Source organism: Carassius auratus, chromosome 7 (genome assembly GCF_003368295.1).
Source record: "Carassius auratus strain Wakin chromosome 7, ASM336829v1, whole genome shotgun sequence".
NCBI classification, from domain to species: Eukaryota; Metazoa; Chordata; class Actinopteri; order Cypriniformes; family Cyprinidae; genus Carassius; species Carassius auratus.
Window position 1 is genome coordinate 30,914,856 of NC_039249.1, and position 66,955 is coordinate 30,981,810.

General features: G+C 35.9%; 3 protein-coding genes across 6 annotated transcripts; 2 read left to right on the forward strand and 1 right to left on the reverse strand.

The window, feature by feature from the left end:
* Window positions 1-4,800: 4,800 nt before the first annotated feature.
* Window positions 4,801-6,090, forward strand: pth1b (parathyroid hormone 1b). Its single transcript, XM_026266371.1, has 3 exons — window positions 4,801-5,123; window positions 5,224-5,323; window positions 5,442-6,090. Exons 2-3 carry the CDS (start codon window positions 5,232-5,234, stop codon window positions 5,647-5,649), a joined length of 300 nt encoding a protein of 99 aa, XP_026122156.1. The 5' UTR covers window positions 4,801-5,123; window positions 5,224-5,231; the 3' UTR covers window positions 5,650-6,090.
* A 177-nt stretch (window positions 6,091-6,267) lies between these two features.
* Window positions 6,268-14,721, forward strand: btbd10b (BTB (POZ) domain containing 10b). Of its 2 annotated transcripts, none has more exons than XM_026268422.1 (8): window positions 6,268-6,431; window positions 9,302-9,486; window positions 9,583-9,913; window positions 10,214-10,316; window positions 11,202-11,322; window positions 11,833-12,030; window positions 13,147-13,257; window positions 13,873-14,721. In XM_026268422.1, exons 2-8 carry the CDS (start codon window positions 9,333-9,335, stop codon window positions 14,202-14,204), a joined length of 1,350 nt encoding a protein of 449 aa, XP_026124207.1. In that variant the 5' UTR covers window positions 6,268-6,431; window positions 9,302-9,332; the 3' UTR covers window positions 14,205-14,721. The 2 variants fall into 2 exon arrangements, with proteins under 2 accessions (XP_026124207.1, XP_026124208.1); XM_026268423.1 differs by having other exon boundaries at window positions 9,583-9,865.
* A 762-nt stretch (window positions 14,722-15,483) lies between these two features.
* bmal1b (basic helix-loop-helix ARNT like 1b) lies at window positions 15,484-38,635 on the reverse strand. Of its 3 annotated transcripts, XM_026268421.1 has the most exons (21): window positions 38,522-38,635; window positions 35,375-35,439; window positions 33,118-33,182; window positions 32,440-32,587; window positions 31,129-31,149; window positions 30,767-30,835; window positions 29,354-29,392; window positions 28,255-28,281; window positions 27,989-28,146; window positions 27,147-27,226; window positions 26,967-27,059; window positions 26,748-26,865; window positions 25,519-25,668; window positions 25,181-25,427; window positions 22,187-22,293; window positions 21,947-22,097; window positions 21,784-21,872; window positions 17,172-17,268; window positions 16,971-17,067; window positions 16,795-16,888; window positions 15,484-16,711 (listed from the first exon to the last, which is right to left on the reverse strand). In XM_026268421.1, exons 4-21 carry the CDS (start codon window positions 32,577-32,579, stop codon window positions 16,560-16,562), a joined length of 1,929 nt encoding a protein of 642 aa, XP_026124206.1. In that variant the 5' UTR covers window positions 32,580-32,587; window positions 33,118-33,182; window positions 35,375-35,439; window positions 38,522-38,635; the 3' UTR covers window positions 15,484-16,559. The 3 variants fall into 3 exon arrangements, with proteins under 3 accessions (XP_026124206.1, XP_026124204.1, XP_026124205.1); XM_026268419.1 differs by lacking the exon at window positions 35,375-35,439 and having other exon boundaries at window positions 38,522-38,619; XM_026268420.1 differs by lacking the exons at window positions 30,767-30,835; window positions 35,375-35,439 and having other exon boundaries at window positions 38,522-38,619.
* Between the last annotated feature and the right edge of the window lie 28,320 nt (window positions 38,636-66,955).

Consider the following 66,955-nt stretch of genomic DNA (forward strand, 5'->3'; position numbering starts at 1 on the left):
GCGAACAGCTGTAATGAATAGACGGGAGCTCTGTCTAATTGGTAATGTATATGTATGACCTGTGTCTAATATACAAGGGACATGAGTTTTTTTCTCTCCCTTCATTATAGCTGCTCTGTCTTGATATGAGTGGCAGCGTTGAATATAATCCAATTACAGTGGCCACGAATCACATTTTTTAAGTAAAAAGGCATGCGTCAGTTGCTCATTGTGAAATCCAGGCATTAAGTTGCAGGCTTTGATAGAGTGTAGACTGGATTAGCAGATTTGGTGTCAGAGTGCTTCTCTACTGCCTCAGGAATCCGTTTAATACCCTATGCATGGACACAGCCCAGCTCTGTGGAGCAGAACAGGTCATGCTCACTCGCCGGAAAAATGCAACTGGAAGACTTTGTGATACAGAGTCTGACAGAATTCTGGGATGAAAGTGGACTTAAATTTTTGACTTGACCCTTTGTCTGTCACTCTATTCAACACAGGCATACGTTCAAATAATGCTAAAATAAAATAAAACCATAGCTAAATTGTATCCTTGTGAAAAAGTACAAGTTATTATATTTCAGCATACCAAATAATAATATATTACATACATTAAAACAGATTAAGTGTGAACTGAATGTAAATAGTTTCAGACACTTAATTGCATGTTAATAGCAATTAAATGGAAATGTATCAATGTATAATGAATTAATTAACTGCATCAAATATAAATGTAAATATTTTGTATAAACAAAATATATATGTACTGTATGAGTGTGTATTTATATATGCATAATAGATATACATAGTAAACATATATAATGTAAATAAAAACTTAATTTAGATTAATCACTAATATTAAATACAATTATCTGGACTTACTTGAGTACATCCCTACATTAAGTAACACATTTCATAATGACTTTGACTACCTTTGAGATATAGTTAAAGTGCATCATGAATGTCCTGACAAGCATTTGTGTTAACTAAAATATGACTTTAATAGTTATAAAATGATGATTCAATAGTTTATGTTTGCTGTAGTTAATCAAGACATAATTGTTTAAAGCAAAACAAAAGATTATCAGCATACAATGACTTAAAGTTCACTTTAAAGTTGAACTTGTAATTAAATTATAAAGCACAATTTTTTAAAGTGTACTTAAGTATGTTAACATATACATTAAAATGTACTTTTATAGTAAATTATCTGCAAGTACAGTTTTTAAAAATATACCTTTTAGATTTGAAGTACGCTAATGCACATTCAATACAATTAAGCACACTTCTGTTCCACATAGACATCACTAGAACACTAGAAAAAAAAGATTATCACTTCATTGCTTACATCAGCACTGCATTCATTGGAATACATATGACTAATTGTTAACAGCTTGACTTGTTTCTCTAATCCATTAATTAATATGTGGCATTCTTTTGAGGATTAGTATTTTAACATATAATCATATACTGACACCTTGTGGACATTTTGAATGTCATTTATTTTTAGGCATCTTAATAAATTCTGAAATAGTGTGGCATAAAAGTAAAAACAAAAGGTTTCACTTATATTTGCAGTATAGATGCAGTTATACATGACCAATCCGTGAAAAAAAAAATAAATAAAATGTAAACCTTAACCATTATGCCAATATAAATGCTTACCATAATAGTAAGTGTGGTAAGTGATGCAGAACAGTGAATTGATATCAAAATGCATTTTATGATCATTGTAACATTTGCCATTCAAGGTAGGGTTATAGTTTTTGTAGGAGGTTGGAACAAGCGTTATATACCAGTAGCTTGTGTTAAAGTAGTTTTTGAGTAAAATTTCATTTGAATACATACACACATTCGTTATCTACGATTTATTTATTCTGTGTTTACAGTCCAAGGATATTTTGGTCATATGCAATTCTATTCAGTTAATAATTACAATTGCCTTTGTGGAGTTGTACTTTTTTATGTTTTTTTTTTCTTTTTCTTTTTCTTTTTAGTTTTTTTTTTTTTTTTTTAGTTTAGTTTAGTTTTGTAATTGTTTTCTTTTTGATTGTTAGTTTTTTTTCCCTTTTTTGTTTGTTTGTTTGTTTTTAAGTTCCACCTTTTTACTGTAAAAAAAAAAGAACAGAAAAACGTTCTTGTTTAAGAATTCCAAATACAGATTTACTGGAAGTCAGGTTTCGTCTTCTTCTTCTTTTCTTTAAATAGTATTTCCACATAATAATAATAATAATAATAATAATAATAATAATAATAATAATAATAATACAAATCTTTGTTTATTTTCCCCAAACTGGTGTCCAAAGACAGGCTTCCATTATGACAACATATCCTTAAGTATGCATCAACATGCCCTGCTATTGAGACATGCACAACAAATTAAAATATCCTCATTGCACTGCACATTTATTTACTTTGACTTAAGTGTGATACATTCTGTACAGTACATACATACTGAACAGCAAGCCCTCAAAAAAAAAAAAAAAAAACATTATATATATACATATATTGAAAAAAAAGGCACAAGAAGGGGGCAAATTTATCACACCAATTTAATCAACAACAACATATCTAAACATCCTCAGTCTTCTAAAAATGTCTTACAAAGAAATACATGCAGGGTTGCACATTCATAATTTCAATTTCTCACAAATGCCCAGCTAAAAATAACTTGTCAGTTATTGACAGGCTCCTACAAAGGACTGGCTTCAGCCAAAGGTTAAAAAGCTCTATGTCTAAAGCCCATTTTAAAGAAGACCTGCGTGATTTTCATGTGGCATTTCTGACATTGTTACATGGGGGTGACCCCTGTAAATGGTTTGTAAGCAATTCTTCACCTTAATCCTAAGCGGTTCCCCCGCACACTACTGCTGCTAAATGCCATTAGTGAGATGACAAACATTGTGACCGCATGAGGTAATGAGAACAGCTTGCTTGGGTTGACTCAACATGTGCAGCGCTGTACTCTATACCAAACCCTTCTCAGGTGCACAAACACATATAAGTTATTAATGTATGTCATGAGGTAAGTTGTCTATGCTTGTTGCAACTTTAATTGGAGCATATGCATTTACATATGCATTATGCCTAATTAGCATTAAGGAAGTAGAAATAGTATGCTTGTTAATATATGTGCTGCTGATATTTCTCATTGATTTATTTATTATTATAATTTTATTTTTTATTTAATTTTTTATTATTGTTTTTTATGTAAAATCTGGCAACAACATATATTTGTGTTTATTTTTGTAACTCAACATGGCTTACATATATTTTATTTGTTGGACTGCACATCCAAAAAATATCATGGGAGTCTGTGTGTGATATATTGCACTCAACCTCCTCGGCTCATCTGACACTGCAATAACTACAATACTTCATGACACTCATCACACCCTTTAAAAGAGATCCTGGACCTTGTCTGAGCAGTGCCTGGCTTCAACAACAACATGTGGTTTTGTGGGAAACGTCATGACTTATCCCAAATCTGTAATTTTGTATGCAATAAAAGACTCATTATTAATTATTGAATATTCAACAAATATTGAAGAGTAAGTGCAAAATAATAGATATTTATAAAAATCACAGTGGTATTAACCGAAGAGATATGTACTGTATCTGTACTGTGAACTGTTTCACCAGTCACTTGTGGTGTTTCTCAAGGCTCTGTGTTAGGATCAGTATTGTTTTCTATACAACCACTACGTGATTCAGCACCATGATGTAAATTTTCATCACTATGATTATTACTTACATTTGTATCTGTTTTTTTTTTTCTTTAAAAAATAAAGTCTTGCATTTATTTTAGTAGTTGTTGGGGGGGGGATCAGTTTGCATTGTTTTATTATAGAATTTACCATGATTTTATAATATATCTATATAACTTTCTACATTTCTGTACATCTTTATGTTTAGTGAAGCAGTTTATGCTGTAAGTTATGTTAAATATTATTTACTATTCTAAAGAATTGATTAACATTGGCATCTTAATGATCAATTTAAAATCAGATTCTGAGTAGTGCTGACAAGTGTCAATTTTGATATAATAGACATTTGTTTTGGTTCTTTCAGTTTGGTTGTTTGCTAGGACTTACTGCATGTGTCATGACACAGTCATTCCTCTTCCACATTTAGAAAACTTCTCTCATGGTTACCTAATGTGTCCCATGAGAGTATTACAAGGTTATACACCTCCCATATATCACTTAAACTTCAGGTGGACCTCACTTGCACAATGATGTCTGACACAAAACTGTTGTTTTATTTTATTAAGTCTGACCTAGTAAACCGCAAGAAAAAAATAAAAATAAAACAATAATCATATGCTCCAATCCAAAATGTGTTATGAACAACACAAAAAATTAGTTACAGAATTTACTCTGCATTCTAAATAAAACAGGGAATCATGCTGAAAAATAAGTATCTGGGTAAACATTTTTACTATATAAACAAAAATATCATCCTTGCCAAAGGAATTTTTTATTTGTATATTTTTATTTGTCGTTTCTCAATAGTGCCACTTATACATTTGTTTCAATGTGTGAATTTGTAATAGTAACGTTTGCAGTCACCATTAATAATAATACAGAAAACAATTAAATCAGATTCAATCCTTTATTGTCAATGCAGCATTCTATTCAAAAATAAAAACTAACAAATAAAATAATTATATAAAACATGTATTTGGCCTGATAATTAAGAATACTCAATTCAAATAAGTTAAAATTATCCCTTTTTATTTTTTAAGAGTGTTTGAGACTGTTTTTTGAGTCTCTCAACATAATATAATAAAATATGTACTTACTTGTGGAAGGTGGCACCCTGCCTGACCATCATAGCCGTACATGGCACTAGTTCTCCAGCACTGTGGTCACGGGGGTCTTGACCAAGGTGTTGAAAACAGAATTAGTGGGGGTGTTGGTAGCCATGTGTCGTCATGTGCATGCCAGTCTCCATCAAAGCATGGATGACATCACCATCAATAATGGAGATAGCTCATCAATGACCAACAGGAGGGGGCTTGTATGTATAAAAAGAGGAAGAGTAGCCCCAACGCACAAATACGACAGCGAACAACAGATGGACCCTCTCAACACAGTAGCTACAAAATACAGAAGCAGTCGAATAAAAGAAAACAAGACTTGGTAAGTTTAGAGGCCAATGTCTCTTTATCATGGACACTTTATCTCGTAAGTCAAAAAACGTATCCCTAACTTTTTTTTTTCTTTTTTTTTTTTTTTACAGGTATCATTATGCTACCCAAACATTCTTTGGAGAAAATCATGCTTTTTATTGTGCTGTGGAGTCTTCGCGGTTTGCCATATCTGGAGGGATTACCACTCAGGTAAGAGAGAATAGCATACAACATATTGGTCCAAAATGTTGGTGTTTTTTTTTTTTTCTTTTTTTTTTTTTGTGATTTCAATTCAAATCTGATCAATCCGTATTTCCATATGCAACAGCAAGAGGTCAATCAGTGAAGTTCAACTCATGCACAATGTTCGGGAGCACAAGGAAATGATAGAAAGGCAGGACTGGCTTCAGTTGAAGCTCAACAATATCATCATCCCCTCAATAAATGACTCGCAAAAGGAGCAGAAAGGGAAAACCAACGGACCATCTATCAGACGTTTAAGAAAGGGAGAAGGTGCAGCGTGGATCTTGAACTGACATTGTCAAAACTGATGTTTCTGAAAAGCTAATGAACTCTAAATAATGAAAAGTGTTTTCTCAGTAACGTCAGTGCAGGAGGAGAACAGAGTAAGAGTCAATTAAAATATACTATTGTACTCGGAGAAAGAATGTGCACTGCTTTACTTATGTCTTTTTAAATTTATTTTCAGATATTTGTATTTATTTATTTGTAAACAAATGTTGTTGTTTAGATTTTTAGGCATATTTTTCAGAAACTGTGTAGGACATACAAAGGACAATGTCTTAACCTTGTAGTAGGCCTCTGTGTTTTCACTAGTGTGTTTTCATAGTACCATTCTGACTTTTTAAATGTACTTTCAACAAATATTTGTACTATTTTTTAGACATCCAACAATTGCACTAAAATGTGGACCAACTGGATGTGTTTAATTATACATTACATTACATAAAACAAACTAAGCAAGACTTATTTTGTGTTTCTTTCTTTCTTTCTTTCTTTCTTTCTTTCTTTCTTTCTTTCTTTCTTTCTTTCTTTCTTTCTTTCTTTCGTGTTTAACTTCTTGTAATCTGATACATTTTATAAATACATTTTATAAAGCCCATTGACTTTATGACGCAATTCTCGCGATACTTCAGCGAAGTCGCGTTTCCTGTCAGCCGTTGTTGGAGATCAAATTCGCTTTTTCAGAAAAAGCTGATGGTCCTCTCCAAATTTTGGTTATTCTTTTCTGTTTGCCTCACGGAAGAACAACAGTAATTAGCTGCTTTTCAAACTATGCTCACGACACCGTAAAAAGGTAAGAATTTATTTAATTCATAATCCAAACGTATGTTGTTTTGTAGATTAGCTTCCGTGGCTAACGTTAGCTAATAGATCTGTATCGTCCGCTGAGGTTTGTGTGAAGATGAGTCCGCTGCTTAACAATGCATCAGACATATAATCACACATTTAATTACAAATCCCTGTTTAATGAACGAGTGTAGCTTGTCGAATAGCGTTTGTTTTTTATGTTCTTTCTTTATTGTCCTATATCGACTCTGGCAGGATGACACACCAACAGTCATTGATCAGTAGGACGGATGTCAGTCCTGTTGCTTTTGACTCCGCTCGGATCACAAGAGCTTTAAAAATATTTGAGATGAAATGGTGAATGTTATGAAATCTCAGTATTTACATATGTTCTCATCTGGCTTTAAAATTGTATGTACAATTTCCCATCTGATGCATGAACTAAGTTTAACGTTACATAGAACAACATCGTTTCTTTTTACTTCAAAACAACTATGTATAAACTTTTTTTTTTAATACCTCCGAAACATTATATATTACATTTACATTTCATGTTATGTGGTAAGGCACATTTTATTTAATAAGGTTATCATGTTTTTAACTGTATATATATTCATGTCAAAATTACTAAACCTCTACAGTAAATAATATTAAAATTTTCCATTCTCTTTGCACTAAATGGTGTGTTTGTAATATAATATATTATTCTATATATTACTTGGGGAACTTTCATCAGAAATGCTGAATTTGTAGTTATTTAAAGGTCATAAAGAGTACAGCTATGTGAAAATTTTGGGAATGGGTCAAAAGGAAGTCATGTCATATCGGTTTGGTTGTAACATCAGATGCTGAATGGATAAAAAGTTGCCTTTTCTTGAATGAGTTTGACCACATGTATCGAGGATTAAGCCACACTTTAAAATTCTGAAAATATTTAAATATTAAACTTGATGTATTACATTTATAAATGTTAAATTGTGACTTAATTTGAATGCCCAAACATTTCAGTAAGCAAATGAACAAAGCGATTGCTCTGATAAAAGCAGCACATTGGTTGTTAATTAGTGACATTATCTTGAATGAATGGTCTGCTTGTACTTTTGAGGCTCAGCCATTATCTCGTGAATCACGTAAAAGTGTGTAAACACTGAAGATTACTCACTACATGATGATAAATGTAGCAGTTCACTTCCTTGTAAGTGGTAACCAAAACTACTGGTTTATCTACTTGTGAGTCACTTAACCTACTGACTTCAAAGGTTAACAGTTTGTGGTTATAGAGACTTTATAAGACCTTTGATTTATAATTTTGTGCAGCAACAATGTTTTTTTATTTACTTAAGTGACTCTTTTGTTATATAGAGTGGATTATATGGTATTTGGCACTGTATGTAGTAGTAGGAGTGAGAAACTAGCCAAGGGTTTATCAGAAGCCTCAGCTATGTTTTTGCTCACTGCATGGGTGAGGATTGGACGAAAGGGGTGGTCTCTGCCTCTCTCTATTCGTTGTTTTATTTTAAGGGACTGGCTTAAATGGACAACTATCTTTGGAATTTCCTGAACTTTCAAAAAAAAAAAAAAAAAACAGAAGCTCTGTGCACAGAGGGAGTGGTGCTGTACACAAATGTCTGATTCATATCCCATCTTAATGGTTATTTTTCCAATAAGTTTTAGGATTAGATATGTTTGGATTTTCAAAGTGTCCTTACCATGGTACAGTGATGTATCAGATGGTAATACAATGTCACTTTGATATTTACCATGGTACTGTATGATTACTTGGACAACCAAAATGGACAACCAAAAGCCGTGGTAGGACAATAGTGCTGTTTTGTTCATTTATATGGTACAGGTGTGAATGCACACGTTGATTCAATAGTGTGACTAACACCCGGGCCCAGGCCCCATTTCTCCTGTGTGTTACACTCATGACATCCAGTTCACCCCAGGCACTTCCTGATCAACTGGAACAGAAGCCATTCAAACACACCCTTTCTCAATCCTGTGTGACTGCTCTCATCTGTTGCCTTATTCACTCTGTTTATTTGCATATTAGTAGTCACTGTAAATATGCTACATTTCTATCTGAGCATCTGGCATAAACAAGTATCATAAGTGGTGTTGTGAATTACATTAAAAGTGTCGTTTTTTTTCCTCCTCTTCAGTGAATATGTTCTTGTTGTACAGCACGCTTGGATAGGCCTAGTTGTTGTATATGGCAAAGGGTGGTATTTATGGTTACAATGCTTCCAGTTCTGAACTGTCTTATGTGAAAGGTTACGGCAGTACTGTTTTAATCTTTCTGGATTCTGTGTTGTATGATTTATTACACATTTATAAACTAAAACCATGATAATGAAAACCAATGCAGCAGCATTTTACTGAAATGAAAAATATTTTGATGGTGACTAGATTAATAGATTATCATATTTTGTCATTGTGAAATATTTTGACTGGACATTCTCAAATGAAATGGTGAAATGAGAAGCTCTGGAGATGGAGTTTTATGTTTTTGTTCAAATGCAAGATGATTTTGCCCCTACACTACAATGTCACAATCTTAGTAAGATTTTTAATGTTTTTAAAAAAGTATCTTCTGCTCACCAAGCAAAAAAAAAAAAAAAATATATATATATATATATATATAATAAATGCGTGGTCTTAGTTTACTATTATAAATCTGTTCTCAGTTTTACTATGCAGAGATGTGATGTGAGATGTGAACAATCCTGGCATTAGCTCTGTGGTGTTGTGGGAGCCATTTCACCTTAAATTACTCTGGGAGCTTGTTCCTCTTGAGAGTCGCTGAATTATGTCTCTGGATCTTGTCTTCAGAGGTGTTTTCTAAGGTCTCTCGCTCTTTTTCCCTTCCCGCAGTGTCCAGATGTGTTAGACTATCCAGGTGAAAATGAACATGCATGGTGCCAGTGGAGGCTGTGACCGATCCAGAGATCGACGTCGCTCCAGCGATCGCTCTCGGGACTCCTCACACGAGCGTGGCGAAGGCCAGCTCACACCCTGTATTCGCAACGTGACCTCACCCACACGCCAACACAACAGCGGTGAGAAAAGGCTATTTGTTGTTTGGATCCGATGTGGCTCTTCATTTAGGTTCCATGGTTTGTCATCATGTCATGTCATATGTGTCACGTGAGCAGATCGAGAGGGCGGCTCCTCGCGGCCCAGCAGCCCCAGGCCTCAGAGGATCTCTCCCAGCAGCAGCAGCAGTGGGGTGGCCAGCAGCCGCAACAGCAGCTTGTCCAGCTCGGAGGGCACATACAAGAGCATGGTTCCCAGTGAGATGGTCTTCGTCTACGAGAATGTCAAAGATGGAGCCCGCAGCGTCCGCACATCAGAGAAGGTCACGCTTATTGTGGACAACACTCGCTTCGTGGTGGACCCCTCGATCTTCACAGCACAGCCCAACACCATGCTGGGCAGGTTAGGAGCAGACCGATCGTCTGTCTTGACCTTCACATCAATTAAAAAGTGTGACCACATTTACACCTAATATGAAGATTAATTTTATCTGATCTGAGTGACGTTTCAAAGATGGCTGCTGAATTAAATGGCTCGCCTCAAAGTATCTTTAGAATAACTGTTTGAATAAGGATTCTAGGCAAGATAATATTTGGGGCAGTTACATACACGGTGGCACCAAATAAAAAAATATCTTGACTTGTGTTTTGAATATTAAGTCTAAGAACATGATGGTGAAAAATTGTTAGAATTTTCCTTTATGGCTGTACTATCCCTTTCTCAATATGATACTTTTTTTTTTTTTGGTAGAATGTTTGGCTCTGGACGGGAACACAATTTCACCCGGCCCAATGAGAAAGGAGAATATGATGTGGCAGAGGGCATCAGCTCCACTGTGTTTAGAGCCATTCTGGTAGGTCACTCGACGTCTCACCTTTACTTTCTCACTGCACACATGAAAGCTTGTCAATGCTGCAGGCAGACAGAATACATTTACAGAATGATTCATTTTATGTATGATACCTGTTCTTTGTCCTATCTGTGGTGGGGCACAGCATGGTGGTTCCTGTCTGATAAGCGACCTACTTAAGCTCCAGTCTGTCACAAATCCTTAGCTTTGGTTTCAGAAAGAAATATTTTGTTAAGGTAATCCCTAATAGACTCTTGTGTTTAGGTAGCAGAACAAATGACAACATTTTAAATGTATTAATTTGGAGACCGTGCACTGATAAAGTCTAGTTGTTGATTTGAATGGGTAAGTTAGTGTTTGAGACAGATCTGTGGTTTAGTCACAGGCTTTTACTGTGGGCTGTTTCGGCTCTGGGAACATCTCCTAATGAGCTTCCTGCAACAGCTTTTAAATAATGACTTTAAGCGCTGCATAAGCCTGTCCTCAGCTTTGCTGTGTATCCTGCTGTACTGATCTTTCACTGCATTGTCTGTTACGTGTGTCAGGACACCATGTTGGATATTCATCATGATATTTGCTAAATATTATATTTAATTTTTAAATTATTGGCGTTTTTAAATATACATTTTAAGGGAGTTTATTGCTTGAAGTGAGTGATTAAGAAAATATAAGTGTAAAAATGAGCATGAACGATTACAATACATTTTCTGTCAAATTAAAACATCTGTGAAGCCAACCAATAACTGATAGAGTATTGACATATTGTGCACCCGTAGTGTTTGGTTAAAAATTATTAGCTCCAGTTAGCAGCAGTCCATGTTTGTCTTTAAGCGGTGCAGCTTCTGTAATGGCATCTTTCGTATTGTCTGTCCTTTCTGTAACTTGCAGGATTTCTATAAATCTGGGATAATCCGTTGTCCTGATGGAATCTCCATTCCCGAGCTGAGGGAAGCGTGCGACTATCTGTGCATCTCTTTTGACTACAGTACTATCAAGTGCCGAGACCTGAGTGAGTTATTCTTGAAATACTCCTCCTGATAATGCGAGACTCACATTGAGGGAATAGTTCCCCCAAAAATAAAAACGAGCTGAAAATGTACACATCCTTAGGCCATCCAAGATGTAGCATTTGGTTCTTCATCGGAACAGATTTGAAGAAAAATAGCATTACATCACTTGCTCACCAATGGATCCTCTGCAGTGAATGGGTGCCGTCGGAATAAGACTCCAAACGGCTGATTAAAAAAACATTGCAGTTTCATAAGTAATCCATGTGATTCTAGTCTATCAATTAATGTATTGTGCAAACTTTGTGTTTGTCCATCATTAAGGAATTTTAGAGAATCGAGGACTATTTTTCAGTTTCAGATGAACTATTCCTTTAATCTTCTTTAAGCTCTGTGATCTGACAGCTGTGGTATTTTAACAATGTTTTCTTCCTCATATTTCACAAGATGCCAGATTTGATTGCTTTGGTTTTCCTCAGGTTTTTGTTTATTGACCATGTTTGTCTGTTCAGGTGCCCTGATGCATGAACTGTCCAATGACGGCGCTCGGCGGCAGTTTGAGTTTTATCTGGAGGAGATGGTGCTTCCTCTGATGGTGGCAAGCGCTCAGAGCGGAGAGAGGGAGTGTCACATAGTTGTGCTCACAGACGATGACGTGGTGGACTGGGACGAGGAGTACCCACCTCAGATGGGAGAGGAGTATTCACAAAGTAATCACACACACTTCTTTGTGTTATCTTGAAAACATTTCAGAAGTGCCCAGTGATGCATCAAAAGGAATTTTTTTTTTTTTTTTACCGAAACTGAAAGGTTTTTTTTTTAATTAGCCAAAAACTGTAAATTTAGTTTATTTAGTAATCAAATAAGTAATAAAATGTATTTCAATTTCAGGACTCCAATAAAAACCAAACAATTTAAGTCATACCTAAGGAAGTTTTATACCAATATTTTAATGATATAGTTATGTACTCCAATTCATGGTTGAAATCTACAATTATAAATAAAAAATATATATTAAAAGATTTATTTGAACATACATTAATGAAGACAACATGTTAAGTAAAACATGATGAATATAAAGTATAGTACCGTATTTTTCGGACTATAAGCTGCACCTGAGTATAAGTCGCATCAGTCCAAAAAATGCGTAATGAGGAAAAAAACATATGTCGCACTGGACTATAAGTCGCATTTATTTAGACCCAAGAACCAAGAGAAAACGTTACCATCTACAGCCGCGAGAGGGGACTCTATGCTGCTTAGTGTAGACTACAGGAGAACTGAGGCGGCATAGAGCGCCCTCTCGCGGCTGGAGACGGTAATGTTTTCTCTTGGTTCATGTCAAATTAATTTAGATAAATAAGTCGCACCTGACTATAAGTCGCGGGACCAGCCAAACTATGAAAAAAGTGCGACTTATACTCCGTAAAATACGGTACATCTCTTTAGCAAAATACTCCTTTTTAGAGTAATTTTTTAGTCAATTAATAAACTGGAAATTGAATGGCATTCCTTTATTTAAATGTAACATTACATGACATTGTTTTCCAACTGTTTTAGTGACATCTCGTGGTTGAAAACTTATTGTGGTTATAGACCTCAGCCAGGTTGGCAGCTTATTTAATTTTTTATATGAATAAAACCAAGGTTGTGAGGGACAGAAGTACAGTGTTCAATAAACTGTACTGCCGTTTAACAGCAGACTGAAATATCTTTACGAAAAATACTTTGTTGACAAAAACAGTTTAGTAAAGTGTGAGTTGGCAAAAAGAATGTGATCTATTTTTGGTTGCCAAAATTGTATTATTTCTTTTCTCTCTTTTTAGTTATCTACAGTACAAAACTGTATCGTTTCTTCAAGTACATTGAAAACCGTGATGTAGCCAAATCAGTTTTAAAAGATAGAGGACTGAAGAAAATCCGACTTGGTATCGAAGGTAAGAATCCTTTATTATTTTTACAACGTTAAATATTCGAATGAATAGCTACAATCTAATTTTAACGATTTAAAGGGATGGTTTACCCCCAAAAAATATTCTCTGAAGTAGCAATGAATCAAATATGGCAACAGTTATCAGGTTTGACATTTGGTCATGACAAATCTGAGAACCAAGATTTTTGTTATAGCATTCAAATCTAATATTATATTGACATATATTTAAAAACATATTATTTGTATATCTACAAAGCAGGATAGCTGATGGCCGAAATTTACTAATAGCCAATATAAGATGCACACAAATTTGATAAAAAGAAATGATCACTATTTACACAATATTTATTTTAAATGCCCTACAAATTTGAAGTCAGAAAGGCTCTGCTATACATTAACAAAGCAGAGTCAGTATAACTGGGTCTAGATGTTATGGCCAAGTATTTGCAGATCAGTCTTCCTCTAGACAAAAGCTGCCATATTGAATTAAAAGCTACAAGTAAGGGCGAGGTTTAGCATGAGGGTAAATATAATGACAGAATTTGAATCAACTTTTATGTGATGGTTATGACCCACATCAGAGGATCACAACTTTTGAATATCAAATCTCCATCTGTAGGTTATCCAACATACAAAGAGAAAGTGAAAAAGCGCCCCGGCGGCCGACCTGAAGTCATTTACAACTACGTGCAGAGACCCTTCATCCGCATGTCCTGGGAGAAGGAGGAAGGCAAGAGTAGACACGTGGACTTCCAGTGCGTGAAGAGCAAGTCCATCACGAACCTGGCAGCGGCCGCGGCAGACATTCCCCAGGACCAGCTTGTGGTGATGAACCCTGGACCACAAGTAGATGAACTGGACATTCTTCCCAACCGACCTCCTCCCGGCCACCACTACAGCAACAACTTCAACAACGAGCCTGACCCCGACGCCCCCTCGCCTGCCGTCTGAGAGCAGACGCCCCTTCACAGCATGCTGGAGCATGAACCAGAGTGACACTATAACCAGATTGCCTTCTGCACCTCCTCCACAGCCTTAGAGCCTCAACTGTCTAGTTACTGTTTTTAAAAAGAAAAAAAAAACATCATCATGGACTTGGGATACTGGCGTGGGCAGTGCTCTCCTGTTCCATCTTCGCTGTTTTTTTTTTTGTTTTTTTTTGTTTTTTTGTTTTTTTTTACTTGACCAAAGGAAATTTATTTTTGTTTGTTTGAAGTTAGCAACCCTGCTTATTTTGTAATTGGGCCTGTGATTATAATTATAACTATTGTTCTTTTCCATTTTACTGTATTATTACTACAGTGGGTTTAATTATTGTAATTTTGATGCATTTGGGTTTGGTGCCACTTCTTTTAAAAAAAAGCTCTCCCCTTGATCTCAAACTCCTGTCTCCTCAGGAGGTCCATTTGCCTGGTGAATGAATGCGGTTTTTCTTTGAAAAACATTAATTCATCTGCTCAAGATCTGTCTGTTCAAGCGCTTGAAAATCATTGTATTAATAAAGATATATATAATGTAATGTACAGTGTTTAGATTATAATAGAAACTCTTTATGATTGTGTAACACATGGGGCAAAAAAATGTTACAGAATAGATGCAGAGGATTTGATAACTAAAATACAGAGCCTGTACACTTTTGCACAACACTTCAAAATTAAGTTTGGGAATACTTGGTATTCAGCTTAAACCGATTTTAGATGTTTGTAGAGAACAATGTGAAAACCAGTTCATTGGTGGTTGGTGCCAGACCGCCTGGTCTGAGTATTACAGAAACTCCTGATCTACTGGGATTTTCATGCACAGCCATCTTTAAGGTTTACAGAGTATAATCCAAAAAAAGTGAACACATCCAATAACCTGCAGTTCTGTGCCTTGTTGATGCCAGACATCATATCAAACTGGCTTCTTGAACACGACAATGAGTTAATTGTTCTCAAATGGCTTCACCAGTCACCAGATCTCAATCCAGTAGAGCACCCGAATGGGAGATTCACATGATCGATGTGCAGGCAACACATCTGCATCAACTGTGTGATGATATCATGTCAATAGAAATCTAAAATCTTAGTGGAACGTTTGTGGCACCTTAAATCTATGCCAGGACGAATGGAGGCATAGGTATAGGTGTACCTTATAAAGTAGCCAGTGAGTGTAATTTCATGCTTTACCAATGGAGACAATGGGGGAATCAGTACCTGTATGGCCAAAGACAAAAAAAACAATAGCATACACAAGGTGAAATGTTTTATGTTGGAGAAAATCCTTAGTAATCATCCCCAAAGTGTTTCTGTTTTGGTTGGACAGGTAAAGGAATTAATTATTGTGCAGATATAACTCTCTGAAAGTCATTGAAACACAAAAACATAAATAAATGGTAAAATACCTGTTACATAAAACTCGAGACAATTAGGCTGAGCCAAGTTACTGTAATGTGCCAGTGCAGTGTAGCACCTGACACCATGGTGCACTTAGTACACAACAAACAGTGATCGAGCACTATAGTTAAAATACTTGCTAAACCTTAAATGTAGCATTTACTATATACTGTACTGAAGTTCATTTAATAATCAACTGCTAGATCAGCATTTTTTTAAAGTTATGAAAATATGATAAGCTGGGCCTCAACTTCAAACCTTTTCAGTTGGAAAGACTAAAAAAACTTCAATTTCTACGCGAATCATGGGTACGAAGAAAAAAACAACGTAAAGTGAAAGAAATGTGTATATATATATATATATATATACTTTTTTTTTTTTTTTAAGTATATTGTCTCCTTTTCGGTTCAGTCCAATCATTCAGATAAAATACTTTTACATGTTAGAATACACATATCTATGATACACATTTGATTTTTATTAAGCAAACATGCAGAAACACAATAAAGATTAGAAATGCTGAGGTGGATATATCTAAAAATAAAAATAAGCCCCACAGGGTTTGTGGTATTTAGTTGACATTCCGTGAACTGAAACAATGCCCTTATACACCATACCAGTACTAATAATGACTGTTGTAATGTTGAGGGATCTAATATTGTGTCCCGACCAGGTGCTATAAAATCTTTTGTCCTCAATGAAACTGAAACTGGACACGGTTGTAGAATGAGGCTGTGGACCAATGAGATTATGCTGTGGGTGGAGCTACCTGAGGCACCGGGTCAAAAACAAATGTAACGTCACCAACAAATAATAATAAAAAAAAATGTCCGCATGCGTTGACTGTCAGGGTCATGGCTGGTTTGAACAGGAGTGAGATGGACTGATGTTGTACTCTGATAGGACTGGGTGAAGGTTTCCTTCAAGGCCCTCACAGCGGCCAGGGCAGGTCACTGAAGTCCACGGGACCTCCCAGACCTGCGTCCGCCTCCAGCAGACTCATGACGATGGCCATGGCAGCCTCATCGCTGCTGGAGCCCGGCTCGTCCATGATGTCACCAATGCAGATGTGTGATTGATCACCTGCAGATCAGAGAAGAAAAGTGTTGTGAACTGCTCAAAAGCAACACTGACCAATCGGTGATCAGACCACCTTTAAAACTTACTTAAAATCGAGCTGTTAGAGTAAGGATATCCTATGCTGTCCTGACCCGACACCATCCCTGCTGAAGGAATGTCTAGACTTCCACCATTTGAAATCTGAGCAGTTCGGGGGGAAAATCAGATGCTGTGAGATTAATATATTATCACATTAATGTAACGTTATATGAACAAACGTTACCTTCCTGCCCGCCGGTGAGGATGTGTCAGGAGGGGGTGTGCTGTTGGAGATGCTGAGGGGACTTGAGCCAAAACTAGAGGGAGATGAGCCTCTCATCCTGTCAATCATATCAATAACAGATAAAACCAACTGCAATGTCACCAAGATCATGACTTGATTTCAGATTATTGCGACTTGAACTGTGTAAACCGATCAGCTCACCTTTGTATCTCCATCACTTCCTCAGCGATCATGCGGCCGATCTTTCCTGCCCCGGGTCTTGTGCCTCCAGGGATTCCAGGGACAGTTTTCCCTGAGCCTGTATAAGAACATTTAAAAAGGACACCAAAATAGTATTAAAGGATTGTTAATGTTATTGAAAGCGGTCTCTTATGCTCTACAAGGCTGCATTCATTCGATCAAGAATACAGTAAATACTGCCAAACAGTATTGTTTTTGGTAACACTTGCCTATTATTAACATATTGGCTGTTTATTAATATTATAAAGCACATATTCTGCATGACCATATTGCACATGCCTAATCCTACTCAACACCTAAACTTAACAACTACCTTACTAACTATTAATAAGCAGCAAATTAAAGCATAGTTCACCCAAAAATGAAAATGTTATGTTAATCTGAATACCCCCCAGGGCATGCAATATGAAGGTGACTTTGTTCCTTCAGTAGAAAACAAACAGAGATTTTTAAATCAAAACGTAGCAGTCTGTCAGTCATATAATGTAAGTGGATTGGAAACACGGGTTTGAGAGTCATAAAACATATACAAACAAAACCAAATGAAACCCTGTGGCTCGTGACTATACACTGATGTGTAAAGACACAAAACAGTCGGTTTGTGCAAGAAACTGAACAGTATTTGTATCGTTTTTTACCTCTGATTCACCTCAATGTCCGAACTGTCCTGTGTGCATTCTCAACAGCCAGCGCATCACAACTCTTCTACTTCTTCTTGCTTTATGGCAGATTGTAGACTTATAAGTGCATTAGGGATGCAACAATAATTATTCTGATAATCGATTAATCTAAAGATTATTAGAACGATTAATCGACTAATTGATTATTTTGCTGATTAATAAGTAGAGATTCATTGAAAATTAAATTATTTGCGGGACTCCTGCAAAGTGGAAATATCTAACAAAATAAATTAACTAGAAACAAATAAACCTTTATTTATAATAAAATAAAATAGACTTTGCGGAATGGGAGGATGCTGATGATACCATAGACAGCGATGTATAATTCGATTCCGAAATAGTGAGATATTTAAAGGTCAAGTTGGATGGATTAGAAGCACAAAAGCACACACGCCATGTACTTTGCATTCCAGCTAGCACACCATCGGAGAGGGCTTTCAGTATTTGCGGTCACATACTGGAGCAGAGACGGATTAAACTGAAGCTCTCAACAGTGAATGACATGCTATTCCTGCATGGGCACATTAAAGGGTTTGTTCACCCAATATCAAAATTATGTCATTAATAACTCACCCTCATGTCGTTCCAAACCTTTGAGACCTCTGTTTATCTTCGGAACACAGTTTAAGATATTTTAGATTTAGTCTGAGAGCTCTCAGTCCCTCCATTGTAACTGTGTGCATGGTATACTGTACGGTCCAGAAAGGTAAGAAAAACATCATCAAAGTAGTCCATGTGACATCAGAGGGTCAGATAGAATTTTTTTAAGCATCGAAAATACATTTTGGTCCAAAAATAGCAAAAACTACGACTTTATACAAGTAAATTGTCTTCTCTTCCATGTCTGTTGTGAGTTCAAAACACAGCAGTTTGTGATATCCGGTTCGTGAATGAATAACTCGATGTAACTGGATCTTTTTAACCAGTTCACCAAATCGAACTGAATCGTTTTAAACGGTTTGTGTCTCCAATACGCATTAATCTACAAATGACTGAGGGGCCGTTCACATATTGCGTCTTTTGCGTGCACAAGTACGTTATTTCCAATCTAGGCACGCGGTATGCGCCCTCATAATGGAAGCAACGCAGTGCGACGCGGTCGTTTTTTTCCAAGCGTCCGCGCCGCATCGAGTTAAAAAGATCTCAACTTTTCAGAGAGCCTCAAGCGTACCGCAGGTCATGTGATGAGGACTAACCAATCAGTTTCATCCTTTCCCGTAACAACGTTGAAAGCTCAGCCAAGATGAAGGAACAGCTGATCATAGCTGTATATGGATTGTAATTTTGAAATAAATTTACTGCAACTGATTCTTAAAAATCTGCCAAAAAAAAAATACTTATACGTTTACCCGCGGGATTTTGCAGGTGGGAGCAGGACGATACTTGATTGTTTGCGGGTGGGAGTGGGAGAAAATCTTTTGGGAGCGGGTGGGAGCGGGACGGAAAAATCCCTCCCACGCAGGTCTCTAGATCAAACTTTGATCTCTGCAAACCAAACTATAACTATAAAGAAATATTTTTTTCCCCCACTAATATAAATATTTTATTTCCACACTTGAGAGCTGCTTTATAACAGAAAATCAAGTTATAGTTCTAACTGAAAGTGACACTGACTCTGGTTTTTCAAGTTTAATAATACTGTAAAGCTGCTTGATTTAAAGCTTTCTATTGCATAAAGTACTAAATAAATAAACATGGTGTGATTGAACTCCACTAGAGTACTGAACTTATGTTACAGAGCTTGTGCAAACATCCACATCTCTTTAATCAGATGCGTTTCAAACTGCTGCCTTCTCACCGCTGTCAGTTTTTGATGTGTTTATTTTGTTATTAAGAGGAAAGCATGCAGTATACTTTTACATATTCATCCAAACGCCGCTCAGCAGCCTCAGATTTGGCTGCCTTTGCTCTGAAGGGCTGCCACTGCGTCTTCTTCTCTTGAATTGCATTAGGAGAGCTGAATTACAGTCTTGCGATACAATGCCACACTGGTCAAACCGCGTTATTGCAAGCTCTTACATTAGGTTATATGACATAAAACGATTACTCGACAGCAAAAATATTTGTTGACACTTATTTATTGAAGCATTGTCGATAATGTTGACTAATCGTTTCAGCCCTAAAGTGCATTACCACCACCTATCTCTCAAATGGACCATCCATTTAAGAGATAGCTAGCGGTTTCTTGCACAGACCTATCGTTTCGTGTCTTTACAAATCAATGTATCATCATGAGCCTAATGAGTTTAATTTGGTTTGTTTGTGTTTTTTGTTTGTGGGTTTTTTGACTCTCAAAGCCGTGATTCCCATCCACTTCCATTATATGACTGACAGACTGCAACAGTTTGAGTTAAAAATCTTTGTGTTCTACTGAAGAAACAAAGTCACCTACATCTTACTGCGCTTTTCCACTGCATAGTAGAACTCGGCTCAGTACGGCACAGTTTGCGTTTCCACTGAAGTTTAGTACTGCTTTAGAGTGGGGGCAGGATTATTCACATGTCGTTATTGTTGTGCCGCCTCTAGTGCCGCGACTTTTTCAATCTGTGTCGCCCCATCAAGCTCTCGCTGGATCTGCTCCTCTGCTATACGAGAGGAATGTCTGTACTTCCGCAACAGACAAAAAAACTTTTGGGTTGTTAAAAAAAGACTGTTGCATTCGATTCTTCGCTGGCTGTGCTGATTTAAATGTAGTGGTTCTGTTGTGTTTGTGTCACAAGTTCAGTGACGCAGGTAGTGACGATTCCCTCCAGCCAATCAGTAGAGTTTACACGTCACATTTTGGTAATGGTACGGTTCACTTGGAACTTCAACCAAAAAAGTACCAGGTACTAGGTACTGTACCCTGTGGAAAAACCCCCAAAAGTGAACCGTCCCATGCCGTACCATGCAGAGGAAAAGCGCCATTGGATGCCCTCGGGGTAAGCAGGTAAACATCAAATTTTCAACTATCCCTTTAAAAGTTTATTGAGGCAAAAGTTTTAGTAAATGTTTTTTTAATATAAGGGATAGTTTAAGAAATGTTCATTTTAATAATGAGAGAATTAGACCATAAAATAAAGTGTGACCTTGTTTTATATTTTAATATATTATAAAATATAATTTATTTCTGTTATGACAAAGCTGAATTTTCAGCTTCATTCTCTCGTCTTCAGTGTCACATGATCCTTCAGAAATCATTATAATATTCTGATTTGATGAGAATCGTTTTCAAGGATCGTTTATTTTTATTAATGTTGTGATACATTTTTCATTCAAATGTTTGGGGTGAGAAAGAAGTTAATATTTAAATTTGAATTTAAAGCAATAATATTACGATTATAATTTTATTTTGTGCTTAATTGTGCCCCGTAGTTCCATATGGTGCTTTATTTTGTACTTAATAGTGCCCCACATTTCCAAAGGCTCTTTTTGCAATTTTCCTTCAATTCATGTAAACATACATGAAGGTAGTATTTGTTGAACCAGTGAATCAAAGACTGAAATATATGATGAAAACATTAATTTCTTCAATATATATTTTTTAAGAATTAAGAATTTAGAGGAAATATGTGGTTTAAATGTGATAAACATAATGACACCCCATTTAGGCAATTTCTTTCTGTTTAATATCATTTTTAATAATGCCAAAAAAAAAAGGGTGGGGTTTTAGGGAAGAAATGTCATTCTTTATATTGTTTTGTCCTGTATTATCTGGGTAAACCCAAACAGTGAAATCCTATTGGTTCAAAATCCCAAAATTCTACAATTAAATAGGTCTTCTGATTGGCTGTGATGTTGAACTGAAAAATGACTTGTCACAGGTAATTTCTTGTGTCTGGTTAGGACATGCTTTAACAGTCACTAGTTTATCTGTTGTTTTAGGATGTGAAGAGTAAATGAGATCTGCCTACCGTCACCAGCTGTAAGGACACTGTCCATGCTATGAGGGGAGGCAGTGAGCTGAGGATAACCAGGCTCTGCTCCATCAAGAGAACTGCCTCTGATAACACAGCCATTCAAGTTACTAAACCAAACCAACAACGCATTGTATCACTAGAGATTTTGTGCACTTACGAGACAACTGTATTAGTTGAAACAATGTATTCTACTTCTTTGGTCCAAGGGTTCATGAAACTGAACCAGCGACTTCTTAAAGTTATAACAGAGCCATCTTTAATCTTGAACTTGTAACAGTTGGTGTTGATCTTCTCTCTCATCTGCAGCACTGTAAACGGAGAAATACAGATTGTGAGGTCAGCCACAGAAATCTGGCCATGCATGCTACACTTTATGGAGAGCATTTCTCTAAAGTACCTTGTCTGTGGCATTCAGCAAGATGTCCGATGTCATCCTGATGGAAATACTCATAGAATGACGTGCCCAGCAGCTCTTGAGGTAGATAAGCAAGAATGGCTGTGGCCCTAAAAAAAAAATAAAAAAAATAAGTATTTAAATTACAGCTACTGCAAGGTCACATTAAAGGGTTAGTTCACCCAAAAATAAAAATTATGTCATTAATTACTCACCCTCATGTCGTTCCAAACCCATGAGACCTCCGTTTATCTTCGGAACACAGTTTAAGATATTTTAGATTTAGTCCGAGAGCTCTCAGTCCCTCCATTTTCTCTTCACAGCAGTTCAGTCCGTGTACTGTTTGAGTAAATGAATTACTCCGGGATATTGGTTTGTTTGAACTCAGAGGGAGTGTCAGCCACATTAAAAAAGTTAACCGCTTAAGTCATTTGTGGATTAATGCGTATTGGAGACACAAACCGTTTCAAACGATTCAGTTTGATTTGTTGAACTGGTTCAAGAAGATCCGGTTACATCGACTGATTCGTTCGTGAACCGGATATCACTACACTGCAGTGAACGAGCTCACAACAGACCCAGAAGACAAGACAATGCTGAATAAAGTCGTAGTTTTTGCTATTTTTGGACCAAAATGTATTTGGGATGCTTCAAAATGTTTAACTGACCCTCTGACTATTTTGATGATGTTTTTCTTACCTTTCTGGACATGGACAGTAGACCGTACACACAGCTTCAATGGAGGGACTGAGAGCTCTCGGACTAAATCTAAAATATCTTAAACTGTGTTCCGAAGGTCTCATGGGTTTGGAACGACATGAGGGTGAGTCATTAATGACGTAATTTTTATTTTTGGGTGAACTAACCCTTAAATCTGCTTCTACTTTTGAGTGCAACATTTCTCAACAGATGGATAACAAGTCACTGTCCTACATGCTTTCTTTTCGGATAAGCAAAAACTGTGTGTTTAAACAGGTCATACAATGCAATTTCAAGATTTTCTTTTTGTCTTTGAGTGTTACAAGCTGTTTGTGCATGTATAACATCTGTAAAGTTGCAAAGACTATCCCAAAGAGATATACTTTTTAGAAGTTAAGACTCATCCATGCATCGCTTAAATGCCTAATTTAAACACGGTCCCTCATATCTACGACACTGTGTTGGCATTTGTGTAACGCCGCCTAAATGTATTTGCAAGAAGGCATACTTTTATTCTCGCTGTAGTATTGTTGCCACCGCCACAGTGTTGGGGAAAGGCTGTGTGTTTCCAAATATGGAAAGGGGCGTAACATATCCTTTACATGCTTGAGGTATTCAGCCAATCACAGCGCACTGGACAGATGGCCAATCAGAGCACACCGCGCTTTTCAGAGCGATGAGCTTTATAAAAAGTGATGGTTTTCAGAAAGGCAAGGCACAGAGAAGAAACAAAAGTTTGTGGAAAATAATATATATATTTTTTAACCTTAAGCCTCAAGATGGCGATGGCTGCCTCCACCCACTTTTTGGCGTCAAAAACGCTCTTCAGAAACATATGGGTGATGTCATGGACACTATGTCCATGTTTTTTACAGTCTATGGTTCATACCTAAGGGATTTTCACTGGTGATGAGCTGAGTGAACGTGTAAATTCACTCCCTGACATTAGATATAACTAAAAATAGAAACATCCTGGTAGATATCAAATACTATTTGATCTGCAATTCCTCTCCCTTACAGCTCTCTCTTATCGAGATTTCTGTAGCATTTGTTATAAAGCCCTTTGTGTTCAGACACCAATGAGACCAGCAGCTCTACATTCATCTTGCCTCGATCTTCTTGGTCTGCTTACTTCCTCTTCATCGCTTGGTATCAAGTTTGCTTGGTAAGACCATTTTGTACTTGATCGTCACCAAGTAGTGTTTTAATGTAACTTCAGCAGCTCCAGTCACATGAACAAAAGCAGCAATTTAATTGGTTGGACAGTTTTTAATGCAGCACGTCAAACCAAACAAAACGAGCCAGAGTCGTTAAACTCAGATTATGTGCACACTCAGATTGGCACCCTTTGTTTAGTCCCAAGGCGTTAAACGTTGGTGATAATAGTACACGATATTCATCCTGATGTGAACATGCGTTTAACACATTGGATTACACCAAACACACAAAATAATATTCTTTTTAGCAACGTCATTTGACCCCTTTAACAGTACATCACTATACGGTACTTATGTCTGTCGGTACTTCGGTTTCATCATAACTTTAAGACCACATTCACAAATATCAAGACTCCAGAGAAAGCTGACATATAATAGCCAAGCAGTGCCTTTGTCACAGTGTATTATTAGGTGCATTGTGTGCCCTAGATTTCCACTTCTAGCCAGGCCGTGACTTTATGTAAATCTGAACCATTTATCCATGGCTATATTTGGATATTGATCTGCATTGTGCTCACGAAACTAAATAAGCTGTCACGCTAACATGAAGATTGGTCATGAGGCCAGCATGGATACCAAGCATTTGATCCCAGATCAGTAGACAAGACAAACATATCCCAAACAATTATCAATTTTACTTAACATGTTTGCTTACAATAATTATGTAATTCTGAATCTGGAAAATTATATGATACTATACAAGCATGTCGTATGTTATAGTGCACTGGCGTTGTTTAAGCAAGTTAAGGTGTGGTCACATTTTCCGTTAACGTTCTTGCCAGCTAGCAAAATTAACCAACCATAAAATAACTACTTTCCAAACCACCTATTACTGGAAAATGTTATAATTTTAATCTGTGGAGAGTAAACACTCTCAGAATGAGTGTCTCATCCATCGCGGATCTTTCGTTTTGCTTGTTAAATTATGAATCTGACCAAACTTGAATTTTTTCAGGTAAAATACTGTACTTTGTTGTGTTGATTTTCACTGACATTGCCTGGATTTTGCTCAATAAATTGTAAATGTTCTGCACCTTCAAACTGCAACTGCATTTCAGGGCACCCAGTGGTCACTACTTACCTTTGGTCCACAAAGACAAACTTCCCATCAATGGCATGGCGCGAGACATACTCTGTGGGCTTCACCCGGATTTGTCCGTTCATGGGTTGTGGAACAATATGAGGATGTAATCGGCCAATGGCCACTAAGCAGCTGAGATTACAGCCTTCATTATCAGGCTCATTGTCTTCATCCAAGCCCATCTTTGTGGGCGGCCAGCTCTTCAGATAGCCCGTGCTGTGGATGGTGCAGAAGCTCTTGCGATCGGCTGCAGAGAGTAATAGAGAGCAACAGTTATGGCGATAAAACTTTTTTTAATATATCTATATATTTTACAATACGCAAAGTGGCTGATTTACCTTTCTTTTTGGAGCAAGTTGAGGAATAATCGTTGTCCTCCATTTTGACAAGGGGCCTGTTGCACTTCATTCTGCAGAAGAAGGAGCGGCGGGCTCCCGAGCACAGTCTGGAGGGACAAGGGGCGATGTCTGTCCTGACTGGCAGCCCAGCTGAGAAATGTCAGATAAGTCAGATAAGCTCAAAAAACAATGCAACGTATGTGATTAAAGGCTGGTATACACTACTTTTTGCCCCAAGATTTTTGTCCCAATGTGCTGTCTGGAGTAGTCGATGTTAACTGCTGAAAGTCAGAGTCAGTCTGCAGATTTTAGTCAATCGGAGTCAAAAGATTGTGAAACATGGTGCATGTTTCTGTGTGAGTTTTTTGTGTTTGGAATGACTTGTAAGTCTGGTAGACATCATCTTTACTGTTTAAGGGCCAGTATTTAACCATTTACAAAGTTGGAAATTGGTATAATGCCAAAAAAGGACAATACTAAATGTTACAATTTCAAAAGTCATGCATGGTATTTCAGCCTTTAAAGGAACACTCCACCTTTTTTGAAAATAGGCTAATTTTCCAACTCCCCTAGAGTTTAACAGTTGAGTTTTACCATTTCGGAATCCATTCAGCCGATCTCCAGGTCTGGCAGTAGCACTTTTAGCTTAGCTTAGCATAGATCATTGAATCTGATTAGACCATAAGCATCTCGCTCAAAAATGATCAAAGAGTTTCCATATTTTTCCTATTTAAAACTTTACTCTTCTGTAGTTACATTGTGTACTAAGACTGACGAAAAATTAAAAGTTGTGATTTTCTAGGCCGATATTGCTAGGAACTATACTCTCATTCTGGCATAATAATCAAATAACTTTGCTGCTGTACCATGGGTGCAGAAGTTGCAGTGATATTACGCAGAAAATAGTCCCCACCAACTCTGCTATTGCTGCAACTACACAAACTAGCTGGGGACTATTTTCAGGCGCTGCATAATATAATGTGCCTGCTACACTCCTGGGTACAGCAGCAATGTTCGTTGATTATTACACCAGAATGAGAGTATAGTATAGATGTTAATGTAAAAGTGCTACCACCAGACCTGGAGGTAGGCTGAATGGATTTGAAAATGGTAAAACTCAACTGTTTAACTCTAAGGGAGTTGGAAAATGAGCCTCTTTTCAAAAAAAGTAGGTGTTCCTTTAATGGTTGTCTGAATAATGGTGTTTTTTTAAGCAGGTGCTAACTTACTTTTAGCATCGATGAGTCTTTCGCGTGGGGCTGTGTCAGATGACGAGAGCTGCTCTTTGACTTTTGCAATGTCTTTAGGATGCAAATAATCAAACAAACTCTGACCAATCAGGTCATTCTGTAAGATGGAGAGAAAGCAGTCAATATAGTGAGTCACTTCACAGTCTGATGATCCGTATAGGCAGAGTGGTGAATCATCGTAGCTTTAGAAGCCCTTACCTGACTGTAATTTAAAATTTTGTAGACAGACTCTGACACAAAAAGGATCTTTCCCCGATCACAGCCCACCACGAACAGAAATCCATCAGCAGCCTGAGATAAAGAGTGAATCACCAGTGAGTCACGGCCAGGGTTTGTAACTCAGCATAGCACAAAAGGACGTTTCTTAAGCTCACCTACCCTTAATATTAAATGCTTCAGCTCATCATCTGATAAAAATGCTGGCTTGTAGTTAGCTTCAGTGTAAGGGTTTGCAGCACCTAAAAAGACAGTATAATATAATATATACATATACATATCAAATAAAAAATAAGCATATGTACAAGTATTTTTTTTTGAGTATTTGTACACCAGATAATAAAACCATAATTTCAGGTATATGAATTAAGGTGACAGAAAAAAAATGATGGGAGGAAAAACTATATTATATGCTTTTGCATTAATCAACAAAATGTTTGCTTTCCACCATGAAACGTTTCTTTATCTTGATAATCTTTTGCGTTCACCAGGGAACTCGCTTACAAAAGCATTGGAATATAGTTAATATTACCACTCTATTCATATCATTTCCATAACAAGTTTAAAAAAAAATGGAAACTTTTTTACCATCACCATGGCTCCTTAAAAGATTCACCAACCAATACTGATTGTTTTTGTAAATTATATTATGTTTTTTTAACTGATATTTGTTTTATGTAATTTTGCACAATGGAACTACAGTACTACTCTGGACTACAGTACCTCAGTAAAACCAATATATTCATTAAGAATAACACATAAATACATTAACATAAATATAATGATCTATTCCAAATATTAATTTAATGCATATGCTTATTTAAGCTTTTCAAAAGGAATGCACAGATTGATCAATTAGTCTGTTTAGAAACCAATATTGGAAGTACAATGTTTGTGAATAAAATAAAAATGCAATGTAGATGTCATATTTTAGGAAAACTCAGCTATAAAATCACTTGAAATACAAAAAAAAGATTACATATAAATAGCCAGCTGAATGTCACCTCGAAGTGTTTTCATGTGCTGGACCGCCATGCGCAGCACCGTGTGTTTGTCCAGCTTGCGTGACATGGCATTGCAGGTAGGCAATAATGAAGCCAACTCATCAATAAATCCATTCAACTTGTCTCTGCGTCTCTTCTCAATCTGACTGTGAGCTTCCCTGTTGACAACCAAGAGTCCAAAATAATGTTACAATTGGAAGAAAAGGCATAGGATCTACAGCAGAATATGATCTATCCTCTAATTAAAAAAATAGAAAACACTGCACCTTGAATTCTTAATCTGCTGATCGGCCCTGTTGAGAGAAAATTTAGAAAAAAGAACATCTGAGAAATAATAAATAATGTAGGCTAAGTATAAACACCAGAACCTACATAAACAGATCCAGTTACAGGAGAATTAATCATATTATTAATCTCTGAAAATATGGGATTTAAAATCTAAAATGAACAAGGTTTAAAGATTTTGAAAGACTTTAAACCAAGAAATGTCAAAATGAACAGGAAATGTTTAAAATTCTCGGTTGCTCTTTATTTTACAGAACGTGTACTTACATGTACTTATAGTGTACTTACAGTGTATTTATCTAAGAAAGTTCTGGTAATACAAGGTAACTACATGGGGTAGAATAAGGTTTAGGGGTAGATTCAGGGTTAGTATCTAGTTATTACATAGCTATTGTAATTACTAGAATAAGTACATAGTATGTACATGGGGAACAGGACTGTAAAATAAAGTGCTACCAAATTCTCCCTAAAGCAAAATGCCACAAACTACATAGTACATAAACTACAAACTGGATTTTTAAATACCGTATTTTTCGGACTATAAGTCACACCTGAGTATAAGTCGCATCAGTCCAAAAATATGTCATGACGAGGAAAAAAACATATATTAGTCGCAGTGGACTATTAAGTCGCATTTATTTAGAACCAAGAACCAAGAGAAAACATTACCATCTCCAGCCACGAGAGGGTGCTCTATGCTGCTCAGTGCTCCTGTAGCCTACACTGAAAACAACTGAAAACTGTTAACTGAAATATTAATTTATTCACCAAGCTCCCGAGATCTTATTCCACTTCACTGAATCCCTGAATCACTGAATCTTCAGTGTATGCTACAGGAGCACTGAGCAGCATAGAGCGCCCTCTCGCGGCTGGAGACGATAATGTTTTCTCTTGGTTAATTTCTCTTGGTTCATGTCAAATTAATTTTGATAAATAAGTCACACCTGACTATAAGTCGCAGGACCAGCCAAACTATGAAAAAAAGTGTGACTTATAGTCTGGAAAATACGGAAAGTCTGAAAGAGAAGCATTTTCAGTAGTCATTTATGCTGTATTTTCATGATAGATAAAATAATTTACCTTCCAAGTTGTTTGTCCGTGTCTATGTCCATACTGTCCCTTAGAAATCAACAGTAACAATACATTAGCTTAAATAGTTCACTAATCATAAAGTCATTTGAATGGGACAATACCCTGCACAAGTGAATAGTAAATATACTAAAACGTATTTGAAATAAATTTACTTCATGCTAAGTATACTACAAATGCATTTACATATTTATGTACTTAATAAAAATACCCTGCAATTGTTCTTTTTCTATTCTAATCTGGAATACTTAAAGTCTGCTAAATTGCAACAACTAGTTTTGTACTTTAGGTGCACTTTAAATATCTTGCATTTAAAGACCAAAAATATTCCGATCATACACTCTTCATCAATAGTGACATTAAAACACATTGGGGGCTTGATAATAAGAAATGTGCATTGTGCACAAGTAATACTCCAAAGAAAGCTGAATTATAATTTTATGTAAGTAAGTCTCAAGCGATACGTCAGTAAATATGTTGATAGATTTGAACTAGAACTTGAAAATATGAAATAAATGTATTTTAAATATACAGTTTTTTTACTAAGGTGATTTGCAAATAAAAAGGGAAAAAAATTCTCAAAACCAGATGATTAATACTCTTTACAAAAAAAATCCTTAATTTTCATTATAGTCCATTAAATGTTTAGGTTAAGAGCACATCTGATTCATTTATCCTCATTAAATGTCATTGCAGGATTAGGATCTCATAATATGCTACCAGTTAGCAGTATACTATGACTTGATATGATGTAACTCCCATTTAACGCACCACCAGCTCCAGCTTGCCTCTTTCATAATGGCTTGTTTCATAACTGACCAGAATAAAAGAAACTGTACACGTTGTTTATCTGAGGGCTTGACACTGATAGCATCTACCACAGATTTTTTCCTCCCTGTTTGTTAAATAACTGTTATGTGTTTTCTATTAGAGCAGACTTTAGTTTTAAGTCATCCTGAACCCCTATGATCAAAAACATTTACTTGATGGATGATACTTTTTGTTTGTTTACAAACCCTTGTATGGGAAACCCTGCATTACAAGTGATTGTTAAAAATAAACCACAAAACAAAAAAGCTGCATATAACACAATACCTGCTATTATCCACAAAAGAGTTATAAACTTCTAAAAGGGGTGAATTCACCCAGAATGAACCATAACTAAATTGTGCAGATATTGATTATTTGCACAAGCTGTTTGCATATTTTTAGCACCTGATTCACCAAAGTATATCATGCAAATATTTGTAAACAATATTTGCCCTTGCACTCCTTCTGTTTGCATGGAGTGAGAATTTAATATTCAGATAACAAAGGTGCTAGATTACATTTGTGTTAAAACAAGAACAGACTGGACTGTCTGACCATTGCACAAGACTTCATCTATACTCCATACTCACTGACCATTCACTCTCAGTGGACTGTGTGAGCTGTGAGCTTTGGATGAGGAATCTCATCCATGAAGCCTCAGATCTAAGAGGATAAAATTGGTATTTTTCTCAAAAACAAGGGGTAAGTTCATATATTTCTTTTATTTTTTAAACAGATAAATAATGTGCCTGTCCTCAAACAAAGGCACACTTATAATTAGGTACAGTTGTGACAGTTTAGTGATGTTTCAGTGGTGATGATAAGATGTTATACTCTTCATGCACCATGGTACTGTATGCCATGGGTATATATTTTTTTGTAAAAGAAATGGAATATTAGTTTTGGAATACTGGAGTATTGTAATGTGAAAGTAATAGAAATGTTTGGATACTTACTCAAAAGAAAATCCATCAATTCTGTGAAAATAGAGATATTGACAAATTCAATTTCAGGTCATCTCATATTAAAGGGACAGTCCACCCAAAAAATAATTATGTCACCATTTACTTACTTTCTGTGGAACATAGAAGATATTTTGAAGAATGTGGGTAACTAAACAGTTTCGGTTTCCATTGATACAATTGCATTTTTAGTCATTTTAATGGAAGTCAATGGGAACCGAAACTGGTTACTAGCATTCTTCAAAATGTCTTTTATGTTCTACAGAAGAAACAAAAAAGTCATACAGGCTTCATGAAGGTGAGTAAATGACAACCGGATTTAAATTGTTGGGTTGACTGACTTTTTAAAACTACAAAATATGCAAACTCATGATAACATAGTAAATGTCTATGGTTTATAGCTGATCAGCAATAAACTTGGTGACAGATAAACAGGAAATGTGAGTGGAACTGTTTCTTCCCCATCCAAAGCATTCTGTAATTAGTGTGTTTGTTTTGGAGTGATGTCAGAGGGATACAAGAGAACACGGATGAAAAAAAAAAGATGCTTACAAGCAAAATGATGCAAGTCTGTTTACATATTTTTGGACAATATACACTAACATTCATACATTTGGGGTCTGTAAGACTTTTTAACATTTTTACAAGTATTCTCTTCTGCTCACCAAAGCTGCATTTTATATATCAAAAATACAGTTTACATTGAATTTTTATTATTATTATGTTTCTAATATATTTAAAATGTAATAGCAAATGTGATAGCAAAGCTGAATTTTCAGCGTCACATGATCCTTCAGAAATCACTCTAATATGAAGATTTGGTTTTTAAAGATACATTTCGCATTATTATCAATGTTGATAAAATATTGCTTCATAATTCTGCGGAAAATACTATATATATATATATATATATATATATATATATATATATATATATATATACATACATACATACATATATATATATATTTTTTTTTTAACTTGATATATTATATATATATATTATATTTTTCTTTTTTTCAGGATTCTTCAAGTTAAAAGAAGCATTTGTAATTTAAATCTTGTGTAACACTATAAATGTCTTTACTGTCACATTTAATAAATGTAATGCATTGTTGCTAAATAAAATAATTTTTTCTTTTAAATAAACAACAACGAAAAAAACCTTAATGACCCCCCAATTTTTTGAAAGGTAGTGTAATTCCAGACATTGGGCCTTGAACCTCATCATAAATCCTGCTTGAGGTTCAGTATGAGAGCACACATGTGAATGAACAGCGTTAGAGGATCTGTTAGGACTCTTACTGATAGTCTGCGACGCTGCCCTTCCTCTTGCGGGTGTAGTCCATGCCCGGCGCAGACATGGAGCTGCTGATCAGATCAGTGGAACTGGGAGACAAGAACTCATTCATCGTGGAGGAGATGTCCATTCTTTGGTCTGCCATTAGACCGTCTGCAAAACACAAACATACATTTAACCCCTTCGTTTACTGTATTCTGTTATGGTGAAAAAAAGAAAGAAAAAAAAGTCAATTTCACAAACACAAACAGTGGAAAAACAATGGCAGAATAGAAAATAATAGTAATACTTTTCAGCTCTGTGTACAATCCCTTTTTTTTCTCATTTTGAAATATAATATCAATATAGCCTGGACAGTGTATAATACCATGATATGAATTTTTGCTAATTTCACCCACCCCTATACTGCATTAATTGAAAAGTAATATAAAAATATATATTTATAATATATATATATATATATATATATATATATATATATATATATATATATATATATATATATATATATATTCAATGGGAAGAAATGATATTACAAAAATTACAAAAATATTATAGAACTAAAATATGTTACATTGACTATACTGGGGGGAAAAGGTCAAATTTTAGGTGTCTGGTCACTTTTGAGCGTGAAGATCACAAATGTGACTGCCAAATGAGGAACAAAAGAGGGTTAAACTCACCACAGAGAGAGATGAGGGCTGTTCTTCCTTCACCATCTCCTGAAGCTGCCTGACGAGATCCTCCTCTGCAAGAGAAGAAAGTTGTGCTCAAGCAGGATCTACTGTATAATCTCCACCCTACAGAGCTTAAGCATTTCATAACCCAGACACAAGACACAAGAGAGGGGTTTAGATGATGCAAGCGAGCAGAAACACACTCCGATTGACTCTGACTGATAGTTTACACTTTTTAGGAAGTAAAACACCTTTTAGTTAAATTCAAAAAATGTCCACCTTTAGGTCATGGTGTCTTTTTGCACTGAAATACTTTTAATCAAGTAAACACACGATACATCAGGCTTTTTAAGAACATTTGTTTGTTCATCTCTCGATCATTGTATTGCACTATATGCTTTTCTCCCACAATAAAAACTACAGCTTTGATCATAAACCTAAGCATTTAAATGTGCAATCTTACTAAGACATACTGTATTATTGTGAGACAACGAGTGACAAATGATATGCATATGCACTTTATGTGAGTAGTCTGGTATAATGTTATAAAGATCTCATTGATTTACATTACATATAATAATAATAATAATTATAAAAATAACAATAATGCAATTGAATTGTATCTTACTTTAATCTTTAATTTCATTGTTTTTGAAAACAATATTTGGCTTCCTTTTATATAAATGCCAGCAACTGCACCAAACTGCATATTTGTGCTAATTTTGGGCCTCTGAATAAAACTGAAGTGTTTTGTTCTTCCTAACGTATGAGCTCCATATTCTCCTATATAATACTATCATGTATCAAATATGATTCTCAACAAAACACATACACATTAAATTAATAAAAATTACAAAGAAACTCTGTGAAAAGTATCACATTTGTAGTTGAGCTCAATTACATAGACGCCTCTTAAATTGCTGTTTTCACCACAACACAGTCTGTTTTCCAGGGAACAACACATCTTGAAATATGCAGTCTTTTTTATTACATATCATTGTCTTAAGGTCGTGTCTCTTCTCTTTTCCCCTTTGACTTCATCATTATCTTTGACCTATTTTTCACCAGCTGACACTTGATCCAGGGTGCCATGACACCCAATTAAACCTGCTATGTAACACCCTGATCGCCCCACGCCACCAGCAGCCCACATTCGATTATGTTCTGGCACAATCTGTTCTCTTTACAGTTATAGGTCAGACTGACACCTGCTCCTATTCAAGCCAGTCATTTGCATTGTGAAACGTGAAGCTTACAGACAAGTATAGAAGGACACTGATAATGTGACCAGTCTGTGACAGATGGATTATGGAAACTGAATAGTTTACAACGGTAATAAGAAGAACTGGAGTCTGACCTTGAAGAATGCTGGACATTTACAAGTCATGCACCTCAATGACATTTCTGTCAGGAAACTGGGGCCCAATGAAATCCATTTTATTTTTATTTTTTTCCAAATTATTTTTTTTATATTTGATTGATTTTTCTTTTAATGGTTTTAATGGTCAAATTAAACTTTATTAATCAAAAAGCATGTATACTTAATCATGAAATGAAAATATTTCACAGCAATTTATTTAAAAAAAAAAAAAGATAGATACATAAAAAATCTATTTATTAACAAAATAGAATTTTTTAATGAACTATTATATATATATATATATATATATATATATATATATATATATATATATATATATATATATATATATATAATTTATTTTTTCTCTCTCTCTCTCTCTCTTAAAATTCAGCTGTATTTTCACCGAATTCAGTTTTTCGTTAATATTCTGGTTTGGGGCTGACATAAAATGAAATTTAGCGGAATGTCCAAGCTTCTATTTTTTATACGTTCAAGGTGAATGAATATTATTTTTATTTAAAATATTATTATTGTTTTTTAATTATGGAAAACTTTAAAGGGTCCATTTCTGAAACTATTGTCACACTCACAGTATAAAATAATCTTATTTTACAAAAAAAACAAACAAACATAAAAGTAGTTTAACACTTAATAAATACTTAATACTTCTTAAAAGTATGATATGCACAATGTGCTCTGTTTCAGCTCATATGATGCCATGCAACAGAACAATGCATGATGAAACACAAACTGACATTTAATTCGTCAAAAATCATTCAGTGACTTGAGGGTGAGTAAGTAATGACAGACTTATATTGTTGGATGAAGTATGCCTTTAATAAATCTGGTGGAGACATGAATTCCACACACTGCTTCCAAATATCCAAATATAACACATACCTCAGAAAACAGCTGTCTCCTCACAGCGCTGGCTTCTGCGGAAATACACAAAACAGGCACTGGACCTGAGAGAGCACAGGCCATAGACAGATGCAGGGGCAGGGAAAACAAAAAGAAAGAGCATATGAACATTAGGAAAGCAGCGTTGCTCCACACACTGCTGTGCTGTTTGAACGAGGAGTCATTGGTAGTATCAGCTGTGGTGATGAGTATGTCTGTGACTGCAGGGACAGCAGATGGGTTCTGTGCACATGCTGTAAAGTTAGCAGAGGATCATGGGAGGACAGAAACTGCACTGCAAGCTGCTTAACCATAACATCGACACCCAAAGCAACAGATGCAGTGAGCAGGTGTCACAGCACTGCCTTGCAAATAATCAGGTGTCTCACAGCACGAGAGGCTATACCATTTATCAGTTAAGATCAGGGGCAAGACGTTTCACTGTCTTTCTATCTTTACCCAGATCTTTCTCACAGGGCCATTAACTGCTGAGACTTCCTGTTGTACTGTTACTGTACACGACTCCTCAAACGATTAGACATAACTGAACTGATGTTTCCCATGATCTTTAAATCTTAAAATGAATACATTTGCAATTCGTACAATCGTTGCAATTTTGATCTAAAGGCTTAATGTTAAAATATTTTTAATTAATTTTGTTGAAGACAAATACCAATCGTGTCTATGTATGAATACATAAATAGTTTAACATTTCTGCTTTTAGTCACCAAAGTTTCCCCATACACTTTATTTAAACAAAAAGTTTTGTTGTTGTTGTTGTTGTTGTTGCTGCTGCTACTGCTGTATTTAACTCGGCAAGGATGCATTTAATAAAATTATATAATATAAAAATGATATTCTATTTCAAATAATTACTTTTCTTTTCATTTTATTCATTAAAGAATTCTAGTATTTTATTTTTTATTTTATTTTTTCACTTATTATCCTAATAAATGTCTTGAGCAGCAAATCAGCAACTTTAATTATTTCTATGAATGATGCAGAAAATTCAGATTTGGAATAAATAATATAGGAAAATATATTGAAATAGAAACATCTGAAAAGAATATTTCTGAATATTACAGTTTTATATATTTATTAATAAAACAAATGCAGCCTTGACGATCATAACAGACTTCTTTTAGAAACATTTACAAACCTTACTGACCCCAAACTTTTGAACAGTAGTGTAACAAATTGTGTTATTTCATACTTTTCAACAATTATGCTATTTTCTAAGATGTTTTAATAACAAAGAATAAAATAGTACATGTTATAGTGTCTGATTTTAACATTCAGGCTCAAGCTTCACAAAGAAGATTTTTCAGGAAATTTTACAACAAAAAGCTTGAAAGCATACAGTACCACAGGGTTTTGGACATTAAACTATCTGTGAGTACCATGTAAAAACCATGGAACATAAAGCAGCTTTGTTTTAAACATCCTCATGTCTGCTCTGAACTCGATAAGAAAAAATATATATCATGTACCTCTGGAAAACAAGTTTATTATGTTTTTGTTTTTTTCCCCCAGTTAGTTCCTTGTTATTACAATAGCAGTAATAAAAGCATAATAAAATAGTCATACACAATACAAACACACCTATATGTAAAAGTAAACATCTTTACTGCACACATAATCACACTCTGAATGTAAGTTTTGTTGACATACAGAAATAAACAAAATGTCTCTAAGATTTAAAGGGGGTAGGTAAGAAAAAAAAATGATAAAAAAAATTGTATACCTTTACTCAGAAAGACTGCAAGTGTGACAAGAATTCAATAGAAAAACAAATCACGATTTAAAAAAAAATCTTGCACCACAACTGTATTCAACATAAGAAATGAAAAGCTTAAAAATGCTAAACTTAAATGTTAAACGCAATGGCAGCCCACTGAGTTCTTAATTCAATGATTCTCTATTGAGTTTGCTTTATATGTTTTACATCGGACATTAAGAAGTGACCTAACTCAGTTCTAAAATTTCAAAATCCCCAGAAACTGCGCTTGCCTGAAGCTCAAAAATGCTTAGTGTAATACCTAAAAATGCTAGTTACCTGGTATAAACTACCTTGAAAAGCATTGTTCCTGTCAGTGATGCCCAGGTAAAAATTTGCCCAAACAGTTCTTGATGATGAATGATGAAAAATGATGCTGAAAGCGCCAATAAGGCTATAAAATGTCCCCTAGGTAGCCACATAATGTTGGATTTGAGATACAGCTTCAGTGTTTACTTGAGGAAAAGGTCACGAGAGCTTACAGTGTCCTGCCACAACACACCTGGGACATATTTGTGACCCTGGAGCACAAAACCAGTCTAAAGTCGCTGGAGTATATTTGTAGCATTAGCCAAAAATACATTGTGTATGTCAAAATTATTGATTTTCCTTTTATGCCAAAAATCATTAGGATATTAAGATCATGCTCCATGAAGATATTTTGTAAACTTCCTTCTGTAAATATATTCAATCTTAGTTATTGATTATTAATATGCACATCAATGAACTGCATTTGCACTGCTTCAAAGGCAATATTTTCTCAATGTTTTGATTTTGTTGCACCCTCAGATTCCAGATTTTCAAATAGTTGCATCTCGGCCAAATATCCTCTCCTAACAAACCACACATCAGTGGAAAGCTTATTTATTCAACTTTCAGATGATGTATACATCTGAATTTAGAAAAACTGACCCTTATGACTGGTTTTGAGGTCCATGGTCACATTTGTGCTTCACGCAGCAAAACTCAAGCACGTGCATCGTAATGTGTTTACTTGTAAAGATGCCCTAAAGGTTTTATTTAAACCATTATATTTTCATCAGAAATATAACGCACTCACTGCACTCAGCGTTATGATTCAGAATAAACACATTAACCTATCCGAGACATATGACCTCATTTAACCTTACATGCAATTAAAAGTGCGATTATCAAGCAAATTTGATGTTTTTGTCGTGCTAATATTGCAAGCACCGTGACAGAATGTTGTACTTTAAAAATAAGGTCAATTGTATCATAAATTTTATTAGACCTTCAAAAACTTAAATGTATCTGGCGGTGACTAGCGAATTAATTAACAAGACGTGTTTACATATAAACAACAAACAGCACAGTTCAGCGTGTTTATTAATCAAATATGTCTTACTTACATGAAGAAGGCAGTAAAGCACATGTACAGTCAGGAGAATATGGACGGCTCTGGGCAGTTCAGTATACATTCTCTATGACCTACTTTACTCTCGCTCTAATAAGTAAAGAACAACTAATATACTCATTGAACCAATGGTATTGAAGTGTGGACTAAGCGACGACTCCTTTGTCCAATCAGAAAGCGCTTGACATATCTAAGAGCCAATAGGAATACACGGGGAAAAAGCGTAGCCAATAGAAATTGACAAAATATTACAGCTTTATAACAAGAGTAAACAAAGGGCTAGTGGTGGATTCCGAGACGACGCTGCGTCGTTTGTTTGTGTTTTTGTGTCAGGCTAATTATTAGTAATTGTGTTAAGCAAACACTAAGGGATCCGAGGTTCAGACGTGTGGTTATCGTTTTACAGTTCACACGTGAAATTTAGATTTAGGAGATTAAGTGGGTCATTCCACAAAAAATAGTTAACGTTACTCTGGCATGAACTATCCATTCATGAATGAAACTCTGTCACTAACCTTTTATATCTAATATTATGTAGGCATTTTTCTTCATATGATATATGAACAAAATCTTATTTATTTATTCAAATTGTTATTTATAAAAAAATAATGATGAAATGTGCGTATTTTTGCTAGAAATAAATGAATAATATTTGTGAATAAATAATATAATAGCTATATTAAATAAATATATATTTTGTATAAGTTCCATTTATTAGATTTGTGTGCACGTAATATACGTATGACTATTATTAAAAATACGTTTGTGCTCTTCTGTGGCGTCATAATTCCTATAATTAATGTAATAAAATTACTGCTACTACTAATAATAATACATCTATAATTATATAGTAATCTAAACTGTTCAAGATCAAGTAAATGTCACTGAAAAATATACAATTTCCTAACTTATTAAAGGCAGATGAGAAGTAATGGTTATTATGTCTAATTACTGTTTTTTTTTTTCATGTTGGATATGATATATGAGTAATTGTCATTTTATTATCATTTTATACTGTTGCACATGACGCTCGTTTTACAGCAGCACAAACAATCACTTACACATGTTGACCACTGGAGGGCGATAAAACATAACAATGGCATTTTGGTGCCATTACGGAGCCTAGGCTGTGAGGACACTGGGGATTCAGTTTGTAGTAATTCGGTGTGAAAGGAAAGGAAAAATATATTTTTTACATTTTGTAAGTAAGTAATTATTGGTTTTGATTTTGTCCTGAGATGGTGGCTGTTATACAAGTTATGCCTGTGCAAATAGTGAAAGCCCTCAGCAGGAACAAAGCTTCTCAACAAGCATTCATTAAACTGACTTTCAGTCGGATTAGTGTCATCTTATGAACACAGTATTACTGTACAGTATGTCACACACTATGACACATACAAACATGTGTTCAGGATTACTGAGGAAACTCAGCGTTGACAGCAAAGACAGTGTAAACGCATCTAATTAATTTACACTTTTAAAGCTAAATGAACGTAGTGTGATTAAAGCATGAGAAAATGACTCCTCCATTCTAGGCTACTTTAGGTGCTAAATATTATAGTAGGATAAATGGCTAGTTGCAAAAATTGCAGATGGTTTTTGTCCACCTTGTGGGACATTTCAAATATGTCTAGGGGCAGACTGAACCATTAGGATGGCTGACTCCTCTTGGGATTTCTGTTTTCCCCCTGGACTTTCAGTATATAAGGGTGTTGCCCACAGGGGTCAGTTGCATAAAATGCTTAGTCTTACACTAAAAGGCCTTTTACTTGCTACAAAAGCATAAACTATCAATCAGGAGACTGTGTTTTTTTTTTTTTTTTTTTTTTTTTTTTTGCTTTGTATGCTGTGTTGCAACTGGCCCCTGGCATGAGAGATTCACGTAATGAATTACAAGACCCTGGGCATCACATTCTGGTGCTTTGAGACCATTCATGTGCTTTAAATAAAGAAACATCTATGCACACTGTAATACTGACTTCAAATAAATATTTGAATAAAGTGTTACAGACATATTGTAGGTAATTTCACAAAACCCATCAAGATTACACAGTACTAAATTGTTGCACTGCTTTCACGGCTGAAGGAAAATGATTGAAATGGCTCTCTTGTTTCTGGCCGTTCTGTGAGGTGTTGTTTGCCTGGCCACGGCGTGTGATGGGTTGGTGACAGCTCCTTTTCAAGAGACAGAAAAGAAAAGTGATTGGTGAGCAAACATGGGCTGTCTTGCCAGGCATGAAGACCGTATAAAGAGAGGCAGGAAATCCACTCACATAGCTGTGTCCGAATGAACACTTTTCCCTGAAAAATGTGTGACTTAACAAACATGTGAAATTCAAATGATTCACACATCACATGCGAACAGTGAAATGCATAGTTGCTAAACTGCATTAAAACAAAGCAATTGTCAGCTAATAAGTCAAGGTTTCTTTTGTGAATGCTTCTCTCGTATGTTAAAGTTGAAGGCCACTGCTGATGCAGACAAACAAACATGCTAGGGAAGTGGATGAGGAATGAGCCATAGGTATGTACTCTGGATGGCAAACATCCCAGCCTTGTTGAATTTAAGCTTTTTTCCAAGAAAGCCCTCCTGATATTACTCATAGAGCATTTTGCCTCTTCTGTGAGTGAAACTAAAGTGAAGCTATTTCAGAAACCAGCATGAACAATTTGAATGACACATTTTGATTGAGATTTTCATCAAGATTAAGCTCCTTTATTTTAACAAACCATTAACTACGACTTTTGCCTCAACTCCTTATTTGCTGCATATTAATAGATCGTAAGATAGTTGGTAAAATTAGGTACTGGGTAGGATAAGAGATGTATAATATGGTCTACAGAGTATGTGTTTTATATGTACAAATAAACAGCAAATATGTTAATAATACGCAGGATAATAATAAGCAACTAGTGAATTAGTCCCTATACTAAAGTTTTACTTTGTATTTTAAATACAGTTTGCATTCATTTAAATGGTATTTTATTTTATTTTATTTTATTTTATTTTATTTTATTCTGCTAGGACATCTGTGTAATATAGTATTTACACTATAAACAACTGACACCAGAAGTTTAATTTTTAATGCAAAAAATAACACTGAAAAAGTGACAAAAGTTTAGAGAAAATCTCTAGCATTTATGAATTTATTTATTTTAATACAATTATGTTTATGTAATAGGCATTTTAAATGTGAGAATAGTGTATAAACATCTTTTTTTCTTTTTTCTTTTTTTTCTGCCAAAGCATATAAATACATTTTAATGAAACTTAAATAAATGTAATTGAAATAAAGAAGAAAGAAAAGATACATAACCAACAAGGCTCAATAAAGCTTTAAAATGAAGACATTTTATATACTGTGGTACTTTCCGGTAAACATATTCTGTGAGATCTGACATCAATTCCAGACTAAATTCCTGAAGATACACAGCATTCAATTATATATTCTATTGCAAAAATAAAAAATAAAAATCTGTATTATAATATTTTCACTTGAGGTAATATTTCCTTGTTTTTTTTACTACTTTGTCATCTCCCTACAGGCGTTTGTTTAACAAAAGAAAGTTGCACATCCTGTATTGCAAAAGTATGAAAAGATGAAAGTTTTTTACTGCTGCATGTAACTGACATATAATAGATATAGAGCTCATGATATCTTATTTTCAAACACACTTCAGAAGAAACACAATCCTTACAAATTGGGATGTACAGTAATAGGAATTACTGAGACGAGTATCATTTCTGCTGAGGAGGAAGAAGAGTATCACATTCTGTGACCTTGTTAGGAGATACATGCATAAAGTGTTTCTACTGGCACATTTTAAACAAAGCAGATAGAATAAAGAAACCAGCTGAGAACTAGCTTTGAGAAACCAGCTCTGAGAAAAAGAAACAATAAAGCAAAACTGGGTGTAACACACACACACACACACACACATACATTTGATGCTGTGGTTTGTCCTTTAGCTATTTTATGCCTCTTCTATACCAACTTTCCCATGCACGTAAGGTAGTTTGTACTCTAGATGAAGCTGTTGTGTTCTCCATGCCATTTCTTAAGCTGTCCAATCTCGTCCATGAATCAGTGAGATCAGCTGGAATCTCGAGGGCCCTCTCTGAGAAATTCCCCATTGGTTTCTTTAATGAGTGCATCTCTAGGCAGTAATGAGAGAGGCGCATACGTACCATCTGAGAAGGTTACCAACTAATTATTTCCCTGCCACAAACCCTGTGGGAAAAAATTAAACAGTATATGTAATCTGAGTTCACTTCTGTAAGTTTAATTGAGTGGCTGTGTTAAGTGTACATATATTACAGCTGAATTAACACTGCCAAGCCTGCTAAGTACTTATAATAATTAATATATATATACCTTTTCATTTGGCTGCATCTTAATTTTTTTTTTATTTTTTTTTTTACCTTGTTTCAAACTCTTTCAACGTAAAATCTTTACTGGTGACTTTACTACAACAACAGTTTCATGTCACCATCTTACTCAACTATGTACAAACCTGATTCCAAAAAAGTTGGGACACTGTACACATTGTGAATAAAAACAGAATGCACATCTCAAAAAAGTTGGGACAAGGCCATATTTACCACTTTGTGGCATCCCCTCTTCTTTTTATAACAGTCTGCAAACGTCTGGGGACTGAGGAGACAAGTTGCTCAAGATTAGGAATAGGAAAGTTGTCCCATTCTTGTCTAATACAGGCTTCTAGCTGCTCAACTGTCTTAGGTCTTCTTTGTCGCATCTTCCTCTTTATGATGCGCCAAATATTTTCTATGGGTGAAAGATCTGGACTGCAGGCTGGCCATTTCAGTACCCGGATCCTTCTTCTACGCAGCCATAATGTTGTAATTGATGCAGTATGTGGTCTGGCATTGTCATGTTGGAAAATGAAAGGTCTCCCCTGAAAGAGATGACGTCTGGATGGGAGCGTATGTTGTTCTAGAACTTGGATATACCTTTCAGCATCGATTGTGCCTTTCCAGATGTGTAAGCTGCCCATGCCACACACACTCATGCAACCCCATACCATCAGAGATGCAGGCTTCTGAACTGAGCTCTGATAACAACTTGGGTTGTCCTTGTCCTCTTTAGTTCGGATGACATGGCGTCCCAGTTTTTCAAAGTTTTCCCCTTTGCCACAGTCCATTTTAAATGAGCCTTGGCCAAGAGAAAATGCTTGCGCTTCTGGATCATGTTTAGATATGGCTTCTCTTTTGACCTATAGAGTTTTAGCCGGGATGGTGGATTGTGTTCACTGACAATGTTTTCTGGAAGCAATCCTGAGCCCATGTTGTGATTTCCATTACAGTAGGATTCCTGTATGTGATGCAGTGCCGTCTAAGGGCCCGAAAATCACGGGTATCCAGTGTGGTTTTCCGGCCTTGACCCTTATGCACAGATGTTCCAGATTCTCTGAATCTTTCGATGATATTATGCACTGTAAATGATTTTCTTTGCAATTTTTCTCTGAGAAACTCTTTTCTGATATTGCTCCACTATTTTTCACCACAGCATTGGGGGAATTGGTGATCCTCTGCCCATCTTGACTTCTGAGAGACACTGCCACTCTGAGAGGCTCTTTTTATACCCAATCATGTTGCCAATTGACCTAATAAGTTGCAAATTGATCCTTCAGCTGTTCCTTATATGTACATTTAACTGTACATATGCACATACATAACTGAATGTGAAGCTTTCATGAAATCCCAAATTAGCCAATATTTGGCATGACATTTCGAAATGTCTCACTTTTTGTACAGTGGCCCAACTTTTTTGGAAGCAGGTTTGTAGCAATGTAACTAAAATCACCATCACACACACACACACACACACACACACACACACCATTTCTCAGCACTAAATACGGCTATTAAATACTACTGTTATTAATATAAAATATTTAGGGCCGGGACTCGATTAAAAAAATTAATCTAATTAATTAGAGGCTTTGTAATTAATTAATCGAAATTAATCACATTTTAATAGCATATAAATATTTGACCTGAGAACAGTGAGAAGTATTTTTTTTTCACATGGATTTATAGTATACCATTGAATAATGACTGAATACATAAGCTTAAGCAACAAAATATTGTTTATTTTTGTTCAACCAAGTCTAGCAGACCAGTGCAATTTTTGCCATTAAGTGTAGCTATAGCATATTTAGAAACAATTTAGAAATAGTACATTTCAGAAATTCAGGAAGCTTATAGGTGCTGGAACCTTCTGTAAAGTGTTTTTTAAGTAAAACACAATACTGTCAATTACATTCAGAACATTGGAAACACTGACTATTAGAAAACATCTCTCTGTAGCTTCAGAGGCCATAACATACTAAGTATACAAACCTTGGCCAAAACATTCAAGAGTTCAACATAAACTGTTGCACCAACAAAATAATACATAGTTCAACATAAAATGTAAAGTCCATGCTAGCTGCTATATGTTTTGCGTTGAGGTGATACTTGAGGCTCGATGTGCTGCTGCGGTGAAATGCGAACGCTAGTTGGTGCTCCAGTATAATCGGTCCTGCCGAAATTAATCTTAGTTAACGCGTTATTTTTTGTGTAATTAATTAATCTCAATTAACATGTTAAAGTCCCGGCCCTAAAAATATTGTTTACTGAATAATAATATTTGGTAAAGAACAACAGCCATTACAAAAGTTGCTAGGCAATTCAGTCAAAGATGTAAAGTGTAAATGGAAAATTAATACACACACAATAATAATAATAATAAAATATATCTGTCACAAATAGGGGCCATTCACATAGGGCCAGCATCCTGCAGAGTTTAGCTCCATCTTGTCCCAAAATACTGTACCCGTCTGAAAGATTCTAGCAATCCTAAAGACCTTGATTACCTTAGTTCATGATTGTTTATTTGAGGTTGGAGCTAAACTCTGCGTGAGAATGGCCCTCCAGGAACATAATTGGACATACCTGCCTTAAAAGAGGCATGGTAATGGAAGAATTAATAAACAAATGAACGGATAGAACTTTCTGTAGCTTCTGTAATATGAACAGGTCTCTGAGTATAAAAAAAATGCATTTCCGCTTGTAGCTAGTCACTCATATTTAATGCAATTTAGTTCTTCTTGCTTGTCAAGTAACATCAGTCCATTCCTGACAATATAAAAGCCTTTGCTAATTTGTGGAATGTGTCACTTTTCTGTGTCGGCTTGCTAGACTGCTGCTGTGTCACTAATACAGCTGGGCACCGAAGAGAGCTGCTTTTCATTAACTCCCTACCAAACCACCAGAGTCCTACAGGGGGCCAATCAGCAATGGCAATGGGCTGACCTGCTCAAGCACACTTCACCTGAATCAGTGACTGTTACGGGGCCCTTAGAGCTGTAGGCAGGAGGTTTTCCGAATGCTTTGTTTCTGAGAGTAGAAAGATCAGAGGCCCACTGTGGAGACACAGCAAAGTGTCCTCAAGAATTACACTGGGCTCCACCTCATTAGACGTTACTGTATGAGAGTAATGACAGGTGTACCAGGCCCGTGGGGCACTTCTGTGGACTTTGACCCCATTCACAGTGTGGGACAGCAGAGTCTCAACCATGGAAGATTTCCAGCTTTGTAAAATGGCAGTCTGTGGATGGGAGCAAATTACAAATTTAAACAGCTTCTATGGTAACATTGATGTGATTAAACTGATTGAAGTGCATCAGACAGGGCCTGGTCAAATTTTTACACTATGAGAAAAACACAAAAGTTTGGGGTGGCTTAACTTTAAGCCTTTATAAATAAAGCATTATAAAAGTAGTAGTTAATGCATCAATTATGCCTTGTAATGAATGTAATAATGCATTGTAGGATCTCATGAATGATTATAACCACAGTTATAATAAATTATAATACTTATCTATATATTAAATTATAATGCATTAAAACACATGACAAACAAACCTTCAAATCCTATAGTGCATTAAGGATACATTTTTAATGGTGTAAAAATAAAGGCATGTTTCTGAATTGTCTTGTGTATACTTGCCAAGGCTGCATTTATTTGTTTTTAGTTATCAAAAATACAGTGCAAACAGTAATATTCTGAAACGTAAAAAAAAAAAAAAAAAAATTCAGATGACTCTTTTCTATTTTACTATATTAAAAAAAATTATATATTTTTTTTTCCCTATGATGAAAATTCACCATCATTACTCCAGTCTTCAGTGTCACATGATCGTTAAGAAATTATTCTAATATGCTGATTTGGTGAAACATTTTAGTATTATTAACAATGTTGAAACCGATTGTGCTGACATGATATTTCATTGTATAATTTTTTTTTTCATTTTGTTTTGTAAAAATATAGAAAGCGTCTGCTGAAGGATTCAATGCACATTTTAATAAATTTAATGCGTCCTTGTTGAATAAAAGTATAAACGTTTTTTAAATGTTTAAAATATTTTTAATAATTAATAAATTATTTAATTTCTTTAAAAAAAAATCTTATATACACAACATAGTCATATATAATATAACAATTTGCATCTGCTAAACCTGATAAGGGCAAATTTTGAGTAAACCAAAGTTTAATACTTAATAATAAATCTTGCCTGAACAAGTAGTAATAATTACTGTAATGCAGTCAAAAGTTCCTGTGCTATTGTTACTAACATTTTCCTATCTTGGGGATTATGTATTCAGTGTTTATTGGCTTAACAGACTCTTACCTGAAAAGTGAAAAATTCTGCCTGAAAATTATGTCCTCTCATTTGTGTCAGTGCCCAACTTTGAGTTTACCCTGTATTACTTCAGTTCCAACATTTCATCCCGTCATCCTCAGCTCGCCTCTATCTCAGGAAAGCCAGTAGTCTTGCAAGTCACAACATGGACAAGCCCCAGTCAAAACAAACAATGCTCATTGTGAGAAATGATTGGTTTCATACTTGTATTAAGGAGCAGTATTCATTCCCAAGGTGAGATGCCAGAGTCACAGTTTGTTTTAACATTAACCATTCAGGTAAATTAAATCATCAGAGCCCCAATATATTTTATATTGGTCTTATCGAAAATCATTGTTTCCTTTTTTGTGTAATTTTCTAAAGCAAACAACATTTCCCCTAATAAATAAATAAACAATTTTATTTGAAATTAATTCGAAATTAACTTTTCTTGAAACTTAAGTGTTGATGTGCACAGAAAGATTAATTAATTAATTAATTCAATTTTTTTAAGACACTACAATAAACATGTTCTTTATTTAAAGTTAGTAAACTTAATTAAAATAAACAAAACTTTTTTTCAATTATGCAAATCTTGTTTTATACCATAGCTAATTTTGCTTTTGTTTATTGTAAAATAAAGTTTTAAAAAGTCTAATTAGTCTAATAGTCTAAACTTACAAAGCTACTGTAGACTATTTGCTCTGGGATAAGAGAGACACATATAGGGCACAGAAAGGTAGCTTATTTTTGCTGAACAATTATTTTTATACAATATCCTCAAGATTTCAGGCAGTCTGGATATTTTATTTGTTTTATTTGTACTTTTTTTATAAGTAAGATGATAATACTTTGTTTCTTTGTGTTTTTTTTATTTTTTTATTTTTTTTATGAGACCTGACCCAGTGCAAAACCTAAGCATATTTCTCAGCAATCTGATTCAGTTCCATTGTGTCACATATGATGAGACTGATAAGAAAGAGCTTTATATAGATTTAAACGTGTTCTAGGTTACTGTGGATACTGGCAACGGGTTGATTTCTTCTGTTCTGAAAGGCAAACATGAGTTTAAATGCTGCAATTGAATAAAGAGCTCAACCTTTATTTTGCCAAACTTGTGCTGAATTGGAATAATCCTCTCGATGACCCTCGGTGACCCAGTTCTCAATGTCAGCAAATCATGTGTTGACATGGGAACAGAGAGGAATGCCAGGTATGAACACGTTTCGGAAGTTGCTCGGTGTGGGTGTTTTGACTGTGTCCACAGATGTGTGGCTGAAGGAGTGCTGGAGATGTTGACCTCGAAGGAAACAGATTAAGCCTAACCTTACTCAATAATAGCTATAAAACAAAGGAATGCATGCAGGGAGGATGTAAGGGTATGCACAAATGTTTCCAAGGATAGTTCATTTATCTAAAAGGATAAAAGCGCATTTTCACTGCTACTTTAATTATTCACAATGATTTGTTGTGATTGTTTTACATATAATATTTCCAAAGCATTCCAATAAATAAATAAGCAACACACTGGAAAAAAACTGGAAAAATGGTGCACAATGTATTGTATTAATATGAAGGAATTATCTGTTCCCTTTCAGTCGGTTGCTCTCAACGTCACGTCGGATGACCGACGAATTGGGATATCGCTTCCATAGACCAATCTACTTCGAGAGTAAACTAAACAAGCCAATCCACATTCGCATGCAATTATTGCATCCAGCTCCAGCTGATCACAGTGTGGGCATAAAAAGGCAGCAGCTGCAATACATACCAGCTTTTCGCTGAGGAGCTGAGCAACAACATTGTTCTGCTCTATTCAAGTGTCTTACAGGTACTTGAGATACGAGTTCAACCCGCTCTTGGAAGCTTTTGGTGTTGTCAGTATGTAGCTTCAGCGGTGGTCGTTCCTGTGTCGAGTGGGTTGCACACTTCAGGCTGCACTACCCCCTGTTATGCTGCAAGCGGCAATTCCCCTTTACATTCCCCTGAGAGTTGCGGACAGCCCAACATCGGATATTACTCATCCTTCTCCTTTGCCAGCCAGCAGCAGCGGGTGGTTCGAGGGTGTCAAACTAAGGCCCTCCTCACGCACCCTCTGCCAACTTGTGGAACCAAGTAAGATTTGCAATGCACACTCAGACCCCACTCCAGTCTGGTCAAAAGCACCCCGAGTTGGGTCCCTGCGTTCCACCACGCTGCCCCACTGTGGGTATGGTGGTGGTTCCACTGGTCCCACTTGCACTGTATCTGGGTCCCTGGCTACCGCTACCCAGCCCGTCTCGCTGACTTCTGTGGAGCATCAGCCTCGGTTATGCGATTCAGTTCACCTGGCGTACCCCCAAGTTCAGCGGCATCTGCTACACAACAGTGAATGGGGCCAATGATACTGTCTTGCATATAGAGGTCGCAGTCCTACTGGCAAAGGAAGCGATAGAGCCTGTCCCTCCAGACGATATGAGGATGAGGTTTTACAGCCCTTACTTAATTGTACCCAAGAAAGGTGGTAGTTTATGGGTAATCTTGGACCTGAGAGTCTTGAACCGGGCCCTTCATGGGTTACCGTTCAAGATGTTGAAACAGAAACGCAACTTTGGGTGCATCCGTCCCCGAAATTGGTTTGCAGCAATTGACCTGAAGGACGCATATTTTCATGTGCAGATCCTTCCGTGCCACAGTCCTTTTCTGCGATTTGCGTTCTTAGGGCAGGCATATCATTACAAGGTTCTGCCCTTTGGAATGTCCCTGTCCCCCTGTGTGTTAACGAAAGTCACGAAGGCAGCTTTTGTTCCCCTAAGAGAGCAGGGTGTTCATATGGCAGCTGCCGCAGCACTTACACCACTAGGGCTATTGCATATGAGACCGATTCAACACTGGCTTAATGGCAGAGTCCCGAGGAGGGCACAGAAGCAGAGCATTCACTAGGTCAAAGTAACACCGGTCTGTTGCTAAACCTTCAGCCCGTGGTCAGATCTTACATTTCTTTTGGCAGGAGTGCCTCTGGAACAGGTTTCCAGGCATTCTGTTGTTTACACGGATGCCTCCACCACCAGCTGGGGGGCCACATACAATGGGCACGCAGTGTCGGGGGTATGGATGGGCCCCCATCTGCACTGGTATATCAATTTCCTAGTGTTGTTTGCAGCACACCTTGCCTTGAGCTGTCTCGAAGGGTGCTTTTGAGGCAATCACATGCTTGTCCGATCGGACAACACAGCGACCATTGCGTACATCAACCGACAAGGTGGTCTGCGCTCCTGTCTCATGTAGCAACTCACCCGCCACCTCCTTCTTTGGAGTTGGAAGGTCACTTCATTCCATTCACATTCCAGGCCTGCTTAACCATATGGCCGACAAGTTGTCTTAAACTATGCTCCCAGGAGAGTGGTGACTCTATCCTCGTATGGACCAGCTGATTTGGAGATGTTTCGGAGCTGCTCAGGTAGACCTGTTTGCCTCACCAGAGAACTCTCACTGCCAGTTGTTCTATTCCCTGTCCGAGGGAACACTTGGCACAGATGCACTGGCACACAGCTGGCCGCAGGACCTGCGCAAGTATGTGTTTCCCCCAGTGAGTCTTCTCGCACAGACGCTGTGCAAGGTCAGGGAGTACGAGGAGAGACTGTATGCCTACAACTCCCTTCAGGAGTAGTAGGCATATAGGGGCAGGGGTGTGCCCTGCCCATTCAGGTTGCAAGCTCCCTCAACTTGGAATGTTTCATCCTTCTGGGCGCTGGCTCGGGGTGCCTCACTGACAGATATTTGTAGAGCTGCAGGCTGGGTGACCCCCAATACATTTGCTAGATACTAATATTGTGTGGAGGCGATCCACCTGTGTTCTCACCTCAAACGGGAAGTGGCACTTATATAGCGCTTTTCTAGGCACTCAAAGTGCTTTACATTATAAGGGGGTATCTCCTCATTCACCACCAGTGTGCAGCATCCACCTGGCCATATTGTGCCAGAACGCCCACCACACACCAGTTTACTGATGGAGAGGAGACAGAGTGATGAAGCCAATCAGCAGATATGAGGATTGTTAGGAGGCCATGATGGTCAGAGGCCAATGGGTGAATCTGGCCAGGATGCCTCTACTCTTTTTGAAAGACATCCTGGGATTTTTACTGACCACAGAGAGTCAGGACCTCAGTTTAACGTCTAATCTGAAGTATGGTGCTTGTTGACAGCTTCAGTGGGCAACCGGTCTTGAGCTCCAGGGTGATATGGCTGCCAGGTATAGCCTCAGAGCCCGCGTTTCCCTGGCAGACTTCAGCCATTTGCAAGAGGTTTACATTCACTTACAATTTTCCATATGCACCTAAACAAATGTTGAGTGTGTATTTGCTCCTGAGACCTCCTTCAGGAAGGATGGAGCTTCAGCAACATCCCTGTTCCAAGTGGAATGGGTAGATTTTCCCAGTGTTATCCAATCTCACTGAGTGGGAGGTGCTTCGACAATGTTGAATAGAACTAATTGCTGTGAGCCCCCACCTACACCAAAAGGGGGTGCAGGTGGCTTGCACAGGGCACTGGAAGGGGCAGCATCCATGTCACTTTGGTAGGAATCCCAGTTCGTCAGTCATCCGTTCTGACGTCGAGAGTGAATGACTGAGAGGAACGTCTCAGTTATGTATGGTGTATAACCTGTATATGGAACTTTGCACTTCATTGCAGTGTTTTTTTTTATGGTTTTCAAACAGAAATGTCAAAAACTGTTTAAAAATGTAATTAAATCACAAATAGCACTAAGGCTGTGTCATAAACATCATGAATGTCACCGGGCCCACTCATCGTTTTAATCATACACTAGATTTAATTATATCGCATGGAATCGATCTTACTGCTATAGATATTGTACCTCAAAGTGATGATATTACAGACCATTTCCTTGTATCGTGCATGCTGCGTATAACTGATATTAACTATATGTCGCAGCGATACCGTCTGGGCAGAACTATTGTTCCAGCCACAAAAGAAAGATTCGCAAATAACCTGCCTGATCTATCTCAACTGCTATTTGTACCCAAAAATACAGATGAATTAGACGAAATTACTGACAACATGGGCACTATTTTCTCGAATACATTAGAAGCTGTTGCCCCGATCAAATTGAAAAAGGTTAGAGAAAAATTTACTGTACCATGGTATAACAGTAATACTCAATCTCTCAAGAAAGTAACTCGTAGTCTTGAACGCAAATGGAGAAAAACTAACTTAGAAGTTTTTAGAATTGCATGGAAAAACAGTATGTCCAGCTATAGACAGGCTCTAAAAACTGCTAGGGCAGAGCATATACACAAACTTATTGAAAATAACCAAAACAATCCAAGGTTTTTATTTAGCACAGTGGCTAAGTTAACAAATTACCAGACGCCACCTGATTCAAATATTCCACCAACGTTAAATAGTAATGACTTTATGAATTTCTTCACTGATAAAATAGACAACATTAGAAATACAATAGCGAATGTAGATTCTACAGCATCTAACACTTCAGTTTCATCCATCGCACCCAAAGATAAACTGCAGTGCTTTACAACCATAGGATAGGAAGAGCTAAATAAACTTATCACTGTATCTAAGCCAACAACATGTTTATTAGATCCTGTACCCACTAAATTACTGAAAAAGTAGTTACCTGTAGCCGAAGAACCGCTTCTCAATATCATTAACTCGTAGTTATCTTTAGGTCACATCCCAAAACCATTCAAGCTGGCGGTTATCAAGCCTCTTATTAAGAAACCAAAACTAGATCCTAGTGTACTGGCAAATGATAGGCCTATTTCAAATCTTCCATTTATGTCTAAAATTTTAGAAAAAGTTGTGTCTGCTCAATTGAGCACCTTCCTGCATAAAAATGATCTGTATGAAGAATTTCAGTCAGGTTTTAGGCCCCAGCATAGCACAGAAACTGCACTTGTTAAAATTACAAATGACCTGCTCCTTGCGTCAGATCAAGGCTGCATCTCATTTCTAGTCTTACTTGATCTTAGTGCTGCGTTCGACACCATAGATCATGACATACTCATAGATCGATTACAAAACTATATAGGTATTCAAGGGGAGGCTCTAAGATGGTTTAGATCCTACCTGTCCGATCGCTACCATTTTGTTTGCTTAAATGGGGAGTCATCTCATTTATCATCAGTAAAATATGGAGTGCCACAAGGATCCGTCCTAGGTCTCCTTCTATTTTCAATATACATGTTGCCCCTTGGTAATATTATTAGAAAATACGGAATTAGCTTACACTGTTATGCTGATGATACTCAGCTATATATCTCAACGAGACCAGATGAGACTTCCCAATTATCTAAGCTAACAGAGTGTGTTAAAAATTTAAAAGATTGGATGACAAATAATTTTCCCCAATTAAATTCAGATAAGACAGAGATACTAATTATTGGACCAAAAAACACTACACAGAATCTAGTAGATTACAATCTGCAACTAGACGGATGTACTGTTACTTCCTCTACAGTCAGAAATCCGGGTGTTATATTAGACAGCAATTTGTCTTTTGAAAATCATATTTCCAATGTCACAAAAACTGCATTCTTCCATCTTAGAAACATTGCCAAGCTATGAAACATGTTATCTGTTTCTGATGCAGAAAAGCTAGTTCATGCATTCATGACCTCTAGACTGGACTATTGTAATGCACTTCTAGGTGGTTGTCCTGCTTCGTCAATAAACAAGCTACAGGTAGTCCAAAATGCAGCAGCTAGAGTCCTTACGAGGTCAAGAAAATATGATCATATTACCCCAATTTTACAGTCTCTGCACTGGCTACCTATTAAGTTCCGTATCAGTTACAAATTATCATTACTTACCTATAAGGCCCTAAATGGTTTAGCTCCAGCGTACCTAACTACCACGTTACAACCCATCATGCACCCTAAGGTCACAAAAAGCTGGACTGTTGGTAGTTCCTAGGATAGCAAAGTCCACTAAAGGAGGTAGAGCTTTCTAACATTTTGCTCCCAAACTCTGGAATAGCCTTCCTGATAATGTTCGGGGTTCAGACACACTCTCTCTGTTTAAATCTAGATTAAAAACACATCTCTTTCGCCAAGCATTCGAATAATGTATCTTTTAAATTGTGTGTGTAGTTGCATCTGATCAAAGGTGCATTTTTATTCATTAGCTTGGGTTAAACTAATTTTACTTTGTTGGATCAGCGGCTATGCTAATGATGTCTCTATTTTGTTTCTATGTTTCGCCACGGGATTTACATCCCGTGGTAACTAGGATTTACACAAGCTCCAGTCTGGATCCAGAACACCTGAGAAGAGATGATGCTGACCCTCAGAGGACCTCAGATGATGCTAACCCTGAATCAACAAACAGAACTAACAATTATTGCTAAATGTGTGACTGCATCATATAATAACTTAATTAATAATATTGATAGTTTATCGTCTAGCTGACTACGTCTTGTATTATTATTATTATTATTATTTTTTTTTTTAAATCCTGTCAAATGTGCACAAACTACTAGCTACTATTAAATATTGTAGAAACATAATTTTCTGTAAAGTTGCTTTGTAACGATTTGTTTTGTAAAAAGTGCTATACAAATAAACTTGAATTGAATTGAATTGAATTGAATGATCCAACTGCTATTAGTCTTCTTCAAAAGTGCAGGTACTCAAATAAATGTCATAATTCATTATTTATAGTTGATTTTTTTTAAACACAACTGTGAATTTATTAGCTTACTTCATGGGAACTTGCCATCGGCTGTCATCTGCCTTGAAAGCACTTTGAGTGTTTTTGTGCCTCACTACTCCTTGTTTGCTATGACACATGATGCCATTAGGAGAAAGGTTAAATGGGGAAACCACTCAAGACTGAAAAAGACTGAAAAAGAAACATGTACTGTATACATTTCCAACGGTTTATCAACAACTGCATAACACACCACCTCAAGGGTTTTCTGTCACTTTGTTGGGTAACAAATACACATGGAAGAGTTCTGTTTTAACTTTTCCTGCCCGGTGTGCAGTAACATTGTTTGCCAAAAGAATTTGTCCTACAAAATTTTTGAAATTTAATACAAACCTTTTGTGACAGGAAACAAACTTACCAGCCTGAACTGATAAAGCACGGGCTCCAGCAATTGTTTGGATGTGAGATACTATGGGACAGGCCTCAGGGACTATCCATTCACTTTTATGGAGGCACAGATAATTCAAGGAGCTCCAGCAACACCCAGACATTCTCATGTTGTTCTTTTACAAATGACAGAGAAATCATGTGTGGAGCACACGATAAAGACACAGGCTATAGGCAGAGATGATTGATCCTATACGCTTATGTGTAAAAGCTCATCTTCTTTCAGAAGGAGGGTGTGGTAGTGAATCTAATCTGTCCTTGTGAGCATGTCTGACACTATCTCATCTTCAACATTTTTTAACCTTTATCTTGAACTTGGCATTATCTCATCAAAGATAAGATAGATGTGCAGATGTTTACATTAATACACTACAAATACATTTCAATAGGAATACATTTTGCGTTGAGTAGTAAATATCACTGCTTTGTAGTGTGATTATGTAAAAACATCCTATATCCTTTGCACTGTGCAGATATCTTTAGCAATAAATCACCAGTGTAGTATTATATCTATAGATATAATAATGTTATAGCAATAGATCTTCAGTAGAATATTAATTCATGCTGTTTTTTAATATTATGGTGAACGCTTTATTAAGAACCATTATTGATTGCTGGTTTTGTTTAATTTAATAGTTTACTCAAAATTGTATATTTTAATTACTTTATTATTTATTTATTTATTTATTCATATTGATTCTTTGGGAATATTGGTCTACATAAAAATGTAATGATGGAATTAATACTTTATATATGTAATATTCTATATATTATTTTATATATCATTAATAATATATAATATTTACTATTTTATTTTATTTTATTTTATTTTATCAATGTAAAAATACATCACCTTTAACTTAAAGGGGGGGGGTGAAATGCTCGTTTTCACTCAATATCCTGTTAATCTTGAGTAACTATAGAGTATTACTGCATCCTTCATAACTCCAAAAAGTCGGTAGCACTTTATTTTACAGTCCTGTTCCCCATGTACATACTATGTAGTTATAATAGTAATTACAATAACTATGTAATAACTAGGTACTAACCCTGAACCTATCCCTAAACCTAACCCTACCCCATGTAGTTACCTTGTGTTACCAGAACTTTCTTAGATAAATACACTGTAAGTACACTATAAGTACATGTTAGTACACGTACTGTAAAATAAAGTGCAACCAAAAAGTCTTTAGTTTTATTATATTCATAAGAGAAAGATAGTCTGTACCGATTTTTCCCGGAAAAACACAACCGACTGGAGGCGTGACATGTGGGCGGAGCTAAAGAGTCACGAGCGCCAGTAAGCTTTTGCGTTGAGAGCGTTTGGAAGCTGTGACATTACCGTGACAAAAAAAACATTATCCAAAACAAACCATGGCTAACAGTCAGATTCAGCCGTTTATTTATGATCCAGAATCAGATCCCGAGGCTGAAACTGAACGAAAGCAGCAGCAGCAACGACTCGCTCCGAGCGGGGCTCGAACCCGGGTCTCGAACCCGGGTCTCCGGCATCGGAGGCGGACGCACTAACAAGGAGGCAGAGATATTTTAAGCAGTTTTACTCACCGCCTGCGGTTCCTTTTTCGTTGGGACTGCATTATCTTTAAGAAATAAACGATATGCAAATCCGGCGTCAAACTGGGCCTTGTTTGTAAAACAAGCATCTTCGAATTGCAGGGAACAAACAAAAACACTTGCACAACTCCGTTGATGCTCTGTAAAAATAAACTCCATCCACTGGTCAATTAATGCTGTTTCTCTTTTGGTAATCTGTGCAGGGTTGTCTTGCCCTGGCAACCAAAAACACACTTCTTTTGTGACATTTCGCAACGCTCTCGCTCTGATCAGTGAATGCCTGTGCTCTCTCAGTGCTCTGCTATACGGGAGCACGCGCTCTTCCAGCAGAAGTGCCCTCAGGACCCATATAAGGAAATTCCGCTCCATCTAACGTCACACAGAGCCATACTCGAAAAAAACTTTCCGAAACTTGTGACAAGCCGGAAGGAGTATTGTCCATGTTTAGCATGGGAATCCAACTCTTTAACAGTGTAAAAAACTCAGTATGCATTAAATAGCTTTTCACCCCCCCCCCCCCCTTTAAAAGCTTTAGTTCAGAATAAGTATAAATTTGCAAATTTGAAAGGAAATATCCTTTCAACTTATTAAAAAAAAAAAATATATATATATATATATATATATATATATATATATATATATATATATATATATATATATATATATATATATATATAATAAAATAAATAGAAAATAGTTGTATGTTATTAAAAAAAATAACATTAAAATTATGGAAATGATAATTAAATTATTTTGTTAAAGTAATGGAAACATACATGTACCTGATGTGTAGAACCGAAACAGCAAAATTAAATTAAATTAAATATTCAACTCCTCTGTCTTGCTTAAGATCATTTTATATCTAACATTTTATCTGCAATTAAATAATAATTTCAGCTAATTACAGATTACATTTAATAAAGATTTTATTCCTTTAAAGATTTAGTAATTTTGTTGTGTGTTTTTGTAATTGTTTGTAGTTTTTGTTTCTATATATAATAATAAATAAATAAATAATCAGTTCATGTTTATTTGAGTTCAAGCTTTAATTTCAGTTTCAGATTAAGTTTATATTAACTATTACCCTGGAAATGATGCACAATAAAAAAAAAAATCCTGCTCACTTTATTTATTAGGTCTTGTTGTTGTTGTTGTTTGTTTAGTTTGTTTTCTTTAAACATTACATTACATCAACATCTTCACTGATGCTGTTATCTACTTTAATTAAATTACAGTAATAAACTACTTATCGAGTCCAAATTGTTAGTTATTATGCACTGGGCAGTTAAAATGAATAAACAGTACAAATGGATCAATGTTAATAATAAATAAATATTGTTTATGGTTGTTTATGTTTATTTAAAAATTAGTTTGAATAATCATAGACAAAATGCTATAAATATTTTCTATTTCAGATATTTAAAGGCTAAAACAACAACAACAAATATTTAGGCATTAAAAGTGTTCTCAAAGTAGCCGAAATAAAAATAGAAAAATATTTTTAAGATAAATAATTTCCTTTTAATTTGAACAGTTGAACAAATACCTATACAAACTAAAATGTACGTGTCCAATACACAGATTTACATACTCTGCACTGACATCATGCACATTTGCTCTAGACAAAAGGAATTTCACACTGGCTACATCATGTAACACAAACTAGCCAATTAACAATTAGTCCCAAAATACTTCACATTGTCTGCATGGTCTTCGGCTTTGTTCTTATCTCGCTCTCAAGTGAAGTATAAATGGTTGTTTGTGGTCGTCATTTAGGGGTGAAGCCAAAATGTAAGAAGTGAACTTAGTTTTACCTTCCTGACGACATGCCTGACCTCGAGACCATCTCCAACCTTTGACATCTGACCGTCCCATGGGGCACTAATGATGACTAAATCATCAGCTAAAAAGCACACCTGGTGACTATATGCTTCATAAAAGACCAGTTAAGCATTTAAATAAAAATGAATTTGTATCACTCTAATGTGTCTCTGGAGTAATAAAAAAAAGTCATAGGTAGCACGCGTATATTTGCAGCAATAGAACAACAATACATTGAATAGGTCAAAATCAAAAAAAAGTTATCTAATGGCAAAAATCATTAGGATATTAAGTAAAGATCATGTTCAAAAAATATTTTGTAAATATTTTCCTGTAAATATATAAAAACTGAAGCAATATGCAGTGCTAAGGACTTCATTTGGACAACTTTAAGGTGATTTACTCAATATTTAGAATTTATTAATTTTTATTATTATTATTTTTGCAACCTCAGATTCCAGATTTTTTAAATAGCCGTATCTCGGCCAAATTATGTATAAATATATATATATATATATATATATATATATATATATATATATATATATATATATATATATATATATATATATATATATTTAATGACCTTTCTGACTTGTTTTGTGGCCAAAGGTCACATTTAGATTTTGATGCTTGGTTACCACTTTCTAAATATATAGAAAATATATTTCAAAAAATATTTGTAGACTGCAAGATAAAAAAAAAATTAATTCTCTAAAACTCATAGGGTTGGTTTTTGAGCATGTAATCACCAATGTATACGCAAACGGGTAATACAATACAATACAATAGAGTAAAAAGTGAATATAAAAATCCCTGTTTGTTAACAATGCATGTGCCAACAATATAATTGTGAATTTGATTATAATTAAGCATACCCCTGCAGGGCTACAATAAGGTTCTCATATAATTCCAACCATATAAAATCAGAAGGAAAGCCCGCTCAATGAGGAATTCCCACGCTTGACTTAACCCACCACGTCCTCAGAGTAACAAAAGAGCTAAATCATGTCGTACTGCTTCCCACAGATGGGCTGCCTTCTCTGTTGACAAAGGCATGCAAAATAGTATTTACAGATGGCAGAGCGGGATCTGGTTCTGCAGCATAAAGGCTTCCCTTTTGAGAACCGTTTTAGGGCCATGAGAAAACATCTGAGCTGAAGTGTGTGGCGCTTGTACCATGATCCACATCCCTTCCTCCCTCCAGGACCACATTGCTGTAGTCTTTCACAGCAGTCTGTGGATTTAGGAAGCAGATGCTCACAGAGACGCCACTGCTGTGAGGTCATATAGAGGATGTGACATGCATGTTATGTTCAGTCCCCTGCCGCTCATATTCTCTCAAAGGACAGTCCAATGAGTGTATGTGGCATTTGTTTGCACTGTCAGACTTCTGGAGGCCCTGTGGTAAAAATGCACTGAACTCTCACATCTCTGAGACAAGGGTACGCAGTGCATCTGATCTCATAGGATTGACCTTTGACCTTTTGCATGCATTTGTTTTGTTGCCCAAACTGTAGCTTGATCTGAGAATGTTTGCAATCTTTCTCAATATGTCGTCATGTTAAAGCTCTAAACTTTGTTCTTTTATTGGTTAAAGGTCATAAACAATTCAGTTTCAGGTAATAATTTATTCTGTCCTTGTTACATACTGTATATGCACTTACTATAGTAATAACAGTAAATGATGCATAATGCAACATACATGCAACTAACCCTAATCCTAACACTATGGTACATGTTGGAAAAATATTACACTGTACTAAAAATGTATAATAACTGTAAAAAAGACATGATGAAATAAAATGCATTCCTGTTTTGCTCTCCATGTAAACACTTTTAATGTTGTTCTGCACTCTCAGAAAAACATACAAAAACTGTCACCACACGTTTGCAATTTTGTACATTATTTTCCCCATAGGGTGATTATTAGTACCTTACAGATATAGGCCCTGAATGTTAATATGTTGTTATAACACAAAGTGTACACATTAGTACCTAAATAATACATATTAATTAGTCAATTTGCCAAAATCAGATGACACAAAAAATGTGTTAAATCTAGTTTTGTTCAGCTTTATAATGAACTGATGATTATAAGTTATTTTTCTATAGTTTTGAAAGCTTTTTGTTTGTTGGTGTCAACACAGAGTCCCTACACAGAGAGTGTTTGGCACAATTTTCAGAAAAAAAAAAATACAATTCCACATCATTGCACAACTTCTCAGTTGTTCTCCATCTGTGGTCTGATATTATGAAGCTATTCCCTTCAGAAGGGTCCAGTTTGGGTAAATGGATGGGCATCAGTCAAATTATAGTTTAGCAATTTTAGTTTAAAATGTGTTAGATGTGTTGTAATAATGTCATATGAAGCTGTAGTTTTCAGTGAATAATTTGAGATGTTTGGTCTGTTCTTCACATAAACTAATATATATATATATATATATATATATATATATATATATATATATATATATATATATATATATGACACAATTTTACACAAAAACACAATTGCATAATTTTATTAAGCATGAGATCAACTCTAAAATATATCTGAGAACAACTTTAAACCATTTAGTTTTTATGGATATTTTCATATATTTATTATAAAACATAACTAGATAATTTTTTGCAATTCAATTAGGTCTGCATGGCACAAATTGCATTATAGTTCCCATATCATATTTCATTCATATTTTATTGTCTCGGTGTTAAACATGGTGTCACCTGCGTGTGAATATGCATGGAAATGATATGCAGATGGGTTATGCATAGTAAAACAAGGTGTTGTAAGATCCATATATAGTGATTTCAGGGAGGAGTTGAGGTGGAGAAGCACATATGCACAATCTTCCTCTGACAGGGATTCATAAAGGGATTTTTGCACTGGTTCTGGGGTACGCATGGTTTTATAAATCTGAAAACTTTTGTCCGTACACAAAATCTAGCTTTGGTGCCTTCATAAACTTTTAGGATGAAATTTACAGAGAGACCCCTGGTGTTGTCATGAATTTAAACATAAACAAAAATTATGCATAAAAAATGCCAGATGCTTATGGCCAAAAGGCAGTTGCTATCCAACACGTCTCCATGAGTGTTCATAGCTTGTTTAGTTTCTTTTTTTATTTCTTAAAATAAACACACACACACACACACACATTCAAGATCCATGCTGAGATTTTGATATAGACCGCAGAATATCCAGCTTGGAAAGTGTCACTCATCTGGCTCCTCTGTGTCAGCTATTACTGAAGCACAGTAGGACCCCGCAGACAGTGACACCACACAGGAAGAGCTCCAAAATATCCACTGGGAACAGAGGAAGTGGAGAACAAAGAACAGATGCTGTGAGGGCTTCAACCAGTCAGTCATAAATCGTGTGAAATCACAGATGATTCGAACTGCTATATCGAGGGTTGATCATGAGGAAGATTTATCTCCGTACAAAGAACCCTTTTGCATGGTGCATTGAGCTTCATGACATGGTCTTGGGTGATATATGTGAGATACCAGATGTAAAAAATCTGAGAATAATAGCTTTAGTGTAATGTAAAATACGTCTTGTCAACAACTAAAACTAGCTGGTTGTCAATAGGCAATTTGTCACCATGAGAACAACCCCGTCACCTAAATAATACTATGCAACTTTAAGAATGTCAAGCAAACCAGCCTCGCAACCATAGAGAGGTGAAAAAGAATACAGCAGTAAAAGAATACAAATTCATTCATTTAGTATCAATGTCTGAACAAAGTAGAAAGTTTAAGCTGATGTACTCATGTAAAGCAAGCAAAATAAGTTCTGTGTACTTTAAATAATGAAATCAGTGTTAACTGAATCATAAGAAATCTAGAGAGAATCCAATGCTAAATATCACCTCCATATGCTCTGCAAGTATAGAGGATGCAGTCAGTTACAGCACCTCAGAGCCTATTTCTCATAAATCTGTGCATAGAGAATCTACATCAGCATTGTGTTAACTGGGCTTTTTCAGCTTTCAAGGGGAGCTTTGGCTATATATATAATTTTTTTTATATCTGCCTCAATTGTTTATACATGGATGTTAAAATTCCATGAACATCTTGGTGTTTCTTTTTAATGTTTTTTATGCACATAATTTTTATATCACAAAATGTACATAAGAATAAGAGTATGGTAAAGTTTGCTTACAAAGGTCACATGGGTTTTTCCGATGTGCTCCAGGGATTTATTCAGTAAATATGTTTCCATAAGAATTTATTTCTTATAAAATTCAAAATAATAAAAATCTGCCTTGAATGAGTGCTACATTTTGATGCACATTTAACTGCATGTGCATCTGGGCATTTCCATCCAAGGCTTTTTTTTTCATTATTGCAAAATGTGCATAAAAATATGTGGATGCTAAGTATAAGCCATTGTTACATATCAAAACAAAATAAATCAGTCATTAGTCATTACTAGATGATAACTGCTTGGATAGCTGAAATTAACTTAATATATATATATACTTATTTTGAGAGGAGTCTTTATTTTATATCTGTTGCGTTAACGCTGGGAGGAATAAATCTGTTCTCCACCTTGAGTTTTACAGGGTAACACCCATTTAGAGCAAACAAAGGCTGGAGCATTAAGAATGTCAACCAACAGCCCTAAACTGATTTTTCTAGTTTCTGATATCAAACTGCTGCTATAAATCACACAAGAGTAAATAAAAGAGAAAACTTCAGTCTTGCACAGCTCGTCAGTGCACTGAGGTTGTTAAAGTTGACAGTTGGAAAGCTTATGGTTCTTGCAGTGCACCTATAGACATGCGCAGATCAGAGCTATGAGTCATGTAAGAAAAGAGCAAAGAAATATTCTGAGTTTGAGTTTAAGAGCTAACTTACATGATAACATACACATATATAACTATAAGTTTCAATAAATGAATGTATGAAAAATCTAATGAGTTCTATTAAAGGGGATCATAACTGTATTATAACAGGTGGATGGAGAGATGAGATGGACATACATTTTGCATATATGTCAAACATCTCTTAATTTAGCAGACTGTTTATGCTGCTCCAGTCTCTATTTTTGGCAGGATCATCTGATAGTGTTCCCCTGATCAAAGGCCTGTGCTCTTATCACACAGCAGTCAGACTTCAGCTGAGGGCTGGATACAGTGAGAAGGATCTTTCAGAGAGACAGCAGTAGATTGGCTGTAGGACATGTCTTGCGCTGTCTTTGAAATTCTAGAGAGCAATGTGGTTTTGGTCCAGTGCTCTAAGGCATGACATGCATGACTCCTAAATAAGATTTTATTATAAAAGGGCCCCAAAATCAGCTGTTGCATACAGTGTGAAAAATCATTAATCAACTGTTACATTTTCTCTGTAAAGCAGTAAAGCAGAATTTTGGATTAATTCTGGTCAGACAGTTTGTCGAAACAGTAAATTAACCAGTTCATAATTTCAAATTTCATTTGATTCACTACATAAAATGTTTTGTTTTTGTGCCATATAGCTTGTTTACTCCTCTGACTGTGAAAATAAATGATATCCTTTAATACTGAATTGATTAAAATGTATGGTTAAATTATAATTGATAGTACACTAGCCTTTAAAATTTGGAGTCAGTGTCACATTGTGATGAACTTTTATGTTGAAACAGTTTAGTTTAGTTTCCTGTTCTAGTCTCGTAGTCCATTGTAGTTTCTTTGTTGATTAGCTCTTTGATCATTCTCACCTGTGTCTTGTTTCCCTGTTTGGACTGTGTGTATTTAAGCCCATGTGTGTTCAGTGTTCATTGTTCATTGTTTGGTCCTATCATTACATGGTTGTTTTGTTGGACTTATACGTTTCTCTTTATGAAAACAGACCAAAAATATTAATGGTTTGTGTCTGTTCAAGCCAATGTGAATTTTCTGCACACACACACACACACACACACACACACACATAAATAAAAATGCAAATTAACTCCATGACAGTAGATGGTGCTAACAGAAAAGCAGATTTGTAGCATTAACCTGGTAAACAAACCACCTTTCAGAATTGCCTTTCTGGAATGATGCTTTTTATGGAGAAACTACGGTGGCCGAGAGATCAACACGCTGCAACTAAAGAAAACACATTCAAATTGAAAAAACACCAGCAAATGAAAAAAAAAACATCTTCATCTGTGTTGCAAATCATCAAAACACATGCATATAAAGAAACGCTCTGCAAATCCTCACAACAAATGCACATTAAGAAACAATTAATGAAGCATCGGAAATGTATTTTCATTAAACCTGAAATTATATTTAGCTGAGGATATTAAAGTTAGCCATCTTAAGTAACGTTTTACATTTAATCATGTAATTATACAGCTTATTTAGGCTAATAATATCCAAAAGATAAAGGAATCATGCAATCAGGGTGTAAAGACAAAAACAAAAACAAAAAACCTCACCTTTCAGTTCACCAACAACTCCACCGACCAGTAGCAACTGCACGATAAGCAAATTATATGCATGTGTTGTGAGGATTTGCAACACTTGAGTTGTCAAACTGATGAAGATGTATTTTTTTTATTTGCTGGTGTTTTTTCAATTTGCATGTGTTTTCTTAAATTGCAGCTCGTTGAGCTCTCTCAGTCATCGTAAGAAACAGTATTTGCCTGTTTGTAATAAGCAGTTAAGCAATTTTTTTTTAAAACATAAGAGTAAACTGACAAGAAGGCAAGTTCCAGATCTGCTGTTCACTACTTCTTATCAAAATGCTCTTGTTTGTGAATCAGTGACTCTGGGCATGTGACCAAAAGCGCAAATTCTATTGGTTTGTCTGCTTTATTTACAGTGCGGTGTAAAAGAAAGTAAAACACCTTTTGTTAAAAAATTATATATTTTTTTATATTTGCAATTGGTTATTCAGGAGTTTGGACAGACTTTGACACCACGGCTCCACATTATGATCACTATCACACGGAAAGTAGTGATCGTAAGAAAACTTTCACCAGATCATTTCATGGTGTCTTTAACAATCTGCAGTAGCTCCGAGGCACATCTATGATCAGTGCAGGTTTGCTAGGAGAATTTCTTCATTCAGTCTAGGTTGATATGATCATTACCTAACCTTGCAGAGTGTGTTCACTAAACAAACTAACCTGTTAACTAGGCAAGTGAGTGCAGTCCATGAACGTACAGCCCTACGGGTGCTGGCAGTCAGCCACAGCCTTTCAAACATTCAGCAGTCTTTACCTGCGCTTGAGTGCTCTTAGAGAAAATGTTGAATCATTCCAAAATATCTCTGACAGCAGTAAGGTCTGGATATTGACATTGTTAACAAAGGATACAGAAATTACAAATGTTTGCATGTTGTGTGAGCTATTTTTACAGAACTTTTTTTTTTTTTAGATTAATGTAATTTATAAATACACTAATGTTCATAGCTAATTCCTGCTAACTCTTTATTGTGTTTGCAGACCTTAACAAATGAAAGTCAAGGCCCAGTCTTATCTTTATTCCTGATCCTTTTTGTGTTTATTACAGAGGGCAAGGTCAATTCCAGGATTGGCTCAAGTGTTGGGGAGTAAAAGTGTCAATATTACTAACTTAACTACATTTTTCAGCAGTGTGACAGTATCTTATCTGTTGCGAGATACTTTGCTAAGTAGGGGTGCAGCGTGACAAATTGCTAAAAGACTCACATTTTCTTTCAGGTCACACTGAGTTGCACACACAGCTTTACTAACGACCACCATGATCAACTGCAATATCCAAATTTCTTTATATGGCGGCAGATAACTTTCAGATATCCTTCTTTCATAAATGTATGGTTTGCTAAATCTTATTAACTTTAATCAGTTGCTGCATTTGTACAGTTTGTTTAAATGAACCAGTTCAAAAACAATTCAACCAATATACAGTACACACACATCTTCCAGTCACAGACTATATGAAGCTGGTTATGCTCCAGTGATGTAGTTATGTTACTGGTTACTTTTGCCCCTTCATGGACAAAGATGGCTTGCAGGGAGTCACTCGCTGGTGGTAAAGAATTGGTGACGATATGTTTTTCTTTAAGGGTGGAGGCCAGGCTTCCAAGGACTTTAGTTGGTGTTGGAAGGATGTCATTCCATGATGTAGCCTGTGATATCCTCAGTCCTCTAAGATGAGACATTATGAACTGTAAAGGGCCACAGCACCTGTAAGGCTAAAGTGCAGACACCAGCCCTTTGGTCTTCCAGTTAGTTGAGCGTTGTCAATGGCCCATAGTCCATCAC

Bases quoted from the DNA above. Each gene is read 5' to 3' on its own strand.
- pth1b (XM_026266371.1), top strand. From the start codon at position 5,232: ATGCTACCCAAACATTCTTTGGAGAAAATCATGCTTTTTATTGTGCTG. The intron at 5,324-5,441 runs GTAAGAGAGAAT...CATATGCAACAG, and splicing joins CTGGAGGGATTACCACTCAG to CAAGAGGTCAATCAGTGAAG.
- btbd10b (XM_026268422.1), top strand. From the start codon at position 9,333: ATGAACATGCATGGTGCCAGTGGAGGCTGTGACCGATCCAGAGATCGA. The intron at 10,317-11,201 runs GTAGGTCACTCG...TGTAACTTGCAG, and splicing joins CTGTGTTTAGAGCCATTCTG to GATTTCTATAAATCTGGGAT. The intron at 11,323-11,832 runs GTGAGTTATTCT...TTGTCTGTTCAG, and splicing joins TATCAAGTGCCGAGACCTGA to GTGCCCTGATGCATGAACTG.
- bmal1b (XM_026268419.1), bottom strand. From the start codon at position 38,544: ATGTGCTTTACTGCCTTCTTCAT. The intron at 30,836-31,128 runs GTAAGTATCCAA...TTATCCTCTTAG, and splicing joins ATTGATGGATTTTCTTTTGA to ATCTGAGGCTTCATGGATGA. The intron at 26,866-26,966 runs GTAAGGGCTTCT...TCCATCTTACAG, and splicing joins AAATTTTAAATTACAGTCAG to AATGACCTGATTGGTCAGAG.